The 72,089-nt window shown below is 37.4% G+C and overlaps 1 protein-coding gene and 1 long non-coding RNA gene across 4 annotated transcripts; both read left to right on the top strand.

Annotated features, from left to right (window-relative positions):
* The first annotated feature begins 21,078 nt into the window (after nt 1-21,078).
* LOC127119260 (uncharacterized) lies at nt 21,079-23,237 on the top strand. Its single transcript, XR_007802734.1, has 4 exons — nt 21,079-21,576; nt 21,675-21,843; nt 22,248-22,334; nt 22,821-23,237. It is a non-coding gene; the product is annotated as an uncharacterized LOC127119260 (long non-coding RNA).
* A 14,233-nt stretch (nt 23,238-37,470) lies between these two features.
* LOC127119259 (ABC transporter B family member 26, chloroplastic) lies at nt 37,471-44,186 on the top strand. Of its 3 annotated transcripts, none has more exons than XM_051049459.1 (18): nt 37,471-38,164; nt 38,247-38,374; nt 39,486-39,528; nt 39,734-39,778; nt 39,874-39,996; nt 40,082-40,185; nt 40,314-40,368; nt 40,460-40,530; nt 40,624-40,726; nt 40,890-41,100; nt 41,366-41,439; nt 41,592-41,648; nt 41,738-41,812; nt 41,914-41,988; nt 42,066-42,347; nt 42,463-42,527; nt 42,601-42,661; nt 43,631-44,186. In XM_051049459.1, the coding sequence occupies exons 1-18, from the start codon at nt 37,721-37,723 to the stop codon at nt 43,709-43,711; spliced, it is 2,097 nt and encodes a 698-aa protein (XP_050905416.1). In that variant the 5' UTR covers nt 37,471-37,720; the 3' UTR covers nt 43,712-44,186. The 3 variants fall into 3 exon arrangements, with proteins under 3 accessions (XP_050905416.1, XP_050905417.1, XP_050905419.1); XM_051049460.1 differs by having other exon boundaries at nt 37,616-38,164; nt 38,247-38,385; XM_051049462.1 differs by lacking the exon at nt 37,471-38,164 and having other exon boundaries at nt 38,247-38,385; nt 39,435-39,528.
* The last annotated feature ends 27,903 nt before the right edge of the window (nt 44,187-72,089 follow it).

Raw genomic sequence — 72,089 nt, 5'->3', positions numbered from 1 at the left:
AACCTGGACCCTAAGTCCTTGACTTTTCAAACTCCATTTCATAACACTTCTTTGAATCAATCCTAATCATACTTTGACCATATTTTATGAATACTCATAATCAATTAACTTCACACATTCAATTGTTTTGTGGCTTCGTCCATTGTTAATATGTTTTCATACATTAGCCATAGGTTTCAATTACCATAGCGGTTGATGCAAATCTTACCTTATCCTTAGTGAGTCGATTGTAAGACTTCCGTACTGAAAACATGGTTAACCCCTCTAGTACGTCGAAGCCGTCCTCGCATGGTGGATTGTTGATTCAGGTTGAGTTTTCTCCCATTGGTAATGAAAAGCCTTAGAGCTTGTGTTTTAAAATGAACTCACTAATTTTTGGAAATCTTTTAGCCGAACTACGGCGTTTTGATCCTTACCTTTGATGGAAGGTACGTAGGCAACGGGCTCATCCGTTCAAACACAAAAATAACTAACTTGTATATTCTTTTCTCATCTTCCCATTCATGTTTGCACAATATGTCAAAACCAAATAAACATTTTTATACAACAAGTGTGAAAAGGGCTCCCTAGGAGTACCTAGGACGTGATGGGTGCCTAACACCTTCCCATCGCGTAATTTACCCCTTACCCAGATTCTCTGATCTTTTATTGGTTTTCTACGTGTAAAACTTCTTAGGTTTTTGTTCGCTTTTTAACCAGTCCTTAGGATAAATAAAAGTGCGGTGGCGACTCGATTTCTTTGTATACCTTGCTTATGGTTTAATCAATAAATCATATAGCGACGAATACACCGCTATAGAAAAGTGGCGACTCTGCTGGGGACATATTAAACCTTCCCTGGTGGTATTGCCTACTTTTCACCCTTGTTGTATGATATTTGTTTATCTGTTATTTGACATATTTTTGTACAATTTGGGATAACTGTATTGATTGTAATGTTTGAATTGTTTGATATACAATTGCCGTCTGCTTTGGTGATCTCTGTGAGATGAGTTCTATACCCGAACTCGAGTGCACTCTAGGATAGGAGAATGGCGTAGTCTTGTTGACTGGTGTGGAGTATTCCTTAGCCAGTTGACTTGCGAGTCCATTCACTTGGTGGAGGTCATGTTGGATTAATAATGTCACACAAGTTATTTGTGGTTAGGCATTATTCTTTCAATCATGTGCCTTAGAAGCCAAGGACCTTAGTTTACCAAACCCATCTTGGCCTATTTTTAGGACGTGGTACGGAAGTCGTTCAGATGTAAGATCTGATGCGATTGTTACGCGATACTACACTCATAAGAGTCTCTCTCGAGAATATTTTTGGAATACGAGTATTCATTTCTCCGATAATATCCGAGAGATGGGACGATGATTATGGGAACCTCTAGTAGAACATGTCTAGTAGGTTTAAACCCTAGTACACTCCCTTTGGGTGGTTCTTAACCGAGACTCCATGCTCGTGACTCTCAGCAAACCCGTGATTCATGGTTGAGTCGTTCAGACAACCTTAATATCAATGGAACTAGGGCATTGATAAGGTGTAAACCATAATCCACCAAAATGGTGCGTCTTCTGGTACTGCTTATGGTGTTGATGGTGATGATGATGATGAGGCTACCGGTTCTGAAGCCGGTAGTGAGGAGGGTTATGAGTCCGTGGAGGGCTAAGTTATTTTATTTTTTCATGTTATGTTTTATTTTGATTGTATTTCCAGAATTCTGTATTTTGATTTTGGCTTTGTACTTTTGGGGTGTTTCGTCCCCCATGAACAAATTTAAATTTTGAAGTTAATATTATTATTTATGTTTTAAATTTTGTTTGTTTTAATAAATTTTTGGTTGGTTGAGTGGCAAACCTTCTAGATTGGTTGCTACTCAAAGAAGTATCCAATGAAGGTGCATCCGAGCTTGGATGGCAATGATAAGAATAAACAAGTGAATAAGGCTAAGGTACATGGTTACCTCCGGCTAGAATTTTAGAATGCACTAAGAATTTTACTCTTTTTTGTAATTGAGTATTGTCTTTTTGCAACATAATTGAATGAATGTTTCATCTAGGACTTAAAACCACAAATTGTGAGGAAACCTCCATTGTACACTTAAATGCTGGATTCTAATAAGTTTTGTTGATTCATTTGATTCATGCTTTGTCTTTTATTATTGTGAATATGTGGAAGCAATTAGAAATGATCAAGGCACTTGTTTTCTATCGAGCACAACCAGTTCCAAATACAACTTACCTGTGAGCAGAGAGAGTATTCGTTAACCCCTTTGAGCTTAAACAGTTGAATCTCAGCTTGAAATAAAGCGAGATTTCAAAAATCTTTTTTTTACAACCCGAAAAATCTTGATTATTGTTCTTTTGCCGTAAAAAGTTAAGAGCATTCACTTAGGGTGAGTAAGAAATAAGTTGGGGATAACGAAAATGAGAATCAGTAAGTGCCACAACTCTTGAAAAACCGAGCAAGCGTTGAAAATAAAAATTAGAAAAGAAAAACATCTGTTTTGTAAATATGATGTGAAAGAAAAGAGAAAAAATAGAATATAGAGAAAAGAAAAATGAATGCTTGCTTGGAAGAAAAATAGTGAAAAACAAAAATTGAGTTGTGAAATAAGAGTTGTGAAGGTTTCAAATGAGAAACAAATGGAACGAAGTTGAGATGTGTAAATAATGTACAGTGAATGTCTCTTTTGCATCGACAATTTCGTTTTCAATGGCCTTAGAAATGACCCTTGTTTGTTAACCTAACCAAGCTTCAACCGAAAAGTCCTTAGTGATCTTCGTGCTTCCACATTACCATTTATAATTGTTAGACATTGTATGAATCAAATTGATTTCTTCATTATTTGTTAGAGAGTGAGATTATTCTCGCGGTTGCAAACGCGTAAATTCTTCAATCCTTATTCGAAGAGGAGAGATAGGGTGATTCATTCAAGATAATATTGTTGTAGATAGATACATATTTCGCATTGCTACTAAGTCTTAGTTCCTGTGTATTATTTTATTCGAACCGTTGGAAATTTGTATCTGCTGATTCGCTTGTGTTTGAGCCGTTTTATCCGACTTCGGAGAAACCTTTTTCTTAAAGCAAATCCTCTTGTCCTTCAAGGGGCATACTTTGCTTGAGGACAAGCAAGAATCTAGTTGGGAAGAGTTGTTAGATACCCAAAAGTGCTAATATGAGCTATCAAATATGGGTATCTTTCACTCCATTTCCTTGCTAAAGTGTTCGAAACCACCTTTGTTTTGGATGAAATGCAATTCAATGATAAACGATCTTGGTACCTTTGATTTATGTGTTATTGTGCAGGAAGTAGGCATGAAATAATAGAAAGTGAAGACACAAGAAATTTGACAAAGGGATCAAATAAAACAAGCATTCATCAGCTTGCTCGCTAGGCGAGGGCTGTGGCGAAGGACTCGCTAGGCGAGCGTCCAGCGAGAGCCCAGCGAAAAGCTCCAGTATTTTACAGTGGCAAACATGACCACACTCGCTAGGCGAGCTTCCAGCGAGGTGTGTGGCGAACACGTCCAGACTTGGTGAAAAGCGCAGCCAGCACTCGCTCGCTAGGCGAGCCTTTAGCGAGCTCCCAGCGAGCATTCCAGTAGCAAAACCTCTCAAGCTCGCTGGAGCGAAGGTTGGAGTGTGCCCTTCGCTAGGCGAAGGTTTTGTTCGCTCAGCGAACATGACAGTCTGGCAATGGTTGTTTCTCTGGGCGCAGGTGCCTCATTTAGGGGCTCGCTAGGCGAGCCATTCTGCTCGCCTAGCGAGCATGACAGCCCAGTAGCAGCTCTATAAATAGCAAGGGCTACTTTTTGGAGCCATACCTTATTTTTCCATACTTTTGTACTTTTTCTAGATATTTTACAGCATTGTTCTAAGGATCTTTTGTGACCTAGAAACCATTTTTCTTCATCTCTTAACCATCTTTCACAAAAAGAAGGTGATTCCCATCCAATCTCGATTATTCGACTCGGATGTTGATCAACCCTCTTCCGAAACTTGTTGACCAAGCTACCATGAAAATGAGTAGCTAAGTCCTTCATTTTGTCAAAGTTAGATGTAGATGATCATTAGCTTTGTGTGTAAATGTAAGGATCTTCATTTGTAAACTCTTTAATGGTGAATATATGGTGAAAACTTTGTTCTTATTGAAAACTCTTTGTGTTGGTTTATGATCGAGAGATGTTTACCAACTCTTAACCTAGGTTTTCATCTAATCTTGTTTGTTAGCTAGAGATAGTAATGAATGATTTTGTTCACCATAAGGTTGAACCAAAAAGTTGTCATTTTGATAGATTGTGTTAGAGATAAACAATGGATCAAAATGGGAAAACTCACAATGTGTGTTAGAGATAAATACATTGGGAGGACTTTGTGAAATAGTTTATCATCTAAAGGAGTTTATAAGTTTTGTTGATCGAACATATACATGCAAAGTGATCGTCGAACCCTAACTTTGACAATATTTCTCAAATATTCAAACCAAAACTTTTACCGCATTTTATTATACTTTTATGCAAGATACCGTGACAAATACCAAAACCCCATTGTTACCTTAAGCTAAGAATTAATACAACTGTCGAAAGGCGGTGATATCTCACAATCCCTGTGGATACGATAACAAAAACCCGACACTTAAAATTACAATCAACATGGGTGTACTGGGGGCTCGAGGATGGTTACAGGTAAATTATGTGTTATAATAATTTTCAGATAGTGCTATTATCTGATTGTTATTTGACAATGTTGTACCCCTAAATTTTCCATCCCCTTTCTCACCTATGTGTCCAATCACTTGATCAGGAGATGACTTGCATATATCCATAACTCATCCACATGCATCATTCCTCATGGATTCAAAAGAAACTTGGGTCCATGAAGTTAGGGCTGACACAGGTATCAAAGTCCAAAGGCATGGGTTGATCACATCATCAACATGGGGGATGTGAAACCCTAATGATGGTGGTGAAGGTTTGATTTCAACAAAGTTGTGACCAAACAACCTAGGGCCTTCAAAACCCTAATTTCTCAAGGCAGGATCTCTTGGAGCTTCCCTAGGCCTCATCTTGGTCTCCAAAGCCCTGATCAGGAGATGGTAATCAGATGGCCTGATTGTGCATTCATGACCCCTCAATCCTCACCCATTGTCAATTTGCTTGACTTAACCTTTCTTGGAGCATTGGTCTTAGTTCAAAGTCAATGGTGTTATTCATTTGGTTGTGGACACATCTTTGATCCTGGTCCTCTGAACAATCAAACCCCCTGTGTTTCAAGCCACTTGCTGGTCATGCCATTGGTTCATGGAAACTTTTTCAAAACCCTAGCCTTATGGTCTCATTTGATGGCCTTGTTCATGTACATTATCAGTCAAGTTATTTTTCAAAAGTCCAACATCCAAGTCATAAAACAAGACAATTTGGAAACCAATTTCAATCACTTTCCAAAACATTTTAATTCATTCCATGTCATTTTAAACCATTACATGTGACTATACACAAGAAAACACAAAATTTGACATCTTTGACCAATTGTTGACTTTGGTCAATAGTTGACTTTTTGGTCAACTTTGACCAAAGTCAACCCAAAACCCTAATACCCTAAATCCAGCCATAAATATCCATTTACAATAAATATACAAAAAATGAACTTTGACCAATTGTTGACTTTGGTCAACAGTTGACTTTTTGGTCAACTTTGACCAAAGTCAACTCACCCATATTTTGACCAACCAAAACCTAATATATCCTTTTGCCTCGAATCTTCATCCAATTACCATGTTTATTGTGAGTTTCTTTTGGTTTCTTCATTTCCAAGTAAGTGGTTTTACGTTCAACCTCATGTATACCATGCCTTGCTTGGCATTTTGGCTTGTCAAACCTTGGTTTTGGTCTACCCCAAACCAAGTCCTAATGGTCCTAACACAATACAATGTGATACTAATGAATCCATCATCCAATGCTCAATCCAAATGCAACATGGCAAGCTATAATGGAGAGCATGAACTCACTACATGGAAACCTATTGTGCATCAGTTTATGCCCTGTTACTACAACAAACCATTCAACAATCATGCACCATCACCATCACCACTATCAAGCTGCAGAGGAAATCAGGAAATGTTAAGCATGTCCAATCATAAATGTATAAGTAAAACTTTCAACAAACCACAAATATTGCAGCTTCACATACCACGTGCACAAGCAGCCCAAATGCAGCACAAGAACATTACTTGTTGCTCATAATAAACCAGACCTTTGATTGCAGCCATCATCACCGAGCTTACTGCAAAATAGAAGTCACATCTAGGCTGCATCAAAAGTTAGATCCAGCAGTTAAAGAAGCCATTCTAGTTCAGGTCATGTCGAGAGGCAGTCTGCTCTATAATGATCGATCAACACTTCATCCCTTGCAATAAGCCCTACATTCGCTCCAAACAGAAGACCACTACCAATGCAGTATATTCATTTGTACTCCTGTCCAAAGCATCTTGAGCCTAAGTTCCATCAAATCTGCAACTGATGGAACTGATCAAATTTTGCTTCCTTGAGTTACCAGCAGCATCTGCAGCATTCAACATGATCAAATCCTGCAACACATTGCCAATATTTTGCATCAAGCCAAGGCACAAATCCATGACAAACCATAATGCACTAATGATTGCCCAACCTGCCAGCCATTGAATTATAGTGCACAATCTGTGACAAACCCTGTGTTCACCATAAATCTTGGCCTAAGTTAAAGTGCAACAGTCAGCAGGTCTTGATGGAAGCCAAGTTGATAAAAGCTTAATGGTGTCAGACCAGATTTGACCAGTTGAATTTAATTGAAGAGAAGAGATTGACTGCCATGTGTCATGGTCAGCTATATCAGCAGAGAATTAAGAAAGCATTTAATAAGAAGGTCAAGCCTCATGTGTTTAGAGAAGGTGACCTCGTGCTTAAGAAGATTCTATCTTTCAAACCTGATGCTAGGGGCAAATAGACTCCTAATTATGAAGGCCCATATGTTGTGAAGAGAGTCTTCTTAGGTGGTGCTTTAATTCTTACAACTATGGATGGTGAAGAGTTCACTCGTCCTGTGAATGCCTATGTAGTCAAGAAATACTTCACTTAAAAATAAAAGAACAACTCGCTAAGTTGAAAACCTGAAATGGCGACTTAGGAAAAAAATGAGCGTCTCGGTGGATTGACAACCCGAAAGGGCGATCCAGGCAAAATTTAGAGACATAAAACAGAAATTTATCCTGGTAGATTGAGTACCCCACCTTGGGGAAATCTAAGCAAAAATTAGGGATTATGGCAAGTAACTCCATCCGATTGTTCCTGATCTTCGAAGTAGTTTTGAACAATCATTTGGTTCTAATTCATCATTCTCAACTGAAGACAAGCACAATGGATTATGAAGTTGGTCGGGAGAGTAGTGATCATTGTATTAAATGTAGCCATTTTCCATGTAAATTACCATTTCTCAAACTTTGTAAAGATTCGTGGAGTCTCGCCATTTGCAGACTACCATTCTATTAAATAAAGTTGAGCTTTTATCCAATTACTTCTATTCTTATTTGTTTCTGTTTTAAAATTGAATTTTTATGCTGATAATTTTGAAATAAATCAATGAATAATTATTTTTCTTAAAATAATAAAAACATTCACATTAAGAATAATCGATTTCAGCAAGGAATATCAATAGCAATCTAAGAACGAGTTAGTATTAAAGTGTGAAGCATTATTGTCTTCCCTCAGCAGTTGGTTCAGTAACTTTTTCCTCCTCAACAATTCGTCATTCGTTCCTAGCTTGGTTAAGAGGTTGTTCCCCAAGCAACCTATTATCCCCGATTGAGCTGATGATTGGTCCCATTTGCAATTTATCTCCCCTAACTGAGGTGTTCATGTTTTGCATCCCCCAGTTTGTGACTTGATGATTAAACCCTGGGATCTTTATTAGGTCGTCAGGTCCCCATTTGTATTTGTTTATGTTGCATAACCGCGACAATTTCTCCCCTGTATGAGTCAGATTCAATTATCTTTGCCTTGGAATTGATTTATTTCACAATTTCCAAGAAGAATCTGATGATTATTGAGGAATGTGACGGTCTTTGGTTTGTCCCAGCAAGTCACAGCATCCCCAACAATTTGATTCCCCATTCAAAGTTTTATCTCTTGAATCCCCGACGGAGTTTGTCTTCTGATAGAAGTTCCCTCATTCCCGGTAGTGTTTGGTTCTGAGCAATATTGATTTGGATCCTCAACATATCCTTCTTTATCCTCGGCATGTTTGGTTGATTATCCTTCAGCAATGATCTCTTCCCCACGCAGAGTTTGCCATGATTGATTGGAAGCATGTTTTCCATGTCTTCCCCAGCCATAATTGATTTATTCGGAGCTAGATGATTTATTTTCATCCCTGGCAGATTCTCCAGTTGTTGTTTCCATCTTGTTGAGATTAGCCGAGTGTTTTGTAGTGATAATTCAAATCTTCGTTATTTGTATCCTTTGTGTTGCTTGGCCGGCATGATCATAATCGCATACATACATATTCATGCATATATAACACAACATCATATATTTCATTGTGCATTTTATTGCATTAATTTTTCTTATGATCCCCTACTTTGGTGATATTATTTCCCCATGCATATTTGGTGTGTCTGTCCTCCTTCAGTTGTAGAGTGTCAGCCCCTTAAGCAAAAAGAATTTATCCCTTCTCATTCCCCCACTAAGTTATTTCCTCGTGGATGATGATTATTTCAGTTTCCTCCCCGGGTTATTATCTAGATGGAACCACTCCCCCTGAGTTATATCCTCATAGGGTTAAGTCTTTGATTGATCGTTTCTTTCTAGTTCTTGCCTGGATAGATCTTTGGGTCTCCAAGAGTCTATTACCCAGTAACTGGTAATATACTTCTTGGTGTTAAGTACATTACCTTTACCCAATACCCTGTAAAATGTAATCTACTTCCTTTATTTTCCCCGTCGGATTCGTTTTCACATTTCCCCGACAAGTCTATCCTTGATATGTTCATCCTAACCGGTGACATATATTCTTCCTTTTTGGTTTTCTACTCAATAAAAAGGTAGTTGTAATCCTTACTTTTACTCCCAGAGAGTCTATCCTTGATATGTTCACTTAAACTAGTGACAAATTTTCTCTTCTTTGCGGTCTTCTACCCAGTAAATGGCAGATATAAATCCTATTTTCGCCTCATATTTTATCCTTGATATGTTCACTTTAACCGGTGACGGATATTCTCTATTTTTGGTCTTCTGCCCAGTAATCGGTAGTTGCAATTCCTACTTTCTCCTGATGAGTCTATCCTTGATATGTTCATCATAATCGGTGGCGGATATTCTCTCTTTGGTATTCTACCTAGTAGCCGGTAGTTGTAATTCATATTTCTCTTCGGCACTTTATCCTTCATATGTTTACCCGAATAGGTAACAAATATTCTTTCTCTTTCCCTAGGTGGTCTATCCTTGATATGTTCATCCTAACTGATGATAAATATTCTTCCTTTGAGTTTATCCTTGATATGTTCACTTTAACCAGTGACAGATACTCTCTCTTTGATCTTCTGCCCAGTAACAGGTAGTTATAAATCCTATTCGATCTTTTCTCCCCAATAGGTTATTCTTACCCAATAACCAGTAATGAATACGCCTTTTTTCCTCAGTGATTCATCCTTGATATGTTTACTCTAACCGGTAACGGATGTCCCTCTGCCAGAGTGTATTATCTTCTTACCCAGTAACCGGTAGTAGATAATACATCTTTTTTACTCCTGTGTTGAAGTTCATTGTTCCCCACTTGAGTTTGAGTGTGTGTTTCCCCAGTGAAGTCGCTAATCCCCTATTTGGTTTGAGTATTTCAGCTTTGTTCTGATCTATTCTCATCCCATGCAGATAACCCTATCCTTTGACTGATTCTTTCCATTGATTTATTTTCATGGACATCCCATTGCGTCTCCCAGCAGTTTTTAAGTCGTAGCTTGGCCTACGCACAACTTTTATCCCCTAGAGTCTCTGTCTCCTCAGTGAGTTTTCCTTACATAATGCATTATACTCCTTTTGACTTTTAGTCCCTCCGGATTCTTTTCCTTTGTGGAAATATATTCCCCATAAAGATTATTTTAACATTCATATCATATGCATCATGAGGTCTCTTAGGGACCAAAATTTTGTTTCTTAATGTTGTTATTTAAGTCCATTCTACTGAGTTTATACGAAGATTTTAACCTTCACATCCTCAGTTAGAATTTCCTTAAATAGGGGCAGTTGTAAGACCCTAATTTTGACCCTAAGATCCCTCATGTTATCTCATCATTTGCATTGGCTTTGGGATCACACCTTGGAATCCTCCTCACCCCTTATTCATTGGGTTTGCATTGTGAAAGATCACCAATCACATTTGATTGTATCATACTTTATTTTTCTTTGTTTACTAACCAAAAAACCAAAAATATGTCCATGTATAACTTTGTTTCTTTTGTAGGTAGTGTGTGCATCCACCTATGCCCCATTAAGATCACAACTAGGGTTTTGGACCCTCATGACAAGAGAACAATCAAGGAATGGTTAATAATGGTTCTAAAAATCATATATTGATCCCCGTGTTCTTCATTTATCATTTTGATCAAGAATTTATCAAGAGTTTGAAGCTTGTTTGTCTTAGAAGCCCTAATTCATCTATGTATCTTGTGTGACTTCCTAAGCAAGTTTCTTCAACAATTGTCAAAGATATCAAGGTATACTTTATTATACATCATATTATGCATATATGATTCTCCAATATCTCTAAAGATCAAGAGAACTTCAAGTTTGCAAGTTGGTTCAAAGACGTTGACCAGAGAAAGACAACTTGTCAAAACTGGGTTTCCCTAGACCCTATCTCCTACAATTTTTTTCATCTGAAAATGATTACAAGAGAAAACTTACTCTTTATGACATTACAAACAACTTTCATGTTGACATAAAGATCTAGTTTTTCTTGGAAAGTCATTTTTTATGGTGAACGATTATAGGTCATTTTGTGTGTGCCCTAGTTAAGAGGTTAACTTCCAAGGACCATAACTTGCTCAATTTTTATGATACGAAGGTCATCCAAGTTTCATGATAAAATTAAAGATGTGTTATCCAACTTTTATTCTTTGATAAATGTCAAATTCAACTTTCAAGGGCATGTGCCAAGAGGAAACATTATAGGTCATTTTGGGCCATCATCATTGAACAAGCAATTATCCTCAACTTCTAAAATGCATAACTCCCTCATGCCAAATTCAAATGAGGTAAAATTTGTGACAAAATTTAATAGGGATGAAATATATACAACTTTGGTGAAGAAACCATTTCCATTTCAAGCTCATAGCAAAAGTTATTCAAGGTGGAAGAAGTGGTCATTTGACTTGGTACTTAGAAAAATTTCAATTATGTTTGACTTCTCAAACTTCCACCTCAAAATTCATCATGATCCACGCTTCAAATGTAAAAGTGTTCAACATCAAAGTTGTTCCCCTTGATGTCACCTTTCTAAAAAGTCTACGATCACTTCATTTGGACAAGATTTATGGGACTTGTGCATGGTTCCTTTCATAGGTTTGTTTTGGCAAGATTTGAATTCAAATAACCATTTCCTATTGCATGCTTACATGTTAATATTTCAGTACTCATTGTGCATCAATTGGAGCAAGATCACATCTTGAATTGGGCCCAAATTAATGCCCATGCATCCATGCACCAAAGTTGCTAAAATTGGAAAATTTTTAAAGTGTGTGAAAAGCAACTTGCTATGCTATATATACATGACCATTGTGATCAAAATGAGGATCCCTGCTTGCCCAAGCTTTGAACCATTGTCTCCCTAGCCTCCATTAAAGGAAAAACTTGAAGATTTCACTTGAAATCGAGTTTCAATTCTCCTTATATTTTAAGATTGAAACTCCAAGAATCCAAGCCTCTCTTTGATCCATTACACTTCCTGCAAGCTTCTAGAGTTGAGCCAAGTCAAATTGGAAGCAAGATCAAGCCAGATTCAAGCTACCCGGAGGTAATTTTTCAGAAAATTTGAGTCTTCAATTCTCTCTCAATTCTTCACCATTCTCTTTGATTTTTGGTTGGCTAAAGTCCTACCAATATAGGCAACAAGATTGAGTTTCTTGGAGGTCTAATCGAAGTAACTAAAATCATGAACCTCAAATTTCAAATCCATGTATCTTTCAATATACTTGGAACTGGATGAAGTGGAGGTCATATTCGAGCTCCTGAGCATTTTTCCTTTAAAACCATGTCCTTACTTTTCATTCTGGTGATGGTTTATGGTGGACCAGTCCGGTGAGGTCCACCGGAGAAGATGATCGGAGCCCTAGCTCTGGTGGTGCGTTGACACCTTCCAAACCATCTAACCTCTTTAAAATATTTTAATCTCGGCCCTTGGTTCTGATTACCATTGGTGTGGCACATTGACTCAGGTCTTTGGTGGAACACACACTTTTGGCCATCAGATTTGCCACCTCAATTAATGAGGAAGATCTGATGACCCTCGTTTTTTTCTAATTTCTTTTTATTTTCTGAATTTCCATTTAGTCCCTTTATTTTATTTAATTCATAGAAATTTCATTTTTAATCCAAAAAATATGGGACTTTCACCAAAAATCTTTAAATATTTTTCTCTTCCATATTCTAAATTAAAATTATTTTTTGGATAAATTTTGGTATTTTCATGAATTAAATATTTTTGTGCATATTTTTAATCATTTTAAAATACTTCTGATTTTCTAAAAATTGTGAATTTTTTTGTCTAAGGTCCTTTGCCCTTGCTTGACCTAGGATAAATCTCTTGGCCATTTATTTGGTGTTTTGAAGGGATTTGAGGTTTTGTCCAAATTAAAATGCATTTTTATTCATTTTTAATGTGATTTTTAATTGATTAAATGTTTAAAAAATATGTTGAGCCATTTTTATGGTCTTGTGATGTTTGACTTCCTGTTTGGACCTTGGTCATGATTGATTTGACTTTTGTTTGATCAAAACCATTGGATTTAGGGGATTGATGAAATATACATTTCATCTCCCAAAACAAATGGATGGTATTGATCAAATGAAATTCCTCTCATGATCAATTTGTGTTTCTATTTCCCTTTCCCTCTTCATCTTTATCCCCATTCTTCCCCATTCCCTCATTGACCAATGAAATATCAAATGCCTAAATGCTAACTGATTCATCAATGACCTTGTGTCAGATAAATCAATACAAGTCTGACTGAGATAGGGTCTTCCCTTTTTTTAGTGTGTGGTATGTTTTAGGAGTTTGGTTCTTTGTATCAAATCTCTAACATGTATTAACACCTATATTTTCATTGCCCGACCTCAGATAGTTGTGACTTCTACATAAGTCCAATTACGATTGCTTAACACAGAGCTAAATTTGACCCTCAAAGCATAGCACTCTAGTAAGTGAGATTGTAAGTCTCCCATTTATTCATGGCATTGTGTGGAAACTTGACCTTTTCTCCTTTCATGAGAGCTAGTGGCATACTTGTTGAATTATCCAAGTTGGAGCCCTTCTCGTGGAATATGTCTTAGTTTAAGGATTCATACCTGTGAATGAATGGTTGAGTGTTCTCCAAAGAATAACTTAATCAATTAAAATTCACCACTAACATTTGACTAACCATTGACTAACTCTTATTCATTGTGCTTTTACTTTCCAGTCATTTACTTCATGCAATTTAAATTTCAGTCATTTATCATTCATTACCATTTACATTTCATGTAACTTGTTTATGTTTCAGTCCTTTTCACTTTGCTCATTTGAGCCATATCTTGTGTTTGTATATATTTGTTTGTGTGTTTTGATTTTGTTTGTGATCTTAGGACCTTAAAATACATAATAACAACAAAAACCCTAAAAAATATTTCTTAGATTGTTGGGACTTGATTTGAGCTTTTTGGGACTTAGAATTAGGCAACATTCCCAATGCTAATAAAGGACTTGGCCAATGCCAACATATGAGACTGAGTTATCTTTGCATGTGCCTTCATCTGATGTAAGACATTGGATCTTTTTGCTTCATCATCTACTGTGTCTTTGTACTTAATTGTTATTTTGCTATTATTCTCTATGTATGATGTTTTGTTCTGAGTTGATTAAGGAATATTTCATCTGATACATTGGAAGAGACTGAAGACTGCTAGCTAATTGGAGTGCTTGCTTGGATATGGCTATCTTTATTTGATGCCTTGATCTTTATGATGTCTAGATATTGCTCATTGCTTACTGCTTGTTGCTTGATTAAAGTCCAAAGGAAAATGGATTTCTATATGAAATTCTTTATGTTGGATTGCATCTCATTGGTCAGATCTTTTCAACTCTTAACTTTTAATTTTTGCTTAGGTTAGCCTCTTCATCTCCTCCCACTTCTTTAATTTCAAAATCTCTCCCTCTTTTCAAAAACTTCTTCGCTTATGATTTCAAACTTACATGTTTTAATGATTAGAAACTTCAGTCTTATGCCATTGAATTTTTTAAACTTTTTTTCTTAAATCAAATTTGTAAATAAACCTAACCATATTGACTTAAATTTCAAAAGACAAAAAGAACTAACAACCTCATTCTAATCTTTGGCTTTTATGCCCTTTTTACTTAAACTTTTTTTTTAAATCAACTCACCAACTTTCTTTGAAATTTTTACCACGAACTACGGGGTTTTGATCCCTCATATTTATGTTGGTACGTAAGCTTAAGACCAAACGTCTTGTCAAACACAAAAATATAATCAATGAATTCTTTTCTCATCCTCATACTCTATATTTTATCAAACATCATTTATACCAAAAACATATGCACACAAAAAGGCCCCCCTAAGAGTACCTAGAACACTTTGGGTACTAACACCTTCCTTTTGTCTAGCCAACCCCCTTACTTGTAATCTCTGGAATTTTATTGGTTTTAATTTGAAAACTTCTTATCTTCGGGTTTTGTTCGTACTTTTCCCTTTTCCTTTGGAAACAATAAAATTGCGGTGGCGACTCTGGTTTTATTAACGTCAAGTTTATCCATAGCTTGATGGTCATGAATTTACCGCTACACCCCCTACTTGAGAAGCATGAGAAAGATGCAAAACAAATTCAATCTCATATTCGGGGATACATCTCCTAATTACCTTATCACTACCAAACTTCCAAAGATATGGACCATCCCAAACATAATATTTGGCATCACTCTTGACTTTTTGAATTTGTGTCCTAGATGCACCTGTAGGAAAAACACCGACAACAAGATAATTAACAATATCAGCAAACCAAGGAGTAACCCCATGCAAAAGTAAAAACTGCTCATCAGGAAAGTCATCCTGAATGGGAAAAGGATCTTTGTCCCTCTCTATCCTGCTCAAATGATCAGCCACCAAGTTCTCAGCTCCACTTGTATCTTTAATCTCCACATTAAACTCTTGGAGCAACAACATCCACCGAATCAATCTCGGTTTTGCTTATGGCTTCTTCAACAAGTATTTTAAAGGTGCATGGTCAGTAAAACAACAACCTTGGAACCTAGCAAATATGATATGAATTTATCAAGAGCAAAAACAATAGCTAGAAGTTCCTTTTCAGCGGTGGTGTAATTAGAATGTGCAAAATCTAAAGTCCTAAAAGTATAATAAATAACATGGGCAGTCTTGTCAACTCTTTGTGCAAGGACCGCCCAACAACGTAGTTAGAAGCATCACACATAATCTTGAAATGGAGGGTCCAGTCAGGGGGGGTGGATGATGGGATCATAGGTCAATGTTTTCTTTAAGAAGTCAAATTCTTTTTTGCAATTGTCATCGAAGTTGAAAGTGACGTCATTCTTCAACATGTTTGACAGCGAAAGAGCTATCTTGCTGAAATCCTTTATGAAGCGCCTATAAAAACCTGCATGACCAAGAAAAGAACGAATCTCACGAATGCAAGATGGGTAAGGAAGTGTAGAAATAACGTCAACCTTAGCAGGGTCTACTGAAATTCCTTTTTCAGAAGTTATGTGACCTAAGACAATTCTATGTTCGACCATAAAATGACATTTTTCATAATTTAAAACAATTTCAGTTTCGATGCATTTCTCTAAAACCAAATTTAAACTATTCAAACATGCCTCAAATGAAGAACCATAAACAGTGAAATCATCCATAAACACTTCCATCCAATTTTCAATAAAATCAACAAAAATGATAATCATGGATCTCTGAAATGTGCCAGGAGCATTGCAAAGACCAAAAGGTATTCTCCTGTAAGAAAATATGTCGAATGGGCACGTAAAAATGGTATTTTCTTGATCTTCTGGTGCAATATGAATATGAAAGTAACCTAAAAACCATTAAGAAAACAATAGTGTGATATACCAGCTAGTCGTTCAAGCATTTGGTCAATTAACAACAAAGGGAAGTGATCCTTTATAGTAGCTTGATTCAATCTCCTGTAATCAATATAAACTCTCCAGCTATTCTGAACTCTATTGGAATTAAGTTCATTTTTTTTTCATTTTTTACCACTGTGAGTCTAGATTTCTTAGGTACAACCTGCATTAGGCTTACCCATTTACTGTCAGAGATAGGATAAATGATACCTGCTTGCAAGAGTTTGGTTACCTCTTTCTTCACAACATCGAGAATCAAATGATTAAGCCTCATTTGGGGCTGCCTCACTATTTTACAACCATCCTCAAGTAAAATCATGTGCATATACATTGAGGGACTAATGCCTGGTATGTCAGCCAATGTCCACCCAATCGCCTTTTTATGCTTCCTCAAAACCTGCAAAACCTTATTTTCTTGATCGAAATCAAGGTTCGAAGAAATTATAACCAGAATTTTTTCATTACTCTCTAAATAAGCATATTTCCGATTTCCAGGGAGTTGTTTCAGCTTTAGGGAAGGTGGTTGCTTAATGGATGAGGTGTTTGGGGAAGCCGAGATGTCGAGAGCTTCAACTGCATAAACAACTTCATCGATAAATTCACCTATAAGAGAAATGTTACCCTACAAGGCAACATCAATCTCACCACATACAACACAAAGGCTAGTGTCAATACAATCATCACATGAATAAACATCATCAAACCCATATAGAGATGAAAAATCAAGTGAAAAGAATTCAGAAAAAGTGTCATCAACCAACTCAGAGATCAATTCAATATGAAAAATGGAATGCTCCTCCAAGGAATGTTTCATGGCATCAAAAATGTTAAATTTCACGACAATGTCACCAAATTCCATGGACATGGTTCTATCATCAACATCAACTTTTGTTTTCTCCATTTTCATGAACGGTCTGCCTAACATGATGGGCGATCTGCTTTAATTTGTTTCTCCATACATGTGCAGAATGTAAAACTCTGCAGGAAAAACCAAGTCATTAACTTGAACAAGCACATCTTCCACTACTCCAATAGGGCGAGTATTGCTTTTGTTCGGCAGTTGAATGATTAAACTTGTATGCTGCAAAGGACCAAGATCAAGGTTATTATAAACAAAAGTATGCATAACATTAATGCCCGCTCCTAAATCAAGCATGCAATTTTCAAATTTACTATCCCCAATGGTACATGGAATAGAAAAAGTTCCTGGATCCTTGTACTTTTGGGGTATGGCCTGATTGAGGGTTGAAGCAATAGTTTTTTTAGGTGAATGTTTAGGCTGGATAAGGGCTGAAATGTTTCGTCCCAAACTTACTCTCTCATTGCCTTTCAACCTTCTCTTACTTGTGCACAAGTCTTTCAGAAATTTTGCATACTTTGGAACCTGCTTAATCACATCAAGAAGCAGAATATTTACCGCCATTTTTCTGAACACATCTAAAATATCTCTCTCTTTGTCTCCATCATCAATCCTTTTATTTTTCAGTATTTTATGTGGGAAGGGAACTGGTGGCACATACTCCTTCTCTTTTTCTTTTTCAATTTCTACCACAACAGAAGCCTCTGTTTCTATCACAATGGAAGAAGGTTCAGGTGTTACCTCAAGATTTTTTTTCTATTTTTTTTTCTGGGGCTGGTTCAGTAACCTTCCTGGATCTCAAGGAAATTGCACTCACATTAGCATTAGGGCCTTTTGGATTCACAATAGTTTGGGCAAGAAATTGGTTTGATCCTTGGGCTTGCTGTATGGCATTCATTAAAGTGACAAGCTATCCAATTTGTGTCTACAAAGTCTGAATACTGGAATCTGTTCGTTGCTAAAATTGGAGATTGTTCACAGCCATTTGCTTGATAAGATCCTCTAATGAAGGTCTGGAAGGTGAAAAGGTAGAGACTTGGGGAGTGGTCTATGGTTGTGGAAGGGGTATGACTAACTGTTGTTGGGTAGGCTGATGGTTTCCATATCGAAGGTTTGGATGGTTCCTCTAATTGGCATGATATTTGTTGGTGGACGGGTCAAGAATGTTGTACCCTTTCTGATTGTTGCTTTGGTTGAAAAAGTTAGTTGCATATGCTTGAGGCAACTCAGTGACCGATTAATCTTGAAGAATAGGACATGCGTCAGTTGGATGTTCAGTAGAAGTACAAATACCACACAACTTTGTTGTTTGAGATTTACTCACTTCCATTTGTTTCACTAAAGAAGTAAGCTCTTCAATTCTGGTTTCTAGAGCCTTGTTGGAAGAGGAAACCTGAATCTCATTCACACCTTTTGTTAGGACCATAGAACTATTTCTGGTTATGAACTATTGGGAGTTGAGTGACATGTTCTCAATCAAGGGTTTGGTAGCAGCATCAAGAATGTTTATATCCATTGGTAACAATCCCTCATAGAAATACTGAATAAGCAGTTGTTCGGTAATCTGATGTTGAGGGAAACTTGATACTAATTGTTTGAATCTCTCCCAATACTCAGCCAATGACTCATTTCCCTGTCTAATACCACATATTTCTTTTCGGATTGATGCAACCCTAGAGGCAAGAAAGTATCTCTCAAGGAAGACTTTCTTCAAATCATTCCAAGTTATGACAAAATTTGGCTCAAGATAATATAACCAATCCTTGGCAGCACCCTGTAGTGAAAACATGAAGACTCTCAGCTTGATGTGATCTTCGATGATTCTTCCAGGTCTCAATGGTGTAGAGCAAACAACCTGAAATTCCTTAAGATGCTTATGCGGATCCTCACCTGTAAGACCACTAAACCTTGACAACAAGTGTATTAAACCAGATTTCAACTCAAAAGGAACAGTAACATCAACATATTCAATACATAAACCATTGTAATTCATATCAGGAGCAGCAAGATGCCTTAGTGTTCTTTGTTCAGTCATGTTATTAAAAGCAAGTTCAGAATCATAATCAAATAAGTTATGCAAATAGTCAGAATCAGAATCGCTAACGGGTGGTAAACTAGTGCTAGCCTGATTTTCTCTATGGCGTGCGTGAATGGCTCTCTCTATCTAAGGATCAAATTCAAAAAGATCAGAACAACCAGACCTAGTAGCCAGAACTAATGCATCAACAAATGCGAAAATGCCAACAATGTCCCTATTAGGCAGAAACAAAAAGAAAGAAGAAATATGATCAAAATAAATTCAGAAAAATACAAAAACACAAAATTTAATCTAATTAGGTGAAATAAGAATTTTGGAAATTTTTCGAGACTATGAAAACAGTAAAAAATTCATAAAAAATAGAAAAAAGATGAATTTGGGAATTTGAGGGTGGTTTCGTATAACTCTTTCCAAGAGTAAGGGATTAATGATCACACTATTTTTCTGCTCCTAGTACACAAAATAGAATTTGAATTAGACATAATTTTTCAGAAAACCAGGTTTTCGGACCAGGTCGGACGAACAAACGCGAATTGACCAAAACAACAAATCAGAGGGGCCAAAACACTACAATTGACACCTATGACTCAACTAACGATTAAAAATAGCAAGAATCCTCGGAAACAATGCCAATTTGATCCGCTGTCGCACACGGGTCAAAAACGAGTAATTAGAAAACTATAGTTTAGCGGAAGCGACAACTCGAGTATCGTATCACAATGATTCTTGTATTACAAAGATTTAAAACGAGTATTATCACAAGCGATTATAAAATAAGTCATTCTACTGTTTTCGGTTTCCGGCTAATCACTGATTTTTACCTACCAATTCCCTAAGCGACTTCAATCTTTATTCGATTCAATTTCGATTTACAAGCGCAATAGATATATGACATGTTTATATTCATACATTCCGAATTAAACAAACACATTAATGCAATCTTGAATTAAGCAAACACGATTTACAAACGTGATTTAACGACAAAGCGACGAAAATGACGTTTAACAGTTAAGAATGCAATCATACGAATTTAATCAAAACCATTCCATAAAATACAGATAAAGAAAATGAATTTTCATAGAATAGAATTGAAAGAGAACGAAATTAAATTGATAGGATAAAACCTCAAAGCCTTGGAAATTCGGTTACATCAGATTGACTCTAGAAGATTAGTTCCTCTTCATAATCGCACAAAGCAAAAAGTTATCGTAAATAAGATGTAAGAGATACAGTACCATGACTGCTTCTTTTAAACAAAATAATGGTTACACTTATAATTCAAACTGGGGCGGAAAACCTAAATTCGGCCCAACAAATGGCCAAAAAGAAATTACTTCCTAAAGTACAAAACTTCAACGAATTATGTGAGACTTCTGCACTCTGAATCAGCTTTTGGCTTCAACGTAAAAGTTGTACCTCTTTCTCTTAGTTTTCCAACGCATGTTATAACGTACAAAACGACATCACGTAGCTCAAGTTATGATCTGAACTGTGAACAAGTATCAAATAACCGCTAAAACTGAAAATAACAAACGGAAATAGATTAAAGGCAAACATGAACTTAAATCTAAAAAACATAATAAAATAATAAAATAAGCAAAATAAACTAGATAAATATCTAAATACAATTATAGAAGAATGTGCATCAAAATGCACTAGTCAACCTTAAGCCCTATAGGAACCAATCTTCATTGAAGCCTTGTTTCAAGGCCAAACGGGGTGCGAACAGAAAACCATCCAAGAAAAAGGAAATCGTTGGGCCTAAGGCCCAACCCCGGCCAACCAGTTACATAATCCAGCTCCTTTAACCCAGATGGCAGGATGCGAACTCAAGAATGCCATGAACAACACGGCCGCGTAGCACCAGCTTCATGGTGTTATCACCTTCATACGAGCCTTCCCTCACCAAGCTAATCTCAGATCCGAAATCAACAGTCAAATCCATTATCCATGCTTCAAAGGATCCGAATCAACAACTTGAAAGCTAAAACCTTAAATCTGGAATCAACGTCCACGCGTGAATCGCAGCTTCCGGCGCCGGCTTTCATGGCTTTCTCTCTTCGATCTCATCTTGATTCATCTTCAACACAACATCCACGTTCATCAATGCAAGGTGGAGCCATGAAACTGTTCAACACGAGCCTCATCGCCTCCTTCATCATTTCGATTTGAGCAGTTCGAGACTTCCAAACGCGAATGCTAAATGGTGCATAGTTGCGACGGCAACGCGAAAACGAGTTTCATCATATCAAAGCAAGTGGAAAGGAAATGTTTACCAGATTGGAGATTTTCTACAAACAGGTACTGAAGGCTCATTATATTTCATTTGATTTTCTTTCTTTCAATCTTCTTCCCTTTCTGGCTTCACAGAACTTAATGCAGAGTGAAATCTTGTGCAGGGAATTGAAGAACTTTGATGCAGAGAGATGGAGATTGATGCAGAGCGTTGTTGAGGGCTTGAACTTTGCACAGAGCGATCCTTCTGAGTTTGGTGAAAAACTGAGGAGAACTTCCAGTTGCAGAAGGTTGAATGAAGATTGAGAGCAAAAAATATGAACCTCCTCAATGGTGACGCAGTTATCATTTATATAGAGCTTGATTCAGTTGTTAAATGCGTTTGAAATTATACCGAAATTGACCTCAAATTCACAGTTAGTTAGAGTTGGTTAGTAAGGCAACTATTCTGTTATTGAATGAATCTAAAATGAATTTGTTTTGAATTTGAGGTGAGTTTAAGGTTAATTTGAAAAATGAATTTGAAGTTAATTTCATCTGAATTTTAAAGTTAGTTTCAATACCGAGTTAATGGATTGTTAAGTCAGTTAGAAACTAAAATTCACATGCTAAGCAAATTTCCTCTAAATGAAACTTATATTAAATGAGATGAAAATTGTAGTATTAGTGGATTAGTCAATATGAATCAATTAGCTGTGACAAGTGAAGTTGAAATCTTTTCCATTCTGTTTGAACAGGTCATTGGCTAACTGTGGAGAACCTGAAGAATGAAGTGGATTTGGTTGGACTTAAATGGCTTTTTGGTTAAGGCTTGAGATCTATCAGTAAGCTGCAATAAGATATTAATTCATTTGAAATATTTCTGTGAGCCTTGCACTGCCGTACTGATATCAACTTGTTAATGGAAATTCTTGAAATGTGGATTTGAATGATGGCTGCTGTATGCTTTATTTGTATTTCCGTATTTTTATGAACTACTGTTAATTTGAATGCATTGGTTTGAATGTCGTAGTGTATTATAGAAAGTATGTTGTTATGCATATAGTTGTTGAAAAACTGCTATGTGATAGTTAGTTAGAGATTCCAAAATGAAATGAAATATAAGGGTGGAATTTAGTGAAATGAACTACAAATTCCTGTTAAATCTTATTCTGGTTGTTGCCATGCTATTATTAGTGAAAGCTAGCTTGTTGAATGCTGTCAGTTACAGGTTTTATGGTTGTGTGCAGTTTATGGATTGATTTATTATGAATATTTTATTATTGCCTATTATTTATGATGGTTAGTGACCAGATTCGGTTGGTATGCAGGTTATGGCTAGGAAATGTTCCTGCTTGATGCCCTCTTTTGTTTTGATGCATGTTCTGGTTTTGAGTTCTTGAAATACTTGCCGCAACTATGCTCTTAGACTACCACGTGGTGTGTTAGCCTTGCTCACGGTGGATCACCGCTTGAATGATGGTCCGAGTGATTTTGAAGCATCTCATGCATGACAACTAGTATTAGGGGCATGTTATGTAAAATGAGAGCATGTAATGTCATATTTAAATACCAATGCAAATTCTTATGGATAACTACCAACAATGTATGGAATTTTGTATACATTTGTAATGGCAATGTAAGAGCTTGAATGGTGTTTATGTAATGGATTATGTAATGACAATATGCACATTGAATCAATGTCTTGTATTGGATTTTATGAATAGATCATTGGTGATTGGAATGAAGGTGAATGGTGTCTTGTAGTTAGGCCTAGGTTTAACTTAAGTGGTTGACTTTGGTAGTGAAAAACATGGTTAGACATTAGTTCATGCTTGTTTTTTTCGTTTGAATGATTTCGTAATTTGTGTTTTCCATGGAAGTATGAACACGACTTTGTAAATAGAAATCTTGAGAATTTATGGAATTGTATAGAAAGTTGTATTGAATTTGAGATTTGTATGACACTTTAATATTTGGATTGGTGAATGTTGGAATGTATTAAGGTTCATGGAAGAATGGTTTAAAATTATGAGATGGGCATGGTAACTTGTTCATGAAGTGTTTTGGCCATGGAAATCAAATGGAAAGAAGTGCAAGAGAATGAAGGGTATTAGGGTTAGTTTTTAGAAATTGGGTGAGTTGACTTTGATCAAAGTTGACCAAAAAGTTAATCGGCGACCAAAGTCAACATTTGGTCAAAATTGTCATTTCTTGTATTCTTTCATGTAATGGACACTTTTATGGTTTATGAATGGAAATTGATGCTTTTCTTTTTACAATCTGTATGGAATTTGATGTTTTTGGTATGAATACCATTGATGTTTATATGAACTTGATATGAACTTGAATGGATGAACATGATTTGTAATGCATTTGACTTTGTATGGACATTTGAGTGAGGAATGGATGAATCAATGGATTGACTTGAACATGAATTATAACTTGGATTGAATCATAATATGCTTGGCATGGATTGAATGATGAATAAGATACAAGGGCTTGAGTGAACTACCTTAGCATGAAACAAGGATCCTAGCATGTATAAAAAAGCACAGGAAATTAGGACCCAACAAGAATTTAATGGGCCAAACTCAATGCATGACCAATACATTAGGTATAAATGTGACCCAAATGAAAGACCACAACATGTACTTAGGCACAAACCAACGGACACAAACATATGATGCATAAGTTGGGCCTGAGGCTTATGGGATCAAGAGTAATAGCCCAACATGAATGGTTATGCACCACATATCATTGAATGGACCTTGACCAAGGAGAATCAACCCATAGAGGAATAATCAGGTGCAATTAGGGTTAGGAGGCCACCCATAAGGGCATGGAACCATATCTCCCCAGATTAGGGTTTCCATGAACCATACTCCTTCAACCATGGACTTTGAATCAAACATGATGCTTTCACCAACAAATCTTCAATGTATGAGCCCCAAGTTAGGGTTTAGATAACCAATACAAGGCTCTAAGAGCATCCATAAGGTCCCAATAACGACATCATCAAGAAACTAAGGTTTTGCTCTCCATAGAAATACCATGGTGAGGTCTTTTGAATCCATACCTTAAAGACCAAGCAAATAGGGTTTCATTTCCCCTATGTTCAGATGAAAAGTCAAAGCCATGCCTTTGATCTTTGATTCACACACAAACACTAACTTACAAGCCAAGAGCTTTGAATCTATAATGATCAACTATCAAGTATCAATGAATGGATGATGCATATGAAAGAAACATGGGGATATACAAATGAATTTCTGGTTAAGGGTTGATGAAATAATGAAAAAGGGAAGGACAAATTTTGGGATACAACAAAACCCTCTAAAAACCTGTCATTCATCCGTTCTTTTACAGTAACCCCCCATAGTTAGGGGTTGTGAAACTGCCATTGTGACTTCCTCTTTAGAGTCAAAAGAACTTGATAGTTGCTCTTCCACTGATATTCCATCGTCTAGAGCTGCTTCTCTAACTGCTTTTCTGAGAGCACATGCAGTTCTTTCAATTTCTGGATCCAATGGTATTAATGTTGATCCTGAATTGCACATACACAAATAGAAAATACCTCAGTAGCACTATGATAAACACGAAAAATAAAACAAAAATAAAAAAGACTAAAATTAAAACGTTGCATAAACGTCGCCTTGTTGAAAAATCAACAGTCTCCGGCAACGAATCCAAAAACTTGACGACTTCTCGACAAGTGTACCGATAATGTCGAAGTAATAAAAAGATCGAATCTAGAGGGACTACCTTCAAGCAAGACAAAATGTGTGCAATGTATAAAAACTAGTAAAGGGGGGGGGGGGGGGGCGGTCGAGTTTTAGTGTGAAAAGTAATTAATGATTAAACAATATCACGAAAGCGGTTAGATTGTGTTTTAGAATCCCATATTCCTCTATTGTTGATGTTTGATGCCCTATATGAATGATCTCATCACTATAACCCACAATGAATTAACAAACCCGTTATAGCTGATCCCTCATAAAATAACTCACTAACCATTACTCAGAGCTTTCTACCCTTAGTCTGCCAACGTAAGCAAGGGTTAGGCGGTGTATAGAACGTTAATTCTCTATACCAATACTCAGAGTCTCCTATTCCTATTCAACAAATGTAAGTACAATAATTTTCCTATGTCCAACATATAGATTAATGGTCATTATTCCCTATGTGTCAAAGATCAGATTAAAAGAGTATCTCACATAAAAAACATTAAGAATAATAAGCAATTGAATAACATTATAGATCAAAAGGTTCATACAAAGTCAAATCAACATAGAACCCAACAATATTGAAATAGGTTCATCATAACACAATCTAACTTAGAGGAGCTTAGCTACTCGTAATGCAATTAACAATACCATAATTGATAGATGAAAATAACATAAGAAATCCCTTGAAGTGATGACCTTTAATGGCTTCAAATTTTTGAAAATTCACCCTTTATGCTCTCAAAATCGTGCTTTGCTCTCTCCAAATCGTAACCCTTGTGAAAGTGCAGAAAATCCCCTTTTATTGGCTTTAGAATGAACCAGAACGCGTCAGAAAAGCCCAGAAAAAGTGACTATCATGCGCATGATGATTTGCATCGAACGCACGATGCAACTTTAATGATACTATGGCACGCACGATGTTGCGCGATGGTGCATATGATTATTTCCGAAGCTGCATCCTTTTTTGCTCATTTTTCACTCAAATTTTCACTAAATCCACAATTTTCAGTCTTAACTATTTTTTCCTCATTCTTTGGTTTTTCTTTTTCATTTTGGCTCAACTTTCACTTGTTTTGATCCTATTCTTCGACTAAATTTATGCAATGACGGACTGTCATCATCACACCAATAGTTCTCCTCGCATCCCTGACGCGTGTAGAGTCCTAAGTCATTTTGTTTTCTTGAGGCAATCCCATCATTGAGATATTTAATGTTGCACGTGCCATTGTCAGCGATGTTTGAGGGACTCACCCCAAGGTTTGTATGAGGGACTCATCCCAAGCTACTCTAAAAGAACTCACCACAAGCTCTGCTTGAAGAACTTATCCCAGTCTCCACTTGAGGGACTCACCACAATCCTATTTGGGTGAATCATTCCAAATACATAACCGTAGAGTTTTCATATAACTCATTTGAATGGGGTTAGTGAAGGTAGAGAAAAACAAGAAAGGGGGGGGGTTGAATTTTTTTTTAGAGAATAAAACTTTTTGGAATTGAAACACACGCAAAAACAAATAAATTCAACACTAAGTTTTATACTAGTTCGCTTGAAAATCAAAGCTACTCCAGTCCACCCGACAAGGTGATTTCGCCTTCAAAAAGGACTTAATCCATTAATCTTGAAAGATTACACAAACAATTGTCTAAGAGAATAAGGATCTCTTAGCCCTCTTAAGTTTACAGACTTCACAAGTCACTTGAGGAGATTTTTCAACAAATAAATAGAATTACAGTAATGATTAGTGCTTCTAGGTAAGCAGAAATTACACAAGGTAAAAGCAACGGATTGTTCACACGTTAGAGCATCACCTCGTGTGAGAGAATGAAAAATGAATATATATGGAGTGTTGTATTCTCGTGTGCTTCAGGTGGTTTTCTTTGAGAGGCGTTCCATCCTTTATATAGGAGTGATGAGAAGACCGTTGAAGGATGTTAATGTCAGAATCTTGGGTAATGATGGATGATTAATATCATTAATCTTTGTGTTCTTTCCAAAACAATTTTTAGGGCGCCATAAATTTCTTCCTGAAATAGATTCTTTACATAAGTAACTTTCTTCATAGCTAAGCTTTCTGAGTCAGAAGGTTATATCATCAAAGTCTCTATTCAACAGGAGTATCTTCGGATATATACTTTGTTGCTGATTATCTTCAGAGCTTCTTTTCACTGCTTTCAATAGAGCGCAAGGCTTCAGATTCTAGAGTCTCTATTTCGCTTCAGAGTGTCTGATGTTTCTTGTTTAGTTTACGCTTGCGTTGATCAGACTCAGAGCTTCTGCTTGCGTATCATCTACATGGTATCTTAGAGCTTGTTTCTGTATCTGATGAGTGTCTATCTGACTGTTTTGATTAGAGTCCTGCATACTTAGAGAAATTTCGTTAAGGTACCATTTTTGTTTCATCCTTTGTTATCATCAAAATCTTTGAGATACATTATAGAAATTAAATTTATTCTTACAATATCCCCCTTTTTGATGATGACAAAAAAAAATTATAGTGATGATGAAATAGTGAAGTAATCAAAATAGTATCTCATAGTCAGATAAAAAAAACAAAGGGTTCCCCTGAGTTGGATCATCAGATTTCTCGGAGGTTCTTACTAGACCTTCCTTGTCTGGCAGCTGGTTTGTACCTTAGCTGTTATCCTGCAAAACTTTTAGTTCTCATAAAGCATTAAGATATCAATGTTCACAAGGCATCAAGAGGTTTAAATATATATTTTCATCATAGTTGTATTAGTTCTCCCCATTTTTGTCAGACTCAAAAAGACATAGAAAATGAAGCAAGAAACAAATATTCATATATATGAGAAAAACTGATACAAATAGGCAATAATTCAGAAGGAAAGCATATAGCATAAAACATAAGGAAAACATAAGAAGAAAAACAACAAAAGAGGCCTAAGTGCCTAAAGGTTTGGAGGTGGAGGCATCCTTTGGAGCAGCTGAGTCAACAGGTTCTAAATGTTATTGTTGACGCAGTCCTGGTGATCCAATCTTGCTTGCACAACTTGTTTCTCCTTCTACAGTTCTTCAAGATTTTTTAATACCATAGGGGAGAATCCAAAGTTTGATTGCTCCCCCTGAGTCAGAGCATCAGTGTTGGCCTTTGCAGTCTCTTCTACAGCTACGCGTGTTGCTTCTTCAGCGTCGACTTTTGCTTTTGCCTCAGCTTCAGCAGCAACCGCAACAAAAACCTTTTCTCCAGCTTCTCTAAGTCGTTGCTCCTCTTCTAGGCGAGCTTTCTCTTCTGCTTCCTTTCTGGCCTTTTCCTCAGCCTCTCTGACCAAGCGAGCCTGTCGCCTTACTCCAACATCTCTGACAAAGTCGTTGTGGACTTATTCAGAGAGGCCTTTCAGTTTGAAGGCTTCATAGGTCATCCATCTGATCACTCTGTTATAGTGAATCCTCACTGCAGAGGGATCATCACTGATGCCAGAGTTTATAGACAGAGACTTGATCTTCTCTACTGAAGACTCTACAAATAACGTAATTGCTTCTTCTAAGGTGGGGAAGACAGGTTTTGGTTCTTGGTTAAGGGATGGAGATGTTGGAGATGTTTGGGTGGGGTCAGCAGGAGCTTGAGAAGTAGGGATAATAAGGTCCTCAAGGGGTGGTATGGTGGGGGGTATAAGAGGGTGGTGGTGTTGTTTGTTCAGGTGGTGGACTTGGTTGTTGTTCAGAGGAAGGTGCTTGTGGTTGTTCCGATGGTGGATTTGCTGGTTGTTCATGAGGTGGAGTGGTGGCTTCTAGTTCAGTTTGTGGTTGTTGTTCTGCGGAAAGAGCACGTGTCTAGAGTTGGGATAATGTGGGGGATTGAGGGTTAGAAGGTTATGAGTCAGATGAGAGAATGTAGTAGGGTGGAGATGAAGGTGTAGAAGATGAGGGAGAGGTGGTTTCGTTCAACATTTCTGCTATAGAAACGAGTAAGGTAGTGATGGAGAGATTGAATTTTTGAGATGGTGGATTAGAGGGTTTAGTGGTAGAGGGAGGGGTTTCAGATTGGGTGTAGATAGAAGTGGTTTGGGGAAGAGAAGAAGCAATCTTTTTAAATTGACAGAGCGAGAAGGAGGCAGAGACTTACTTGGTGAATCAGTCAGAGGGACATGAGGTCTTGACCCAGAAGTTTCTCCTAATATTTCCTTCTTGGCCTTCTTTGACTTCTCAGAAGGCTCTCGCATTCTCTTCATGAAGTTTGGTGGATGCTCAGGCAGCCAATCCACCGAGAACTCTGATATGTCAACACCTTGGCTTGCAAGATCCTTCAGATAATGTTCCACCACTTCTGGAGGATCAATCTTGGAGAATAGGCAGAGGTCGTTGGGAATCTTCCTATGATCCTTTAGTGCTTCCCAGGAGGTATCTAAAGTGGATTTAGCCCTGATTTGCTCAATCACCCCCATACTCTTCAGATTGCGAGCATTCAGAGGTCTTCCAATGTCAACAGTGACATCCTCCATCAGATTGTGATGGATCAGGTGATCCACTAGCCCATTATCGATCAGAACATCGGAGATGAGTCTTCCTAGGGGAGTGTAGGTTATGGGCTTCATGTTGTTTCTGGTATCCTTGACAGAGTCTCTGAGGTATTTGAAGAGCAGCGCTGGCAAGTTCAATTTAAGCCCTTTATGGAGGCAGTAGATAATTCACTTATGATATGTATTGATGTAGTCAGAAGAGTTGGAGGCTGGGCGGTGATGGATGGTGCCCAGAATGACCTTTATCCAGACTCGGAGGTTCTGGTGAAGTTCCTTATTTTTGGAGTGTTGGCCTTCAACGTTTTGTTGCAAGATGGTTGGGGAAATTTCCTAGGATATGTACTTTGCCCTATGATTGATGTTGTAAATCCTTCTTCCTCCCGTCTTTTCCATATTCAGAAGGGAGGCGATGGATTTCTTAGTGATTACCATCTTGACCCTCATAACATATGAGACGATGTAGTGGTCGTCTGCGTCTGCGAAGCGCCAGAACTCCTTGACCAGATAGGTGTAGAAAGGACCATAGAGTCTTTGGAAATAAGTTTCATACCCTTGCATTCTCAGTTCCTCAGGGAGGTCTATTCCATTGCGCTTCATGTTGTCAAAATCTACCAGCGATTCACACAGGACTTCAAGCTTGTCAAAAGGCGTGGCAAGATGAATATGAGGTTCACGGTCCAGAATATGTGGTTCTTTGTAGATTGGGGTAGAGACAACACCATTTGTAGCAGTTGTTTGTTAAGAAGAGATGAGAGTTTGTTCCGTTGATTCCATTTGCTGAGAATAGTTGTAGACTGATTGTTGTTGAGCATCCACGGTGAACTTTGATGAACTTGTTTGAGAGACAGAGAACTTTGCTGAAGATGATGATGAACTGATGAAGATGATGATCTTGAGAGAGAAGATGGGTTTGTGTAAGGCGTGAGTGTAAAAGTGTGAAATTGTGATAAGTGAGAAATATAAATACACAAAGAGAGCATGCAAAATGACAACGTTAGAGGCAGTTGAAAAATTCAATAATTAATAATGGCACAAACATCAAGTTGACACGCATAGGGGAAACATGATTACAACCCATGATGGAAGTCTAATCCCCAAATCAGCACATTGCTCGAGGAGATCTCAAGGGTCTGTCTCTTAATTTCTGCTAGACAACTGTCTAGAAGATCCAAGGTCTGACGCAAGATGCCCTACGTGTTGATCTATCTGATCTTCAGGAATACCACAAGGTTGGATCCTGAGGATTTCTGATTCAGATAACTCCTAACTGGTAGAAGTATCAGAGTCAGGTCCATATACCAAATGTTTATTTTAGAGCCTTATTTTGCTAGTTCAGAGAAGCACATTTGGTTTTTTCTGGGCAAATTTCAATTTTTAAATGTTTCAGAATAAATGAGAGTCTGTCTTCAGCGAGGGGTTTAGTGAAAATATCAGCCCATTGATGGTCTGTATCAATAAATTTTAAGGATATTACCCCTTTTTGAACACAGTCTCTTATAAAATGATGTTTTATTTCTATGTGTTTGGCTCTGGAATGCAAGATAAGGTTCTTACTTAAACATATGGAAGCAGTATTATCACAGAAGATAAGAACATTACTCTAAAAAATCTGAAGGTCTTCTAGTTGATTTTTCATCCAGAGCATCTGAGTGATGCATAGTGAAGCTAATATATATTCTGCTTCTGCAGTAGACAGAGCGATGGTTGACTGTCTTTAGCTGGCCCACGATATGAGATTGTTTCCCAAGAACTGACAGTTCCCAGATGTACTTTTATGTTCCATTTTGTCCCCTGCATAATCTGCATCACAATAATTAAAGAGCTTATACTCTGATGTTTTCTCATACATCAGGCCAAGGTTAGGAGTTCCTTTCAAACACCTTAGGATTCTTTTAACAGCTGTTAAATGAGATTCCCTTGGATCTGATTGGAATATGGCACAAAGACATACACTAAAAAGAATGTCAGGACATGTGGCCATCAGATAGAGAAGAGAGCATATCATACCACGATAGAGCTTCTGACAAACCTTTTGACTAACTTCTTCTTTCTCCAGAATGCAGGTTGGATGCATGGGTGTCTTGGCTGGTTTGCATTCTGCCATTTTGAATTTCTTCAGAATGTCTTTTATGTATTTACTTTAATATACATAAGTAGCTTCTGAAGCTTGATTGATTTGAATTCCAGAAAGAACTTTAGTTCTTGCATCAGGCTCATTTCAATTTCTGTCTGCATTAGCTCAGAGAATTCTTGACAAACGGAGGGGTTAGCTGAACCAAAGATTATATCATCAACATATATCTAGCATATCATGAGATCATTTCTAATGTTTTTACATAAGAGTGTAGAGTCAACTTTTCCTCTAATAAAATCATGTTCTAGAAGAAAGTTGCTTAGTCTTTCATACCAATCTCTAGGAGCTTGTTTTAGACCATACAATGATTTTTTCAGTTTAAAAACATGTTCTGGACATCTAGAGTTTTCAAAATCTGGAGGTTGATGAACATACACTTCTTCTGATATATAACCATTAATAAATGCGCTCTTGACATCCATCTGATATAATTTGATGGAATGATTTACAGCGAATGAAACAAGTAAACGAATGGATTCTAACCTGGCGATTGGAGCAAAGGTTTCATTGAAGTCAATGCCTTCTTGTTGACTGTAACCTTGTGCCACCAGTCGTGCTTTATTTCTGACTACTTCTCCCTTTTTGTTCAATTTGTTTATAAATACCCATCTTGTTCCAATGATATGAGTTCCTTTAGGCTTTGGGACAAGATCCCAGACGTCATTCTTTGAGAATTGATCCAGTTCTTCTTTCATTGCCAGAACCCAGTCATTGTCTTGAAGTGCCTCATTACAGGAAGTAGGCTCAATCATAGATACTAATCCCAGAGAAGTTTCTTCAGATACTTTGAATGTTGACCTAGTTCTGACAGGTTCATCCTTGTTTCCCAGAATCAAATCTTCAGAGATGTTTGGGCGATTTCTTGATCTTTTCTGGATAGTTGAGATTTCAGTTGTATTTGGACTTTGTTTCTCAGCTTCTTCTGATGCTTTAGTCTTTTCGTCAGAACCTGTAAGAGTTATCTCCAAATCTGCAAGTTTCTCAACTAGCTTTGACTTTTCAGGGTCAAGCTTATCATCAAATCTAACATGTACTGATTCTTCCACAATTTTGGTTTCTGTGTTGTATACTTTGTAGCCTTTAGAGCGTTCTGAGTATCCTAACATAATACCTTTTTGTGCTTTTGAATCAAACTTGTTAAGATGTTCTTTAGTATTAAGAATAAAGCATGAGCATCCAAAAGGATGGAAATAAGAAATGTTGGGTTTTCTTCCCTTGCACAGTTCATAAGGGGTCTTCTCCATAATAGGTCTTACAGAGATTCTATTATGAATATAACACACTGTATTTACTGCTTCAGCCCTAAAGTGCTTAGCCGCATTTGTTTCATTGATCATGGTTCTGACCATTTCTTGGAGTGTCCTATTCTTCCTCTCTACAACTCCATTTTGTTGTGGAGTTCTAAGATAAGAGAAATCATTGGATATTCCATTAGAATTAAATAGTTCTTCAAACAACTTATTATCGAATTCACCACCATGATCACTTCTGAATCTGATGATTTTAGAGTTAAATTCATTTTGCACTTTAGAACAGAAGCTAGTGAATACAAAGTGATACTCACTCTTGTGCTTTAGAAATTTTATCCATGTCCAGTGACTAAAATCATCAACAATGACTAGTCCATACTTCTTTCCATTGACTGATGCTGTCTTAACAGGCCCAAAAATGTCAATGTGAAGAAGTTCTAGAGGCTTAGAGGTGGAAACAACGTTTTTCTTTTTAAAAGATGTTTTTGAAAATTTTACTTTCTGACATGCCTCACGCAGAGCATCTGAAGAAAACTTCAGCTTAGGTAGCCCTCTGACTAGCTCGAGTTTATTTAGCTAAGAGAGTTTTCTCAGGCTAATATGGCCCAAGCGTCTATGCCATACCCATTGCTCTTCGTGTACAAACATTAAACATTAAACATTTTGATCTTTTAGATCTGAAAGGTTTATTTTGTAAATGTTGTTTTTCCTCTTTCTAGTGAATAGAACTGTTCCATTATTCTGATTAATTGCTTTACATGATTTTTGATTGAAGATTATATCATAATCGTTATCACTTAATTGGCTTACCGATAACAAGTTATGCATTAATCCTTCTACATAGAGAACATCAAATATAGAGGGAAGAAATCCATTACCAATAGTTCCGGAGCCTCTGATTCTCCCTTTTTGATTTCCTCCAAAACCTACATAGCCAGCATCTTTAAATTCCAGGCTTTGGAACATATGCTTTCTTCCCGTCATGTGTCGCGAGTATCCAGAGTCTAGGTACCATGATTAATGTCTTAACTCTGCTGCATAAGATATCTGCAATATAAACAATCTTATCCTTTGGTACCCATAATCTTTTGGATCCTTTGTGATTAGTTATCCCAGAGTTTCTTAGAACTTTGGGTTTTCTAGCATTAGTAAAACGTTATGTTTGTGCATGCATGTAGTGATAAGAAAAAAGAGATTTGGGTTTGTCACCTGTAGAAGATTTATCTTCACTAGGATCATACCCTATTCCTCTTTTGTTGTTATGACTGACTCCATAAATCATGGATGTCATTATGTTTCTTTCTATCCCATTTTTCAAAAACTTTGAAAAGATTTTCATATTCATAGATTATTGTGTTGGAAGTTTGTAGGGCATGAGATAAAACTTCTTCAAGTTTTAAACATTGTTTATTTGTGGAGTCTCTTTCTTTTGTCAGAGTTAGATTTTCACTTTTTAATTCTGAAACTGTTATCTCAAGCTTATCATATTCTTCGATGGTTCCTTCAAGAACTCTTTTTAGTGCTTAAATTTTTGTTAAAAGTTTCTGATATGAGTTCAAAGATTCAGAAAGGCATGATTCAAGGTCAGAGCGAGAAAGATCAGAAAATACCTCTTTAGGATCAAACTCTCGATCTGATGTGTTTCCAGAAGTGGTAGCCATGAATGCAACATTTTCCTGTTCTTCAGAGTCTGATTCAAAGGAATTAGATCCACTGTCGTCCCAGGTTACCATGAGTCCCTTTTTAGCTTTAAAGGATTTTTTCTTGAAACTTTCTCTTCTAGAGATTTCTTTCTTAAGCTTTGGGCATTCGTTTCTGTAATGACCTATTTCCTTACATTCATAGCATGTTACCTCCTTGTTTGATTTGCCTCTGGAAGTTGTTTTTGTAACTCTTCTTCATCGTCATATTCTTCCTTTTCAGAGACGTCATTGTCTTCCTATTCAGCTTGGAAGGCTTTATTCCTTTCTGGTTTACGTCTCTCAGATCTGGACTTTAGTGCTACAAATTTGATCTTTTTTTAGGCTCATCTTCCTCAAGTTCTATCTCATGACTTTTGAGGGAACTAATGAGTTCCTTAAGGCTGATGTTGTTCAGATTCTTAGACAATTTTAATGTTGTTACCATGGGTCTCCACTTCTTTGGTAGACTTCTGATAATCTTTTTGACATGATCTGCAGTTGTGTAGCCTTTGTCTAGAACCTTGAGTCCTGCAATTAAAGTTTAAAATCTAGAAAACATTACCTCTATAGTTTCACCGTCCTCCATCTTGAAGGCTTCATACTTCTGAATCAGAGCCATAACCTTTGTCTCTTTGACTTGCGAATTTCCTTCCTGAGTCATCCTCAGGGAGTCAAGTATTTATTTAGCAGTTTCCTGTTGGTGATCTTTTCATATTCATTGTAGGAAATGACATTTAACAGTATTGTTCTGGCTTTGTGATGGTTTTCGAAGTCACGCTTCTGATCATCTGTCATCTTGTTTCTGGCAATGGAAACGCCAACATCAGTTACAGGAGGTATGTAGCCAATAATAACCATGTCCCGTAGACCATCATCATAACCCAGAAAGAAACTTTCGATTCTATCTTTCTAGTAATCAAATTTTTCTCCATCAAAGATCGGAGGTTTAACATTGTAACTATCTCTTTCATTGGGGTTGGCCCTAATGTTTTTCTCACGCTGGATCTCTCTACACTGTTAAGTGTTTGGTTAGAAAATCAATAACAGAGTCGAAGCTCTGATACCAATTGAAGTTAGAGAAAAATAAGAAGGGGGGGGGTTGAATTATTTTTGAGAGAATAAAACTTTTTGGAATTGAAACACACACAGAACTAAATAAATTCAACACTGAATTTTATACTAGTTTGCTTGAAAATCAAAGCTACTCCAGTCCACCCCACCAAGGTGATTTCGCCTTCAAAAAGGACTTAATCCATTAATATTGAAAGATTACACAAACAATCGTCTAAGAGAATAAGGATCTCTTAGCCCTCTCAAGTTTACAGACTTCACAAGTCACCTGAGGAGATTTTTCAATAAATAAATAGAATTACAGTAATGATTAGTGCTTCTAGGTAAGCAGAAATTACACAAGGTAAAAGCAAGGGATTGTTCACACGTTAGAGCAGCAGCTCGTGTGAGAGAATGAAAAATGAATATATATGGAGTGTTGTATTCTCGTGCGCTTCAGGTGGTTTTCTTTGAGAGGCGTTCCATCCTTTATATATGAGTGATGAGAAGACCGTTGAAGGATGTTAATGTCAGAATCTTGGGTAATGATGGATGATTAATATCATTAATCTTTGTGTTCTTTCCAAAACAATTTTTGGGGCGCCATAAACTTCTTCCTGAAATAGATTCTTTCCATAAGTAAGTTTCTTCATAACTAAGCTTTCTGAGTCAGAAGGTTAGAGCATCAGAGTCTCTATTTAGCAGGAGTATCTTCGGATAAATGCTTTGTTGCTGATTGTCTTCAGAGCTTCTTTTCACTACTTTCATTATAGCGCAAGGCTTCAAATTCTAGAGTCATTCTTTCGCTTCAGAGTGTCTGATGTTTCTTGTTTAGTTTACGCTTGCGTTGATCAGACTCAGAGCTTCTGCTTGCGTATCATCTACATGGTATCTCAGAGCTTGTTTTTGTATCTGATGAGTGTCTATCTGACTGTTTTGATTAGAGTTCTGCATACTTAGAATTTTTTTGTTAGGGTACCATTTTTGTTTCATCCTTTGTTATCATCAAAATCTTTGAGATACATTGTAGAAACTAAATTTATTCTTATAGTTAGAGCCATGCTCATTAATCACTTTGCCATTTTCAAAACCTAATGCTTGAGGGACTGTAGACTATGATGATTTTATCAGTCCCTAAGAGGAATACTTCAAAGAACACAAGGCAAGACAATTGCACCAATATTGGATGAGCGTCCAACAATACGTCATAAGTCGCTCAAACTGAATGGGTACTCTAGACCCCCAAAACTGCTTGTCGTGTTGGGCTTAGGCCTAACCACCATAAGCAAATCATATTTTCCACTGATTCAACTGATGAGGTACGTGGCTCGCACACAATCAATTAATATATGATGAATAACTACTTCTACGATTGCAGCAAGAATCCCGTCTTTCCACTCATGTTCCTTTAAACAATCGTTTATAGAAAGAAAAAAAGACCACAAAACTCACTCAAAAACACATACAAAACTCCCGTTTATTCTCATGTGTACAAACTCTCAACCCTCCGTATATCCTAAATGTTAGACAACCCTACAAAATTAAGAGTTATCCTTCATTGTAATTTTTTAGCGATTACCTTCTACATAATTTAAAATCAAGACTTCCTTAACTTTACAAGAGTACATATATAAGGGCAATTTGGGAACGTACTTTTTTTTTGCCTCCTATCAACCAAACGTCCAAACCCAAATCATCCACAACAATGATTCATCATGCACATGTGATTAATTGTGTGTGGTAGGAGAAAGAAGAACAAAGAAAAAAAATCCAGCATTGGAATTGAAAGCTTAACCGCAACCACTCCATTGGTGCTTCTGATTCATATGAACCACAAACCACTCTTCTCAGCCTCTACCTCTTATCTCCAAAACCCATCTTCTTCTTCCTCCAAACTTCTCTACCACCGCCATGCCTCACCTACTCACAGGCACACATCCTTACTTACCTCCACCTCCAACCCCTCAGCATCGACATAACCGCATCAAGCCTCTAATCGTAGCTTACTCCAGCAACCGTTTCAATTTCGCAGCAAATCGAATCACTCTATCCTACTCCAACCGCATTCTCTTACCTTCTCCGTTAAAGTCGGCGTCCATCAACGAAGTCTCCGTCCAGAACAATCCAGAAGCTTCCAGTATTTCTGATGAAATTCTCGGCAGAATACGAGAATTGGTTAAGTTCCTTCCTTCAATTTTCCCGGGAGGAACCTGGTGGAACTTCTCCGATGAGGTGGATGGTTCAATATTCGGTCAACCGGTTACCGTGTGGTACGCTTTGGGTAAAATGTGGAACCTTGTTGCTCGTGATAGATGGGTCATTTTCGCTGCTTTCTCTGCACTTATCATTGCAGCAGTAAGTAACCTTTTTTTTTGGTGTTGCCTAGATGAGATTGAGTTTGCGAACTTTTGATATTTGGGTTTGTTTGTTTGTTCAGGTTTCGGAGATTTCTATACCACATTTCTTGACAGCTTCAATATTCTCAGCACAGGGTGGGGATATTACAGTTTTTCATCGGAATGTGCGGTTGTTGATTCTCTTGTGTGGTATTTCTGGAATATGCAGGTCAAAATCTTGTATGGTCGAATCTCCCTTATACCTTTCACTCTCATATCATCCCATTCTTCCTTCTTCTGGCTGTTATTTTCTCATTTTCTTAATTGCTGTTTGCTTTAGGCCTTTTTTAGTTTTTGATACACTTTTTGCTTTACCTAAAGTAGATAGATCACTCTGTCCACAAGTCCTAGTTCAACTGGCAGAAGCCGATATTGCTAGATGGGCGCTATCACCAGGGTTTGAACCCCGGTAATCCTAGCTCAACTGGAAGAAGCCGATATTGCTAGGTGGACGCCATCACCAGGGTTTGAACCCCGGTAATCCTAGCTCAACTGGCCGAAGCAGATATTGCTTGGTGGGCGCTATCACCAGGGTTTTGAACCTTGGTACTCACTATTGTGTGAGTTTCTATTGGTTATAAGAAGACCACTCTTTGCCTTTTTGACTGTGTTTGCTGGACAACAGTTCTATGCTTAGTACTAAATGTAGATTAGACAAGGTATAAAGGAAGACAATGATACATTTTGTTTAAACTAAAAGAGGAGATTCCCCTTCTAGAAACCCCGGGGTTAGTACAAAAAAGAAGAAGGATATCACAGTATGTCCAAACACTAATTTGAATTCCCTACATTTGGGAAACGATTGCAACCCATGTAGCACTAACACTTTATATCGAAGGCATGGACTTAGTGGCCGAGCTTCATAATTTGTGAGGCAACTAGGAATCGGATGACTCACGTTTCAACTTGGTGACTTGGATTCAAAATATGCACTTGAAACACAAGGCGTCTAGTTTTAATGGGATGGTGAGAGATGCATGGCTGCGTAAAATTCAGAAAACCCAAATATATCAAAAACACTGCATTTGTGTGTTTTTCCAGTTGTAGATAATGCTTTATGTTTTATGAGATTCTAATGGTATCTATTTATATTGTTTAGATCAATCATATAGCAGATGATTGACTTGTTAAGTACATTTTAAAGATGTTTTTAGTTCTGTTTAGTTTGAAACTCTTTTATTCTTCAAGTGAGTTGTACTGTTTAGTTTGAAGCTCTTTTATCCTTCAAGTGACTTGTAAGGTTCCTGACACAAGTTGACAAGAGTTTTCCTGTGCTTCAGTGGGATTCGAGGTTGCTTTTTTGGCATTGCGAACATGATTCTGGTGAGCATCTCTACTAATATTTGTGGATATGACTAGATGATTAATGTCAAATGGACTTGAAAACCATAAAGAAACTAAGAACTATAATTATTAGACCAAGACTATTTTGTACTTGAGCAATGACCATTTTCAGGCTTCTGTCCCCATTGAATTTGAGTGTTAGGGTTTTCTTCAGCTTTGTTGTACAATTTTTTTATATGTGCAGGTTAAGAGAATGAGAGAAACATTATACTCTTCCCTCCTTCTTCAGGTTTTGCTTCACTTAATAATAACTGACCTCTCTTGCTGCATTTAGTTTTTTATTTGGTGTGTGGTTTAACTCATTTGATAGTGCCCTTATTGTAGGATATATCGTTTTTTGACAATGAAACAGTAGGAGATTTGACAAGTAGACTTGGGGCAGATTGTCAGCAAGTTTCAAGGGTTATTGGAAATGATCTTAACTTGATATTGCGCAATGTCCTTCAGGTTTATTTATTTACGAAATATGTAATGCTAATAGAAGTTATCCTGCATGATGGAGGCTTTAATTGGTTTTTTTCCGTTTTCCTAGGGAGGAGGTTCATTAATCTACTTGTTGGTTTTGTCTTGGCCACTTGGTTTATGTACGTTGGTGATATGCTCCATATTGGCAGCGGTCATGTTACGTTATGGAAGGTAATTCTTGGTTGATTTTCTTCAAATTCATTGTTTAAATACTTGATATTGCATTTCTTGTAGCTTATAGTTGACTAGTGCAAATTATATGAGCAATGCTGTTAATTTGATTATATGTTTCTGCATAGGTACCAGAAGAAGGCAGCACGGTTGATCCAAGAAGTCACTGCTTCTGCTAATAATGTAGAATACGATGCCTTACACTACAATTAATTGTTTTGTTTTCTTCATGAATTGTCACCATGGTCACAATTTTCTCAACATTGAATCGTAGGTAGCTCAAGAGACATTCTCTCTTATTAGAACTGTTCGAGTTTATGGAACAGAAGAAGAAGAACAGGGGAGGTGATAATGCTATTGCAACTCTAACATTTATTGTCCATTCATTTGTTCCCCTTTTTTGTTCTATTCATGCATATTGTCCATCTCTAACTACAGGTACAAATTGTGGCTGGAAAAATTAGCTGACATAAGCTTGCGCCAAAGTGCTGCATATGGATTTTGGAATTTTAACTTCAACACTCTTTATCACTCAACTCAGGTATGGATCATCGTGTTTTCTCTTTATTTACTTATTTGTTTTAAACTTATAATCCGACATATTGAATAAAACATATTCTAGAATTAGTAATCAACAATTTTCTAAGTTCAATCAAACCTTTGTATTTGACTTTTGCTTTTATTGAAACATTTAAATGTTATAGGTTATTGCCGTGCTATTTGGAGGAATGTCTATCCTAGCGGGTCATATTACAGCAGAGAAACTTACTAAGTTTATACTATACAGTGAATGGTTAATTTATTCAACCTGGTGGGTGGGCGACAATATATCCAATTTGATGCAGTCAGTTGGAGCTAGTGAGAAAGTGTTCAATTTAATGGATCTCTCGCCTAGCAGCCAATTTATCACAGAAGGCAAGCATTTTTAAGAGCCCTGTTCAATTCAGCTATTTCATTAGTAAAAAGCTTCTTATTGATTATAATCCTTTTCATGTTTCATTGGGCTTTACCAAGTTATCACCTATATAAAACTCTAGTTGTCTACATGTAGTATCATATAATGTAACTAAGAATATAAAAGAGAAGCTCAGAGGATAGGCAAAATGAACTACCACACCAGTTTTGTTCTTATTTTGTTGTATTCAAATATATTGAAGGTTGGATGTAATTTTTGCTACAGGAATGAGGTTGCAAAGTTTAACGGGGCATTTGGAGTTTGTAAATGTATCTTTTCACTATCCTTCGAGGCCAACGGTAAGCCTCATAGTGATAACATCTCCATACGACTCATAGTGTTGTTGACAGCTTGTATATTTGGTAGTCTTTAATGTTGACAGCTTGTATATTTGGTACTCTTTATCATTGTCTGTTATACAAGCTCAATTAGTGAAATTCAATTGTGACAGGTTTCTGTAGTGCAACATGTAAGCTTTGTTGTCAATCCTAGCGAGGTGGTTGCCATTGTAAGAAATTGCTTCGAGTCTCTTGAATTCATTCCTTCCCTGCATAATGGCTAAGAGGCTAATCCGCCGGTTCTTTTCATTTTGCATAGGTCGGTCTTAGTGGCAGCGGAAAAAGCACATTGGTGAATCTTTTGCTCCGTCTCTATGAGCCTACAAGTGGTCAGGTAGAGTTTGTTTATCTCCTTAAAGCTGAGATTGAACTAAGTTTTAACTAAAATGAATCTAGCCAAGATAAGCAGAATATTAACAAAATGTTTTATTGCAGATTTTGATAGATGGTGTCCCTCATAAAGACTTGGATGTCATGTGGTGGAGAGAGAGAATCGGATATGTGGGACAGGTACTTAAAAAACTAAAAACGAAAAATTCATTGAACCAACATAGCTCCTTTCTTATAACCGAATTTTCTTTGTACAGGAACCGAAGCTATTCCGGATGGATATTAGCTCAAACATCAGATATGGATGTACCCGAGATGTAAAGCAGGAGGATATTGAGTGGGCTGCGAAGCAGGCCTATGCTCATGACTTTATCTCGGCACTTCCTAATGGTTATGAAACACTTGTTGATGATGATCTTTTAAGTGGTGGACAAAAGCAGCGAATTGCTATTGCTAGGGCTATTCTTAGGGACCCAAAAATATTGATCCTTGATGAAGCCACTAGTGCATTGGATGCTGAAAGTGAACATAATGTGAAGGTATGAAAGATTATAGAAAATGAAAACTACTAAAAGTCAGATGGCAACTAGAAACAATAAATATAAGTGTGATAAATAATGAAGATATCGATGCTTTAGTTTCCATTACATGTAGGGTGTTCTTCGATCTGTTAGAAGTGATTCTGCATCAAGGAGAAGTGTCATAGTCATTGCACACAGGTGATACTTTGGTTCAATGTCGATTAAGTGATATTGCAGTATTAGTTTTGAAATGTATGATCTACTTTTACAGGCTTTCTACCATACAAGCTGCTGACAGGATTGTGGTTATGGATAGGGGTCAAATTGTTGAGGTTGGTGATTTGTTGATTTCTTTTCAATGCCCTAATTATTCTTACTGATATTCCTTTTTAAACCTTATTATCCTTGATATTTTCATCGCCTTTTTTTATTCATTGTAAAGCTACCTGAAAACTCGAGCCCTATGAAGCGGGGTGTCCGAACACTACCCGACCCTGACATGGTGACACCAGTAATAATTTGAAAAAATGAATAAATTAAACCTAATCACAAGTGTCGGTGCAGGTGTCCGACACAGACACAGACACATTTTTTCAGAGGTGTCGGTGCTACATTGTTCGAGCCCAATGTTTAACTTCTCTGTCTGTTATTTTAAATTAAAATTTGACTCCTCGAGCTTATAGGACCATAAGCACAATCACTATTGCGGGTTATGAATAGACAGCTTAGTTTGAGCAGTCATATTTCTCAAGGGAAGTTGCCCTCATCGGTCCAGTTTGGATAAGTAGTTTGATTAAGCACTTATAGCATATACATTTATCATATATAAGGGCTTGTGTATATTTATTTTGGAAACAAGATAAAATAAAGTCAAACTGTTTTCATATAAACTACTCTGCTGTTTTCATAAGTTATCCCGGGAACTTATGGAAATAACTGAAAATAGTCCGAGTTTTAGAATGTGGTTAAGTCTAACTAAACCTTACAAAGCCAGCTTGTAAGGTGAGGAGTGCCTCCACTTGTACCATCTTAGAATTGTAGTAGAGTCTAAATCAACCTTACAAAACTGTCTTGCAAGGTGATGAGTGTCGCCACCTATAGCAATTATTCAGGCCATTTCTCATTTGATGTTAGACTCTTAACAACGGGCATGTCACAAGTTGTTTCCATAAGCCCTTCTAAATAGTCTCACAAACTCTTTGGACTTAATATGAAAAACATTTTTTTTTAAAGTTTACTTTTCTATTATCCTTTTTTTGCCTTAATCTGAAACATGTTTGTGACCAACATCTGCCTCTCAGAATGGAAGTCACAGGGAACTTCTCTTGAAAGACGGTTTATATGCTCGGTTAACTAGAAAACAGGCTGATTCCATGGAGTGATCTTTGTTTCCATAGCAGATATTCAAGTGGGTCACACAACAATTTTTTTATTGCTGACCCATGTATTCATATTATTATACGAAAAGTTTGATAAAAGTTCAGCAAAGAATGAAGCTGCATGAATTTTGGTTCAAAATGCACAGGGAGGATATCACACCAACAAGTTCTCATTTCAGGCAGATGCAAAAGCACAAAACTTGTGGTAAGGTTTTGACAAGGGAAACAATATTCATTAAAGTAAATGTTCGTCCGGCCTCACAATTTTTGTGCGTGTGGCAACTTTCACCTGTAACTGTAAGAAAATATATGTTTGGTCAATTGGAGGGGGTATTCATAGTCAAAATGCTAATACTTGTCATTCTAGTAGAGTGACCAATATAGTCTGTTTCGTAATATTAGGTGTAAATGTAGTGTTTTATGCTCAAACTATATTGAATTGAAAGAAATACCACTTGCCCATGATTGAGACTCTTCATTGTCAATCTGATATTTTTTTCCATGGATTTAGAACTTTTAATCATAAGGAAGAGCTATTACATGATGAATGGAACGTGTTTATTACTTTACCAGTGCAACAATTTTTATATTTGTTATGTATTATGAGTAGTAGAAATACAGAAAGACAATTTCCATTTTGTCTTCATTTACATGTGTGAAACAACCTTAAATTAATAAACAAAAGAATGTAACAGAAAGTTGACACAACATCAAGCCATGACGTTAAGTTTGAGGAAGATTGGATGCTTTCTTGTCAAGGAAAACTTTTGTTCTCACTCTAAAGACTTCAGCAAAACAGAAACTTTCTTTATTGTCTTATAGGGTGGTGAAAATCTCAAGACACATACATACAGCTGGCTAGACGAAGCAAAGATCACCTAGCGCTATATATTTTATCAGTAGAATCAAACTCAATACTTTGTATTATATATAGTTCTTATAAGGATCATTTCTTACCACCATTGTTTGCTACATACGAGGATGAAACATTGGAGACTATGCTGAAGCGTGTTGTTCATTCTTTAGGCCTAGTGGAGCACAGTAATGAGAATCCAAGAAGAAAGAACAAGGTGAAGCGGAAACATCTTCACCAAGATAAAACCAAAGAGAATATCAAACTCAGTACACCAAATGCAGTAAATATACTACCTCCTAATGAATGCAGAATCGATGAGAAGTGTGATCAGGTTAAGGAGACAAATTGGGTAGGTGAAGAGAAAGTGAACGCAAAGGGGAGTATGTTTCAAGGTGGAGAAGATGCAGATGAATCTTGTTTTAGTGCAAAGGAGTTTTATGTTTGGAAGGATAAGTCAGCAAAATGTTCAAGAAGAAAAGGAATAGTAAAAGGGAAGAAACCTTTTGTGGCACCATTTCCAAGATTGTATAGGGATTTGAGATGGAAACCCAGCCTTGCTACTGTGGATGATCTCTCTCCATGATTTTTGTGATGTTTTTTCTCCTTCTTTTATAGTAACTCCTATCATAGGATGTTTTTATGCTGGCCTGCCGTTTTTTTTAAATGTTGAGTATGATTCATATATTGGTTCAGGTAGTCTTATAAACCGGATTGCACTATTGAAATGTGAAACTCTGTAGTGTACTTGTAATCGAAACAATTGCATATTTTCGAAAATATACTTCACTCACTTTAATTTTATAGATGTAGTAACAATTGGTCCAACTGATCCAACTCTCATTCATTTTTTTTCTTTCTTTCAATTCTACTACACCTTTTCCTCCGTTAAAAAAAAGCACTTAGTACACCTGCCAATAAGATTGGCGTGCACCCCTCCTCCATTTTTTTTTTGCATTTTATTTAAGAATATAAATATTATTATTTAGGCTAAATTACACTTTTGGTCCATCTATTATCTAGGTTTCACGAAATCAGTATTCCTATTTCATTTTGAAAAAGTTTTGGTACCCCTCATCAATTTTTTGTCTAAAAAACGTCGAGGTGTGTTAAGAATATTTTTTTGATAACTCAAATGCTGTGCCTGGTTTTATATATATATATATATATATATATATATATATATAATATATATATATATATATAATAATATATATAATATATATATATATATATAATTATATATATATATATATTATATATATATATATATATAATATATATATTATATATATATATATATATATTATATATATTATTATATATATTATATATTATATATAATATATATATATATATATATGCTTTAGAGGCGTCCTTATCAATAGCTAATGAAAATATTCTCACGTTCAATTATCAATCTCTCTCAATTCCTCTCTCCTCTCCACATTCTGATTTCTCTATTAATTCACCAATCTTGTGGTTCCAAGTTCTAACATTTGGCATCAAGAACATAGTTCTGATCCATAAATACCTAGTGTGCAACATGAATTCTGTCTTCAATGAAAGAATCCATCCTTGATGCGAAGAATTACGACAAATGGTGTAAACAAATGAAAGTGTTGTTTGGCTACCAAGATGAGTGAATCCTCTTGTTGAAGGTGCAACATATGCATAGTGGGCAACACATAAGGAAGAGAAGAAGAAATATTTCAAGGCATTGTTTTGATCCATCAATGTGTGATTAGTGACAACTTTGAGAAAATTGGTGATTGCGAATCGTCAAAACAAGCGTGAGAAATCTTATAGAAGACATACACAGGGGCTGACAAGGCGAAGGTGGTGAGGTTACAAACTCACAAGCAACAACTTGAATCAATTCAAATGGAAGAAAATGAGACAATCAATGATTTCACAACAAGAATCACTCGATTAGTGAATCAAGTCAAGACATTTGGAGAAACAGTCATGGAGCAGTATGTTATCGCGAAAATCTTGCGTTGTTTAACGCTAAAATTTGACAACATGGTTGTAGCGATTGATGAATTGAAAGACCTTGCGACGATAAGCAAAGATGTGCTGCAAAGCTCTCTTGAGGTTCATGAGCAAAATATGGAAGAGAGAAGTAATGACAAGGCAAAGGCGAAAATCACTTTTCAAGCTCGTTTCAACGAGAAGGACAAGAGATCGAAAAGGAAATGACGCATGAAAAGTAAAGGGTGATGGTGAGAAAAATACACAAGAAAATGGGGGATTGAATTATGTATGCTAAAAATTGATTTTACTTATGAATCAACATGTTTAGATTCTGAATAATGTTCAGACTCTGATATATAGTAAACACAACAGCGGAAATATAAAGTTCAAAAGTAAATGCAAACAACATACAAAGATTTTCCTGGTTCCTCTCCTCAATTGAGAGTAGTCCAATCCCCTTGCCTCAAAAAGATCTTTTCACTATAATCAAACTGATTACAAATGCTTAAGCCACTGCTCAAGACTTCCTGCTCAAACAACCCCAAATGAGACTTCCTTGCTTAAGCCACTGCTTAAGACTTCCTGCTTAAATCCACTAGTTCAAGACTTTCTTGCTCAATCTACCTAGAATAATACTTCCTGCTTAAACCCTCTGGTTCAAGACTTTCTTGCTTAAGTAAGCAGGCGAGAGATTTCTTCTACCTTAAACAAATTGTTTAGTAGACAATATAACTAATATACTTTGTGTCATACCCCAAAATTTGCCCTTCCTTTTTCATTTTCATTTGACTTTTTGTTTATGATTCATTTGCATATGCATTAGTATCATAACACATTCATTTTACCATTTGCATTAAACATCATAAATTTAAAGACTCTTGATGTTTATGATCACTAGGGAGCTAAGGTTTCCTTGAAATCCAAATCCAGGATGGTGGATTAATGGTAGTTGGTACTAGAATATGGAAATCAACCTGTAATATCTTCACCAATCAACTTTAGTGGAATGGGAAAGATTGCAAACCACTATGTGCAGCATCTCGTTAGCACAAAATTCTTTAGACATGTTTGTTTGGTGGCGCGACCCAGACGATTTTTCTGTGAATCTCAATTAGACTTGAATCTCTAGGCTATATTCCCTGTCCTATGTTGGTTCTCAGCTGGACTTGAATCTCTCTTTATCACTAAAGACAACTTGGAAAGCCAACATTCCAAGCAATATCCAAGTTTTCACCTGGAGGTTCTTGTCGGAATTAACCCCAATCTTGGAGATAATTTGAATCAATCTTTGGTTGATTGAGAATCAATCTTTCTGATAGATTTCTCCTCTGATTCCCCACTCTTCACTTGAATGATTCAACTAGTCCTTGGTTTCAAGATGATTCCCATGCACAATGATTTGAGAAGAAATGAAATATGTGAAAGTAAATTGGGAAGAAAAGAGAAATTAGGGTTTTGGGAGAGTAGGGAAGAAGGTGGATTAAATTTTACAGAGTTTCTCTCTGCATTTATTCTTGCAAAATTTATTTTATTCGACATATTACAATAGTAAGGTACCTCAATATCTATAATGATATTACTTGGCAAGCAAGTAATTCTAAAAGTAACCAACTAACATAAACTTCAACAAGTTGTATTTGACTTTTTATTGAATACAATTAATACAGACTATGTTCGACTCTTTCAAACACACACTACTTTGATTATGTCAAACACACACTACTTCGACTCGTGTCAAACTTATAATTATGGTTAGCACAAAGAATTACATATTTAGCACACCGCCTAATTCATTGTTTCTAAGTTGTCTACATTCATCATTGTTCTTAATCTTTTAATTTTTTTGACTTGCACAACCTTTGTCATGATGTCTACATTCGGATTCTTAGTTACGCAGTGTTCTAAGTTTATCTTTCCATTTGCTACTTGCTCTAGAAGATAATGGAACCTCATCTCAACGTGTTTGCTTTTTTCATGTGCTATCAGATTCTTCTCCAGATTAATGCAAACATGTTGTCGATCTTCATGGTCATTGCTCCATGATTCTTCCTTGTAATTTCTTCAAACAAATTCACCATCCATGTTACTTGAGATGCATAGAGAGAGATAACTATGTACTCAGTCTCACATGATGAAAGCGACACTATGGGTTCCTTTCTTGAACTCCAAGCAACTGGTACCACCTAGCATAAACACATAACCTGTTGTGGATTTTCTATCCTCAACATCACCACACCAACTTGAGTCAATGTAACCCACTAGTTTTCATTATTTTCCTTCACCTCCTCCAGGAAAAAATATACCATAGTCGAGAGTTCCTCTGAGATACCTTAGTACCCTTTTTGTGGATACTAGGTGTTATACCTTTGGCTTCTGTATGAATCTACTTACCATACCTATACTGTATGCTAGATCGGCCCTTGTATGATAAATGTATCTTAGTGATCCAATAAGTCTTATGTACTAAGTTGTATTTATATCGTCTTCATCTGAGCCCTTCATCAATTTCAGTATTGGTTCAACACGTGTCAGTTGCATTGCAATCCTCCATCTCAAATCTTTTAAGTATTTCACTTGTATATCTTCTTTGATGCATCATTAGGCTTCCTCTACTCTTATAGAATTCTATACCAAGGAAGTGATAAATGTTTCCCAGGCCAGGCATTTTGAACTCCTTGCTTAGATCACCTTTAAAGTCTTCGATCTCCTTCTTGCAACTACCTGTTATCAACAGGTCATATACATAAAAACATAGTATAAAAATTTCACTCATACTTCTTTTGACATATACTCCATGCTCATTTGTGAACTTTACAAATTCTTCATCTCTTAGAAATCCATCTATCTTCTTATTCCAAACTCTTGGAGCTTTCTTGAGTTCATACAGGGCTTTATGCAGCCTGCATACCTTGCTTTCTTGGCCTTGTTTCATAAGCCTGATCGGTTGAGTAACATAAACTTCTTCGTCTAAGGGGCCATTAGGAATGAAATTTCACATCCATCTGACACATATACAAGTTATTTATGTTTGCTAGACTGACAACCAACTTGATTGTTTCGATCCTAGAAACTGATACAAAAACTTCATCAAATTCGATTCCTTCTCTCTGAAGAAATCCTTTGGCTACATGTCTTGCTTTGTGTCAGGTTACTTCTCCTTTTGGATTCAACTTTACTTTGTAAACCCACTTCACATCAATTTCCTTATTGCCTTGTGGGAGTTCGAGTAGTGAATAGATTTTGTTTACTTCTACGGACTTCAGTTCCTCCATCATGGCTTGCATCCAATTCAAGTCTTTCAATGCCTCTGTTAAATTAAATGCTCATTATCTGCATAGAAAGCATAGTGAACAAGTTTGCCTTCATCATCGACCACATCATCTGATGTAATCACACATACCTGTAACCTTGCATGCATGTTTCTTGCTCTTTGAGTTCTACTTATGTCTATTTGACCTCTGACTTCCTCTTATCAAACTCCTATGTCAGCTTCATTAACTGGTTGATCACATAGAATTCTCATTGAATCCTTCTTGATGTTTTTATTCCAGTCTCATTCCTTAAGCTCATTTATGATCATATCCATGATGATCACAACTTGCTTATTCACTCGGTCGATGTATCCACCAGTTGAGTGACATCCTATTAGGATCATCTGGCTTGACTTGCTATCAAGTTTTCTGTAGATGTTTGATTGGCTGCATTGTATGGTAAAACACTAGCTGGATTCTAATGTCTTGACTGATGTCATGACATGCTGACTGCATTGTATGTTAGAACATCTAACTGTACTCTGATGTCTTGACTGATGTCATGACATACTTGTAAGAACAAAAATTGTTCTACAACAGATTCCTTGATTTTGATGATAACAAAGGATGAAACCAAAAATGGCACCCTAACGAAAAGTTTCTAAGTGTGCAGGATTCTAAAGAAAGAAGGAAGAAATCTGATGATGTCATCAGATACAAAACAAGATCAGATACAAAATATCAAATGATCAGAAGCATCTGAAGTGGAAACAATGTCAAGAAGTTCTAACTCTGAGCAAAACATCAAAACATCAGAAGCAAGATTTCAAGATTCTCCAGATACACAAATACTCTGAGCATGGAATTGCTAATCATGAAAGAGTAACGTTTAAGTCAAGAAAAGATTTGCAAATGGATTTCCTAATTGAGAAAGAGACGTTAATCTCCAATCTCAATAAAGAAAATACTACTTGTGGTAAGTAGTCATTTCAAGAAGAAAAAGTCATCCTGCATTAGCTAATTATGTGATGGCGTAACTTCATCTCAATATCCACCAGTTTCAACTACTACCTCATTTGATCTATATAAAGGATTGCAAATCAACTTTCAGCAACACACATATACAAGGAAAAATATACTGAAACATCAACACAAGAAAACCTTCTTGCTCTCTAAATCTTCACGAAGCTTTTGCTTATAACGTGAAAAACTCTTGTTCTTAATATTGTAATACTTGCTTTCTTAGAAGCACTCTAGATTACATAAATCTTTCATTTATTATTTGTTGATTTCCTCAAGTGACTTAGTGTAGTCTGTAAACTTGAGAGGACTAAGAGATTTTTCTCTTAGGCGTTGTTTTGTAATCTTTCAAGATTAGTGGATTAAGTCCTTGTTGAAGGCGAAATCACCTTGGCCGGGTGGACTGGAGTAGCTTTGTGTTATAAGCGAACCAGTATAAAATCCTTGTGTGATTTTCATTTTGAAAAGCGTTTTTTTTTTCCAAACAATTCAAACCCCCCCTTTCTTGTTTTTCTCACCTTCAATTGGTATCAGAGCTCCGGCTCTGTTATTGATTTTCCAATCAAACACTTAACCGTGTAGAGAGATCCAGTACGAGAAAAACAATGGCCCACTCAAATGAAAGAGATTCTTACAATGCTAAGCCTCCTGTTTTTGATGGAGAGAAATTTGATTACTGGAAAGATAGAATCGAAAGTTTCTTTCTGGGTTATGATGCTGACCTCTGGGACATTGTCACAGATGGATATACACCTCCAGTCTTGGAAAATGGAGCTGAAGTTCCCAGAAACAAGATGTCAGAAGATCAGAAACGTATCTTCAAAAATCATCACAAGGCCAGAACAATACTTCTAAATGCTATATCATACAACGAATATGAAAAGATCACCAACAGAGAGACAACCAAAGATATACTTGACTCTCTGAAGATGACCCATGAAGGAAACTCCCAAGTCAAGGAGACGAAGGCTCTGGCGCTTATCCAGAAATATGAAGCCTTCAAAATGGAAGATGATGAAGCTATAGAGGCTATGTTTTCCAGATTTCAAACTCTTATTGCAGGTCTTAAAGTGCTAGACAAAGGATACACAACTGCAGATCATGTTAAGAAGATAGTCAGAAGTCTGCCAAAGAAATGGAGACCTATGGTTACTGCTCTGAAGCTGTCAAAGGATCTGAACAATATCAGCCTTGAAGAACTTGTTAGTTCTCTCAGAAGTCATGAGATAGAACTAGAGGAGGATGAACCTCAGAAAAGGAACAAGTCCGTAGCGCTAAAGTCCAGATCTGAAAGACGGAAACCTGACAGAACCAAAGCTCTCCAGGCAGAAACTGAAGATACTGACGACTCTGAACCTGAAGACTCTGATGATGAAGAAGAGTTGTCCCTACTAACCAGAAGAGTTAAGCAACTCTGGAAAAAGAGGAACAACAACTTCAGAAGACCAAGACCCAGAGGGGATCGATCAGAGTCAACTTCAAAAGGTAAAGCTAACAAAGATATTACCTGTTATGAATGTAAAGAAACAGGTCATTACAGGAATGAATGCCCTAAGCTAAAGAAAGACAACCCTAGAAAAGAAAGCTTCAAGAAAAACACCTTCAGAACAAAGAAAGGACTGTTGGCTACCTGGGATGATAGTGAATCTGGATCATCAGAATCTGACTCTGATGAACAGGCCAACGTAGCACTTATGGCTACCACATCCAGCAGCTCAGATGAAGAATCTGAAGAGGTATTTTCTGAACTTTCTCGATCTGACTTAGAATCATGTTTGTCAGAAACTCTTACCTCTTATCAGAAATTAAAACAAAAGTTTAAAAATATTAAAGGCTGTCTTAAAGCAAAATTTGAAGAGTGTAGTGAACTTGAGATAACAATTCTATCACAAGAAGATACAATCAAATCCTTAATGTTAGAAAGAGATGAAGCAAAAACAAAAAACTCAGAATTAGAAGAAATGTTATCTCAAGCACCACAAACTTCAAATAAAATTATTTATAAATATGAAGAAGCCTTTCAAGAATTTCTGAAGAATGGGATAGATAGGAGTATTATGGCATCCATGATTTATGGAGTAAGTCAGAACAATAAAAGGGGAATTGGGTATGATCCTAAGGAAGATAAAACTTCTACAAGTGATCAAATTAAATCTCCTTTTTCATATCACTACACACACACACAAGATCACAAATTTAAAAATGCTAGAAGACCCAAAGTTATAAGAAACTCTGGGAAAACTAATCTAAAAGGACCCAAGAGATTCTGGGTACCGAAAGATAAGATTATCTATGTTGCAGATATCCTATGCAGCAAAGTTCAGACACCAGTCATGGTACCTGGACTCTGGATGCTCGCGACACATGACGGGAAGAAAGTCTATGTTCCAAAGTCTGGAACTTAAAGACGCTGGATTTGTAGGCTTCGGAGGAGATCAGAAAGGAAGGATCAGAGGCTCCGGAACTATTGGTAATGGTACTCTTCCCTCTATATCTGATGTTCTTTATGTAGAAGGATTAATGCATAACTTGTTATCCATAAGTCAATTAAGTGATAACGGTTATGGTGTAATCTTCAATCAAAAAACATGTAAAGCCATTAATCAGAACGATGGCTCTGTCCTTTTCACAGGCAAGAGGAAAAACAACATTTACAAAATAAATCTTTCTGATTTAAAAGATCAAAATGTTAAATGTCTAATGTCAGTTCACGAAGAGCAATGGGTATGACATAGACGCTTGGGCCACATTAGCATGAGGAAACTTTCTCAGCTAACTAAACTCGAGTTAGTCAGAGGCCTACCTAAACTGAAGTTTTCTTCAGATGCTCTATGTGAAGCTTGTCAGAAAGGAAAATTTTCAAAAACATCCTTTAAAAAGAAAAATGTTGTTTCTACCTCTAAGCCTCTGGAACTTCTTCACATTGACTTATTTGGTCCTGTGAAAACAGCATCAGTTAATGGAAAGAAGTATGGACTAGTCATTGTTGATGATTACAGTCGCTGGACATGGGTAAAATTCCTAAAGCACAAGAGTGAGTCTCACTCTGTATTCACCAGTTTCTGTTCCAAAGTGCAAAAAGAATTTGACTCTAAAATTATTAGAGTCAGAAGTGATCATGGTGGAGAATTTGAAAATAAAGATTTTGAAGAATTATTTGATTCTAATGGAATATCCCATGATTTCTCCTGCCCTAGAACTCCACAACAAAATGGAGTTGTAGAGAGGAAGAATAGGACACTCCAAGAGATGGCCAGAACCATGATCAATGAAACTAATGTAGCAAAGCACTTTTGGGCAGAAGCTGTAAATACAGCGTGTTACATTCAGAATAGAATCTCTATAAGACCTATTCTAGAAAAGACTCCCTATGAACTGTGTAAAGGAAGAAAACCAAACATTTCATATTTTCATCCTTTTGGATGTTCTTGTTTTATATTAAATACTAAAGAACATCTGAACAAGTTTGATTCCAAAGCACAGAAAGGTATTATGTTAGGATACTCAGAACGCTCTAAAGGCTACAGAGTATACAACACAGAAACCAAAATTGTGGAAGAATCAATTCATGTCAGATTTGATGATAAGCTTGACCCTGAAAAGTCAAAGCTAGTTGAAAAGTTTGCAGATTTGGAAATCACTCTTGTAGAGTCTGATAAAACTCCAGAAGCAACTGTCGCTCAGAACTCTGAAGAAATAAAATCTCCAGAAATCCCAAAGAAAGTCAAAAGTCGTATCAATATATCTGAAGATTTGATTCTGGGAAACAAGGACGAACCTGTCAGAACCAGATCTACCTTCAGAACTTCTGAAGATATTCCTCTGGGACTAGTGTCTCTGATTGAGCCTACGTCTTGTGATGAAGCACTTCAGGATAACGACTGGGTGACAGCTATGCAAGAAGAATTGGATCAATTCTCAAAGAATGATGTCTGGGATCTAGTTCCTAAACCCAGAGGCACTCATGTCATTGGAACCAGATGGGTTTTCAGAAACAAGCTGAACGAGAAAGGAGAAGTTGTCAGAAACAAAGCACGACTGGTAGCTCAAGGTTATAGTCAACAAGAAGGTATTGATTATAATGAAACTTTTGCTCCAGTCGCGAGGTTAGAATCTATTCGTCTTCTTGTATCTTTTGCTATTAATCATTCTATTAAATTATATCAAATGGATGTCAAGAGTGCATTCCTTAATGGTTATATTTCAGAAGAAGTGTATGTCAATCAACCTCCAGGTTTTGAAAATTCAAATTTTCCAGAACATGTTTTTAAACTTAAGAAATCCTTATATGGACTCAAACAAGCTCCCAGAGCTTGGTATGAACGATTAAGCAATTTCCTTCTGGAACAAAATTTTATCAGAGGGAAAGTTGATTCTACACTCTTCTGTAAAAACCTTAATAATGATCTCATGATATGCCAGATTTATGTTGATGATATTATTTTTGGTTCTGCTAATATCTCTGTTTGCCAAGAATTTTCTAAGTTAATGCAGGCAGAATTTGAGATGAGTTTAATGCAAGAACTAAAGTTCTTTTTTGGGAATTCAAATTAATCAAACTCCAAAAGTCACGTACGTCCATCAAAGTAAATATATTAAAGACGTTCTGAAGAAGTTTGATATGACTGAATGCAACTCTGCAAAAACTCCCATGCACCCAACGTGCATTCTGGAAAAGGAAGAGGTAAGCAACAAGGTTTGTCAGAAGCTCTATCGAGGTATGATAGGCTCTCTTCTCTATCTGACTGCTACTCGTCCTGATATTCTCTTTAGTGTCTGTCTTTGTGCCAGATTCCAATCAGATCCTAGAGAATCTCATTTAACAGCAGTTAAGAGAATTCTTAAGTATCTGAAAGGAACTCCTAACCTGGGCCTGATGTATGAGAAAACATCAGAGTATAGACTCTCGGGTTATTGTGATGCAGATTATGCAGGAGATAGAATAGAACGAAAAAGCACATCTGGGAATTGCCAGCTTCTGGGAAACAATCTAATCTCCTGGGCTAGCAAAAGACAGTCAACTATTGCTCTATCAACTGCAGAAGCAGAATACATCTCAGCATCACTGTGCACAACTCAGATGCTCTGGATGAAGCATCAGCTAGAAGATCTACAAATCTTTGAGAGTAACATTCCTATCTTTTGTGATAATACTGCTGCTATTTGTTTAAGTAAGAATCCCATTCTACATTCCAGAGCCAAACACATAGAAATAAAACATCATTTTATCAGAGACTATGTTCAGAAAGGGATAGTAACATTGAAGTTCATTGATACAGAACATCAATGGGCAGATATCTTTACTAAGCCTCTAGCTGAAGATAGATTTCTTTTTATCTTAGAACATCTAAACATTAAAAATTGTCCTGAATGAAGTATGGCTCTGAAAATGTAAAATGTGACTCTGATGTAAACAAATGTACTTCTGCCTCTGACTCTGATACTTCTACCAAGTTAAGAAGATATCTGAGTTAAAAATCTTCAGAAACCAATCCTTTGGTATTCCTGAAGATCAGATACATCAACACGTGGAGTACCAAGCGTCTAACCCTAGAACTTCTAGACAGCTGTCAAAAGAAATCAAAGGTCAGAACGTTTGAAATCTCCTAGAGCAGTGTGCGTACTGTTGGGATTAGACATTCATTTATTAGCTGTAATCATTTTTCCCCCTAAACGTGCTATTTTGATTTTTGTGCTAATGCTGGAATGTGTGTCGTTTTGCATGTGTTTTACTTAGAGTATATAAACACTTTCTCTCACTTTTCACACTTATCACTCTCACTCACTCTAAAACCCTAAACCCTCTTTCGAAGCATTCTCTGCAAGTTCTTCATCAATCTTCATCTTCTTCTTCTTCATGGATGCTCAACAACAAGAAGTTTTTAACTTCTCTCAACAGATGGAATCAAGTTCTAATCCCCAAACCTCAAACACTCAAACTCCAACCGTTACAGGCGTCACCATCACCCCTGTCTACAAAGAACCCCACGTTCTTGACCGTGAACGCCATATCAACCTTTCAACTCCTTTTGAAGGTTTGGACGTACCGTGTGAATCGTTGGTTGATTTCGACAATCTAAGAAGAAATGGCGTTGATCTAACTGGAGAACTTCGTCAACAAGGGTGGGAAAACTATTTCCAAAGACTTTATGGTCCTATTTACCCACTTCTTGTCAAGGAGTTCTGGAGACATGCTGATGCAGATGACAACTTCATCGTCTCATATGTTCTGGGAGTGAAGATTGTTATTACTGAAGCGTCTATTGCTTCCTTGTTGAATATGGAGCAAAGTGGAGGAAAAAGGATTTACAACATTCCTCCTAGGTCAAAGCGCATCACTGAAGTCATCAACCCAACAATCTTCAAGCCCAACGTTGAAGGAAACCCTTCTAAAAACAAAGAGCTACACCAGAACCTCAGAGTGTGGCTGAAGATTATTCTGGGAACAATTCACCATCGTCCAGCCTCTAACTCTTCTGATTACATCAATGCAGACCAGAAATGCATTCTGTACTGCATTCAGAAGGGTATAAAGATCTGTCTCCCTGCTCTCCTCTTCAGATATCTGAGAGATTCAGTCAGAGAAACCAGAAACAACATGAAGCCCAGATCCTACATTCCTCTGGGAAGATTGCTATCTGACGTCTTCATTGAGCATGGACTGGTAGACGAGCTGGAAAAGACCAAGCTGATGGATGATCTGGCAATAGATGTTGGGAATCCTCTGAATGCCAGAAACCTCAAGAGTATGGGGATTATCAAGAAAATTCAAGTCAGGCCAACTCTGGAAACATCCTGGGATAGCTTGAAAGATCAGAGGAAGATGCCTCATGGCCTTGCCAGATTCTTCAAGAATGAACCCAGAGACGCTGTAGCTATCTATCTTCATCGTCTGCTGGAAGAAGGTGTTGACGTCTCTGATTTCAGCCTCGACGACTGTCTGGACTCTGAAGAAGACTTCGTCAGATACAAGAGAGGTCTTTCTGAAAAGAAGGTAGCATCTCAGGCAAAGAAGGCCAGACTCGGAGAAACTTCTGGAAGCAAATCTTCAGCGCCTCTGACTATCTCTACTGGTAAGTCTGTTCCTCCTGTTACCTCTAATCCTCTAATGGCTTCCTCTAACCCTCTCTCTTCACAACCTATTTATACCACCTCTGATATTTCACCCTCAATCACCAGAACCTCCCAACCTACACCAGTTCTAAATATAGCCCGTACATTCATACCTCCCTCTGAACCTAAACAAACCCACCAAAGCACTTCATCTTCATCATCCTCAGCACCAGAATCACCCCCATATGTTTCCCTCTCATCTGACCCAGAATTTTCTGATCCTGATTCCCCAACCATAGCCACAATTTATGCACATAGACTTGCTTCACAACAAACACAAACACAATCTGAAGCAACTTCACCTCCACCACAACAAACAACCACCATACCTTCTGAAAACCAACCCTCTGACCATCCCACTTCTGATATCAACCCACCAAACATCTCCGCTGAACCAGAACCAGAATCTGAACCTTTAGATTTAAACCCGCTTTACGCTTCACCCCAAACATCTGAACCTTCACCAGAAGCAGAATCTGAACCCCAACCTGAGTCAGAATCTGAACCTCAAACCTTAAATCTCAGCCCTCCACCTCATACCTCTGAACCAGAACCTGAACCTGAACTTTCTAAACCTACCCTTAAGGAAGCCATCATGATGATTGTAGAGGCTTCAGTTCAAAAGGTCGATTCTCTGGTCACTAACTCTGAAATCAGTGATGATCCTAAATCTGTAAGGACACACTGGAACAGAGTCATTGGCTGGATGACATCTGAGTCTTTTAGGCTGAAGAGTATCTCTGAACAAGTCAGAAATGACTACATCAGAGATGCTGAGGCAAGACTCCAGGAGAGACTTGCCAGAGAGGATGAAGCCAAAAGGCTGGAGGAAGAGAGACTGGCCAAGGAAGCTGAAGAAGAAGCAAAAAGGCTAGAAGAAGAAAGACTTGCTAAGGAAGCTGAAATCCTAAGGCAAAAGGAAGCTGAAGCAAAGGCTCTGGCGGATGCAGAAGCTCAAGCTGCTGCTGAAGCTGAAGCTCAGCAAACTCTGACTCTGGGGGAGTCATCTTCTGTGATTCCTACGGTTCTTCAGACTCTGAAAGAACTCAAGCAAGATCAGAATGAACTCCGGGCCAGAATGGACAAGCAAGATTCTGTCAACGAAAACATCCAGAGCATGCTTGCAATGTTGCTTCAGAGAATGCCTCCGCCTCCGAACCCTTAGGCACTTAGGATTTATTTTTTTTTTGGCTTGCCTGTTGTCTTTGCTTTTTGCTATCTCTCTGACTCTGATGTTTTTCTTGTTGCCTTTGTGCTTCTATCTATGAATTCCAGTTTTTCTCTTCATTTTTTTTTCTCTTTACTTATTTTCTACTATGTCTTTTTGATTCTGACAAAAAGGGGGAGAAGTAATTATTAGCTCTGATGAAAACATTGTCTAATACCTTAAGCATTCTGCAACATATTTTATTTTTTTCTTAAAAATAAAATTTATCTAACCTGGACTTAAGAAATTGCAGAAAGTTTCAGAAACCTCTGTACTTAAGAAACTCTGGTAAGAACTTCTGAACTCCCTAGCATTATCTCAGGGGGAGCTTCTGTCTATCTGATCTAATATTATTCATGTTTCATCTGCTAATTAAGGTTGTTTTGTCATCATCAAAAAGGGGGAGATTGTAAGAACAAAAATTGTTCTACAACAGATTCCTTGATTTTGATGATAACAAAGGATGAAACCAAAAATGGCACCCTAACGAAAAGTTTCTAAGTGTGCAGGATTCTAAAGAAAGAAGGAAGAAATCTGATGATGTCATCAGATACAAAACAAGATCAGATACAAAATATCAAATGATCAGAAGCATCTGAAGTGGAAACAATGTCAAGAAGTTCTAACTCTGAGCAAAACATCAAAACATCAGAAGCAAGATTTCAAGATTCTCCAGATACACAAATACTCTGAGCATGGAATTGCTAATCATGAAAGAGTAACGTTTAAGTCAAGAAAAGATTTGCAAATGGATTTCCTAATTGAGAAAGAGACGTTAATCTCCAATCTCAATAAAGAAAATACTACTTGTGGTAAGTAGTCATTTCAAGAAGAAAAAGTCATCCTGCATTAGCTAATTATGTGATGGCGTAACTTCATCTCAATATCCACCAGTTTCAACTACTACCTCATTTGATCTATATAAAGGATTGCAAATCAACTTTCAGCAACACACATATACAAGGAAAAATTATACTGAAACATCAACACAAGAAAACCTTCTTGCTCTCTAAATCTTCACGAAGCTTTTGCTTATAACGTGAAAAACTCTTGTTCTTAATATTGTAATACTTGCTTTCTTAGAAGCACTCTAGATTACATAAATCTTTCATTTATTATTTGTTGATTTCCTCAAGTGACTTAGTGTAGTCTGTAAACTTGAGAGGACTAAGAGATTTTTCTCTTAGGCGTTGTTTTGTAATCTTTCAAGATTAGTGGATTAAGTCCTTGTTGAAGGCGAAATCACCTTGGCCGGGTGGACTGGAGTAGCTTTGTGTTATAAGCGAACCAGTATAAAATCCTTGTGTGATTTTCATTTTGAAAAGCATTTTTTTTTCCAAACAATTCAAACCCCCCCTTTCTTGTTTTTCTCACCTTCAATACTTGAGTTGTATGCTGCAGGTTTAGCTAATACAGGATCTACTGAATGTCAAACTATATGTTATGACATTCATCCCTGTCAGCAGTTACTGAGGAGTAGAACAACTGGTGTTCTTTAATAACTCAGTATTTGTTTCCAGTCTGTTTATCAAGGGGATAACAGACCTGACACAAAGCCTACTGTCTGAATGTCAAACTGGAAGTTATGACATTAATCATTGACAGCATATACTGAATAATAGGCAGGTTAGTTGTCTGCTACAGTTCAGTATATTTCTCAGTCTGCTTATCAAGAGGATAACAGACCTGACGTAAGGCTCATTGTATAAATGTCAAATTGGATGCTTTGACATTTATGAATGTACGCTGTTACTGAAGTATGGACAGATTGGTCCTGTACAATACAACAAATTTTGTACAGTCTGTTTTCAGGAAGATAACAGACTTAGCATATGGTATATGCTTTGGATGTCAAACTAATTGTTGTGACATTCACTCCAGGCAACATATGCTAAATTGTAGGTTGCTTAGTTTTTCTGTTTCAACATTTTTCTCAGGCTATTCTTCAGGAAGTCAACAACTGAGCTAAAATCCAGGAACCCAACAACTAAGCTACAATAAATGAACCTAACAAATAACCTATTTGTTAGTAACCTAGTTGTGGAATTTAGGTTAACTCGATTGACCTTAAATTCAGGAAATACAAGTACAAGGCCCAAGTGCTGCAATATAAAAGGATGGCAATCCTTCTTTCAGAACTCGGGGATTTTAGGCGTGAAGATTTTGTGTGTCCATCATACTTCACTGCTGTATTTTTGTGTGTCTTGTATTAGGTGTATCTTGTGAGCCAAGCTATTATCACTGAGATAATTGCATTGGTATAGGGTGTTCATTGAGTTGTAAGTGTTGTGTCACTCTAAGCTTTTAAGCGTGAGTGCTGTGTATCTTGATTAAAGCTGTTAAGCTCAATCAAGAGTTGTTTGAAGTGTGACTTCACAATTGTCTTTAATCTTAATTAAAGGTTGTAATCACTGAGGTGATTGAGGGGGAGTGAGTAGGAACTCTGATCTTAGTGTAAGATTGAAATTGCATTGGGTAGGTATTAAGTGATATGGTTAAACAGTTGGTTTAAGGTCTGAATTAATACTACTAATAGTGGATTTCCTCCCTGGCTTGGTAGCCCCCAGACGTAGGTCATGTTGGACCGAACTGGGTAAACAATTACTTGTGTTATTTACTGCACTTACCTTTTAAGTTCTGCATAATTTTTGTCTGCGCAGAATTGGATGTCATAACAACCCGTGTGACATCGAAAGTCTGATAACTAGAATTTCAATTGACATCAGAGCAGCACCCTGCCTGTTAATTTCTGGGTGAGATCTAGGGAAGTTACTTTCTAGTACCATGGACAAGGATGTAGGACACTCAAATAGACCATCCATGCTGGATGGTTCTAACTATGATGACTGGAAGCCTCGTATGATAGCCTTCTTAAGGTCTCTAGATAGCAAATTCTGGAGAGCTGTCAACAAAGGATGGGAACATCCAACGAAGACAGGTGAAGATGGAGTCAGTATGCAAATTCCTGAAGAAGAGTGGGACAAGGAGCAGGAGGCATTAGCCCTTGGAAATTCTAAGGCCTTGAATGCATTGTTCAATGGAATAAGTAAGAACATCTTCAGACTGGTGCACCACTGTGAGCTGGCCAAGGAAGTGTGGGATACCCTCAAGATAAATCATGAAGGTACCTCCAAGGTGAAGATGTCTAAACTTCAGATGCTGACCACCAAGTTTGAAAATCTGAGGATGAAAGAGGATAAGACTATTCATGACTTTCACATGAATATTCTTGAAATTGCCAACACCTCTGGTGGCTTAGGTGAGAAAATGGCTGAAGAGAAACTTGTAAGAAAGATTCTCAGGTCTTTACCTAAGAGATTTGCCATGAAGGTCACCGCAATAGAAGAGGCTCAGGAGATATGCAATATGAAGGTGGATGAGCTCATTGGTTCTCTCCAAACCTTTGAAATGGGCTTGTGTGAGAATGTTGAAAAGAAGAACAAAAGCGTAGCTTTTGTATCAAATACTGAAGAGGAGTCAGAAGCAGGATATACTGGAGGTGATGAAAGCATATCAGAAGCCATAGCCATGCTTGGGAGACATTTCAACAAGTTCGTGAAGAAGATTGATCAAAAAGGTAGACCAAATGTCAAGAACATCTCGTCTGACATCAGGAAAAGATCAACTTCTGAAGAAAAGTTCAACCAAGGCAAGGGAATCCAGTGTCATGGATGTGAAGGTTATGGACACATTAGAGCTGAATGTCCTACTTACCTCAAGATGCAAAAGAAGGGGCTATCTGTCACATGGTCTGAGGGAGATTCTGAGAGTGAATCTAAAGGAGAATCTGCTAAACATGTCACTGCACTAACTAGTGTTTGTGCCACTAATGATGACTCAAGTGCAGATGAGCTGACCTTTGATGAACTTGCTGCATCATATAAGGAGCTATGTGTCACCAGTGTAGAAGTGCGTGTACAAGGAGAAAAGCAGAAGAAGCTCATCAAGGAGCTGGAGGATGAGAAACAGAAGCATCTGACAGTCATAGATGGTCTAAATGGTGAGATAATCTTGCTGACCTCCAAGCTGGATCAAATGACGAAATCCATCAGAATGCTAAATAAAGGAACAGATTCCTTGGAAGAGATCCTAAAGGTGGGACAGAAGTCTGGAACCATGTCCGGTTTAGGCTTTGTGAAAAAATCCTCAGCTGAACTCAAACGCTCAAAGGCTAAAGTTCAGAAATTCAGGCGGAGGTCACACCCGATGTCTCAACATCAGGGAACCAGGATGAGTAATCATCAGAAGAAGAAATTTCAGCGATGGAGATGTCATCACTGTGGTAGGTTTGGCCATATAAAAGTCTTCTACTACAGGCTGCATGGTTATCCTAACCAAGCCCCCCATGTCAGACCTAAGCATAAGGCATATAGGCATAATACCCCCATCAAGAAACGACAAGGGTATGCTTGGTTAGCTCACACAGCTCTAAGGGCATCTACCAGAGAAGACTGGTACTTTGACAGTGGCTGCTCAAGACATATGACTGGTATGGAGAATATATTGGGGGATATACAACCTCACACTACCAGTTATGTGACCTTTGGTGATGGTGCTAAAGGAAAAATAAAAGGTGTGGGTAAGCTGGACTGCTCTGGAGTTCCAGAACTGAATAATATGCTGTTAGTAAAAGGACTAACTGCTAACCTCATCAGCATAAGCCAGCTGTGTGATCAAGGGTTCAATGTTCAGTTTACTAAGGAGCTATGTGTTGTCACAAATGGAGATAATCAAGAAGTTATGAGAGGATCCAGATCCAAAGATAACTGTTATCTGTGGGAACCTAAGCACTCAAACTTTTCCACAATGTGCTCCTCAGCCAAGGAGGAACAGGAGGTGAAGCTGTGGCATAAACGCCTTGGTCATCTCCACTTAAGGGGAATGAAAAAGATCATATCCAAGGAAGCAGTTAGTGTTGGAGAATGGCCATCCAAGGCGCAGCGGAATTTAAAAATTTCTCCATTTAGTGATCCTTACGAATGGGCATGATCAGTGATAGAATCGTTACCTCTTGTGGCGATTCAAACCTTTGGTGCAGATCTCTTGAAACGACCAAAATCTTGGATACAAATCCACGGGGCGATCACGAACGTTGAACGATGACAACGTCTCTACTCAGTCCACACAAACGGATTCCTTCAATCGCAATGCTAGCTGTTATGAATGAAGGCTTTGAGTGAGAGAGAGATACGAAATTCCAACTCTTCAGTTTTGTATTCCCCTACAAAGCTTCTGCACAAGAGCTCTATTTATAGAACCACTTGTGTGGGCTTCAAGCCAAAAAGCCCACTTAAGTGCATTTTGGCCTATATCTCATAATATGCCAAAATCACTTAAGTATTTGGTACCTTACCATATTTCGTATTCTGCTTAAGTACACCGTACCTTACGATGTTCCTTAATTATTCTATCTCTCATCAATCCGTCCTTTGTGTGTGACCCTATAGGTTTTCGCGACGTTGGCAATTATATTAAATCACGCATTTAACATAATAAACAATGAGCGGTATCTAGCAACACATCACTGCTACCCAAGTCACGAAAATGTCATGTAATCTGACAAAACCTCTTGTGATAATAATTATGTGTATAATTACCCCCTTTGCCCTTATGTTTATATTGAACACAAGGTATAGACCGTGTCACCCTTGTCCAGTTCAATATTGGGCCCATAGACATTTATCCTGTTACGCGGGATTGGCAAATTCCATCTAGGACACTCATGTCCCTCAGCATGCTTCGTGGAGTACCCATCAACTGTCTTTATGGTTATCCAGTTACGGACAACGTTGGATCAGCAATAAAGCACTCGACTCTACATCTAGGATCCATAGTGGTTTCAGGTCGAAGAGTGGTATACACTATTATCACCATGAGAATAACTTATGACACTTTGCATAACTTTCTATATAGTATTCTCATAGCGGGTCAATCCGGTATAAATATTACTCCTAATATTCATACCTATGTTTAAGACTTGATAACTCTTTATCCATGATCCATGAGATGTGATCATCAGTCTACAAACATAATAGTCTTAATGCTTTAATGTTATCCCACTTCACACTAAAGATCGACTACGGATACTTTAAGAATAGTGCCCTTATGTTTAATGTGTTCTCATGATTAAGTCACACTTAATACATTAAACGGACTATCTATTCTAGGGACTTTATTAATCAACCATAATAAAGAAAGTGCCTTTAAATAATTCGATACAAGTACCAAAAAGTATTGGCCTCTAGGGCTTACACCAACAATCTCCCACTAGCACTAGAGCCAATCAGGCATACCCCGTATGCCCATTGATCTAGTATGGCCATCATGCTTCTGCTGCGCAAGAGGCTTTGTCAGTGGGTCAACTATATTGTCAAGTGTAGGTACTTTACATATTTTCACACAACGCCTAAGTATGTCTTTGGATCGTTGGTGAGATCTAGGCTCCTTAGCTTGTGCGATAACACCATTGTTATCATAATAGAGATCAATGGGATCCACAATGCTAGGGACTATGCCAAGTTTATTGATCCAAACAGCTTCCTTTGCTGCACTTAAGGCAGCAATATACTCGACCTCAGTTGTAGAATCAGCAACTGCATCTTGCGTTGAAGTTTTCAAGCTCACAGTGCCACCATTTAAGCAAAACACATAACCAGATTGGAATCATTCATATTAAAGCGTCTCAACACTTTGTCTAAGTACTCTGACTTAGGCCAAGCATTTCACGATCTATCTCTATAGATTCTGATAGGCTGCTTCACCCAGGTCCTTCATAGAAAAGCATTTCCCCAACCAAGACTTTACTTGTTGCAGGGTAGGGATATCGATTCCAATGAGTAATATGTCATCTACATATAATACCAGGAATACGATCATGCTCCCACTAACCTTCTTGTAGACACAAGGCTCATCTTCGTTCTTGATGAATCCATACAGTTTTACTGTTTCATCAAGGCGAAGATTCCATGAGTAGGTCACAGGCTCATCTTGATCCATGAGTAATACATCACCTTGATCAGATATCCATATATCTCAGGTAGGTGACGTATCCTGCCTGACCTACGCTGGTCTTGTTCTACTTGAGCAGGTTGCTCTTACACAACTACTTGTGTTTCCTGCTCTAATTCCTCCATAGGTGTATCGATGCTTTGTGATTCTTGAATTTCTTCAAGCTCTACTTTCCTCCCACTGGTTCCTTTGGAATTAAAATCCTTTTCTAGGAAAACTCCAGTTCGAGCGACAAACACTTTGCCCTCTGAAGGATTGTAGAAGTAATATCCTCTTGTTTCTTTAGGATACCCCACAAATAAGCATTGGTCAGATTTGGGCTCAAGCTTAGTTGAAATTTGTCGTTTCACATAAACTTCGCAACCCCAAATCTTCATGTAAGACATATGTGGTCTCTTACCACTCCATATCTCATATGGTGTCTTTTCAACCTTTTGGATGGAACACGGTTAAGTGTGTAAGCTGATGTCAATGGTGTATGTCCTCAAAAGGAGTTTGGAAGATTGGTGTGACTCATCATGGATCGGACCATGTCCAACAGGGTTCGATTTCTTCTCTCAAATACACCCTTCCATTGGGATGTTCCAGGAGGAGTAAGTTGGGATAGGATCCCACACTCTTTCAGATGGTCATCAAACTCTAGGATTAAATACTCATCACTTCGATCTGATCGAAGAGTTTTAATATTCTTACCTAGTTGGTTTTAACTCGTTAGGTTTCACCCTTTTGTATTAATGTTATTAATAGGCATTTCAAGATCAAGGACATATAGTCCATTGTTCATTTGTGCAGTAGCATAGAATATATCATTCAAATAAATTGAGCAACAATTGTTCTTTATTATAAATGAAAAACCAAACTTGTCCAAACAAGCAATGGAAATAATATTCCTGCTAATTGCAGGTATATAATAACAGTTCTCTAACTGAATTATTAAACCACTAGGTAAAGTCAATACAAAAGTTCCTACGGCTAAAGCAGCAACCTTTGCTCCATAGCCAACTCGTAGGTCGACTTCACCTTTTGCCAAATCTCTACTCCTTTTTAGTTCCTGCACATTTGTACAAATGTGAGAAATGCATCCAGTATCTAATACCCATGATGCAAAAGTAGATAAATTAATAACAAAAATACCTGAAGTTGAAGTCTCTACTCCATTCTTCTTATCTTCCAGGTACTTTGGGCAGTTCCTCTTCCAGTGTCCGGTCTTACCGCAATGGAAGCAGGTGCCTTCTTTTGCTATGCCTCCACTAGGCTTCAAAGCAGCAGTGGATCTGGGATTGGCAACTTCCTTGCCCTTCCCCTTATCACTCTGCTTAGTGGGCCTTTTGTTCTGTCTCTTTCCATTTCCGATCATCAGAATGGACTTCCCTTTTGACTTCAGATTCTGCTCGGCAGTTCTCAACATGGCGAGCAGTTCAGGAAGAGATTTGTCCATATCAATCATATTGAAATTTAGGACAAATTGACTGAAACTATCTGACAACGATTGCAAGATCAAATCAGTCGCAAGTTCCTTTCCGAGGGGAAAACCCAATCTCTCAAGGTTTTCCACATACCCAATCATCTTGAGTACATGGGGACCTACAGGGGCTCCCTCAGCTAACTTGCCTTGAAAAAGGGATTTTGAAACTTCAAACCTCTCATGCCTTGCTTGCTCTTGATAGAGCAACTGCAGGTGTTCGATCATATCGAACGCTGACATGTTCTCATGTTGCTTTTGCAATTCTGAGTTCATGGTAGCTAGCATGAGACAAGCAGTTTCATTGGCATCATGGACATGCTTCTTATAAGCATCTCTTTCTGCCTTAGGTGCAGAACTAGGAGGTTCCTCTTCAGGAACAGGTGTCTCCAAGACATACAGCTTTTTATCATGTTTGAGGACAATCCTCAGGTTTCGGTGCCAATCCAGGAAATTTGTCCCAGACAATTTTTCCTTATCAAGGATTGATCGCAGGATGTTGTTAGAGGTGTTTGCTGTCATGGTAATCTACATAAGGATTAATGAAAAAAATATAAGTATCATTGACATATTCAATTAGGCCTTTAATTAAATATGCTCACACTATTTTACTCAAAACAAATGACCCTCATCATCTGATTCGGAAAATCCCGTTGGAAGATTTTCTAGTGGGTCGAGATCCATATTTCACTTTGTTCTAAGTCCGCGTAGGCGGATTACACAAAACTAGGTTATTTAGGTAGGAACTCCTTCCAATTGTATCTCATACAACTCTCGAAAATTTCAGTTGGGTGAATAACTCCTTATTCCAATCCATCATATGGATCATTCCCAACTCTTGCTTCTAAACATATATATAATCTTATTATAATTTGTTTAGTTAAGTTTGACCCATTGTTTTAACAGTTGGATATTACAATTATCCCATCGCACCTTACTAATATAGAACATGCACCTCGCGTAGGCGAAACCTACATTATTCGATACTAGTCTTGATGAGTGTTAAAACTTGGAAAGCTTAAAACTTAATATTTAGTTTTGAGGGAATTGCAATTTTCTGATCTCACCGGCTTGTTTATCATATAAACCGTCTCTCACATGCATCAACATACATTCACATGCATCAACATACATACATACATAATGAAACAGTTATGGCCCCTAGCGCAATTGTTCTCCCAAGCCAATGAGAGAACCTAAGCTAACCTACAACGATCAAAGCTTCTCCAAGCAAGATCTTCAAGGTTGTCCTCCTTTGGCATTGACTTCTTTGCTTTCTTCATATCATTACATTACATGAAAGAAACTCGTTTTACATACGAGGGAGTGAGATGAGAAAAGAAGTTACATTTGGGAGATTAAGAGAGAGGCACGACACGCAGGTCGTATTTTAAAAACCCAAAACAAAACAAAGGAAAACTAAGGCCATAACCGATCACCACAAGACAATAATAAACACTTTATTATTATTATTATTAATTCCTTTAATTAATTAAAATCAAATTAAATTTCGACGACCGATCACCACATTTTAATGAACAATTCATTTAAAATCGATGTCGCTTTTCGTATCAACACTTGACACTTTTAAAGCACTGAGTTAGCCGAATGGGTGAAAATTTCCTTGCGTTAACCGGTTAACCATATGCGTTAACCGGTTAACACTGTTTGAAAACTTTTAGAAAATTCTTTTCTGCCTTGCGTTAACCGGTTAACCAAATGCGTTAACCGGTTAACACTGTTTGAAAATGTCTTGGAAAACTGTTTTCCGCCTTGCGTTAACCGGTTAACCATATGCGTTAACCGGTTAACACTGTTAAAAAATCTCAAATTTTTTTATTTCGCATTCTGTTAACCGGTTAACCATACGCGTTAACCGGTTAACACTGTTCCAAAAAGTGTTTGGGAAGCACAACTCTTGTGCGTTCAAACCCCAATCGCATAACTCTCTGACAACACAACCCTTGTGCCGTCACTAACCCTGATGCACCAATTTCAGACCGTCAAACACGTCTCGATTGTTAATTCAGTATGATTGATCAACACGTCATTGCTTCACCATACTAATGTCGGATTAAGAAGCAAACGACCATTGATCGCTCAAAGGAAAACAATCATCGAGGGTTTGAATGAACGAAACGAGAACACTATATCATATATAATGTATTTTGCATCAGGATCACATATATCACATATATGTAACTTGATCGATCTCAATTTAACCTTTGATTCATTCTGTTTTAATCATATTATTACATAACAAAAACAGATATCAGATTCATGGTTTCGTAAGTGGCTCTGATACCACTGTTGGAGAATGGCCATCCAAGGCGCAACGGAATTTAAAAATTTCTCCATTTAGTGATCCTTACGAATGGGCATGATCAGTGATAGAATCGTTACCTCTTGTGGCGATTCAAACCTTTGGTGCAGATCTCTTGAAACGACCAAAATCTTGGATACAAATTCACGGGGCGATCACGAACGTTGAACGATGACAACATCTCTACTCAGTCCACACGAACGGATTCCTTCAATCACAGTGCTAGCTGTTATGAATGAAGGCTTTGAGTGAGAGAGAGATACGAAATTCCAACTCTTCAGTTGTGTTGTATTCCCCTACAAAGCTTCTGCACAAGAGCTCTATTTATAGAACCACTTGTGTGGGCTTCAAGCCAAAAAGCCCACTTAAGTGCATTTTGGCCTATATCTCATAATATGCCAAAATCACTTAAGTATTTGGTACCTTACCATATTTCGTATTCTGCTTAAGTACACCGTACCTTACGATGTTCCTTAATTATTCTATCTCTCATCAATCCGTCCTTTGTGTGTGACCCTATAGGTTTTCGCGACGTTGGCAATTATATTAAATCACGCATTTAACATAATAAACAGTGAGCGGTATCTAGCAACACATCACTGCTACCCAAGTCACGAAAATGTCATGTGATCTGACAAAACCTCATGTGATAATAATTATGTGTATAATTACCCCTTTGCCCTTATGTCTATATTGAACACAAGGTATAGACCGTGTCACCCTTGTCCAGTTCAATATTGGGCCCATAGACATTTATCCTGTTACGCATGATTGGCAAATTCCATCTAGGACACTCATGTCCCTCAGCATGCTTCATGGAGTACCCATCAACTGTCTTTATGGTTATCCAGTTACGGACAATGTTGGATCAGCAATAAAGCACTCGACTCTACATCTATGATCCATAGTGGTTTCAGGTCGAAGAGTGGTATACACTATTATCACCATGAGAATAACTTATGACACTTTGCATAACTTTCTATATAGTATTCTCATAGCGGGTCAATCCGGTATAAATATTACTCCTAATATTCATACCTATGTTTAAGACTTGATAACTCTTTATCCATGATCCATGAGATGTGATCATCAGTCTACAAACATAATAGTCTTAATGCTTTAATGTTATCCCACTTCACACTAAAGATCGACTACGGATACTTTAAGAATAGTGCCCTTATGTTTAATGTGTTCTCATGATTAAGTCACACTTAATACATTAAACGGACTATCTATTCTAGGGACTTTATTAATCAACCATAATAAAGAAAGTGCCTTTAAATAATTCGATACAAGTACCAAAAAGTATTGGCCTCTAGGGCTTACACCAACAGTTAGAGGAATCCCAAAGCTGCTTATTGATGAAGGAAGAGTCTGTGGAGAATGCCAGGTTGGCAAGCAAACCAAGATGTCCCACCCTAAGCTGGGACATCCTACAACTTCCAGAATTCTGGAACTGTTGCACATGGACTTAATGGGACCTATGCAGGTTGAAAGTCTGGGTGGAAAGAGGTATGCATATGTGGTGGTTGATGACCATTCCAGATACACTTGGATAAGCTTCATCAGAGAAAAGTCAGATTCATTTGATGTCTTCAAAGAATTATGCATCAGACTTCAAAGGGAAAAGGACAGTTGTGTTGTCCGAATTAGGAGTGATCATGGTACGGAGTTCAAAAATTCCAAGTTTGATGAGTTTTGCTCGTCTGAAGGAATAAGTCATGAGTTCTCCTCTCCTATAACTCCTCAGCAGAATGGGATAGTTGAAAGGAAAAACAGAACTATTAAAGAATCTGCCAGAGCTATGATTCATGCAAAAAAGCTCCCTATGCACTTTTGGGCTGAAGCTATGAATACAGCTTGCTATGTTCACAATAGAGTCACCTTGAGAAAAGGAACCTCCTCCACTCTGTATGAAATATGGAAAGGCAGAAAGCCCACTGTGAAGTACTTTCATATCTTTGGAAGTAAATGTTACATTCTCACAGATCGTGAACAGAGAAGGAAAATGGATCCCAAAAGTGATGAGGGTATATTCCTAGGATACTCAACTAACAGCAGAGCTTACAGAGTGTTCAACTACAGGACCAATGTTCTGATGGAATCCATAAATGTTATTGTGGATGATAAAGAGGAAGGAATCAATGTCATAGAGGATGTTGGAACA

This window comes from Lathyrus oleraceus, chromosome 2 (genome assembly GCF_024323335.1).
Source record: "Lathyrus oleraceus cultivar Zhongwan6 chromosome 2, CAAS_Psat_ZW6_1.0, whole genome shotgun sequence".
Classification (NCBI taxonomy): domain Eukaryota; kingdom Viridiplantae; phylum Streptophyta; class Magnoliopsida; order Fabales; family Fabaceae; genus Lathyrus; species Lathyrus oleraceus.
This window is presented reverse-complemented; position numbering and strand designations above follow the sequence as displayed.

Bases quoted from the DNA above. Each gene is read 5' to 3' on its own strand.
- LOC127119259 (XM_051049459.1), top strand. From the start codon at position 37,721: ATGCCTCACCTACTCACAGGCACACATCCTTACTTACCTCCACCTCCA. The intron at 38,165-38,246 runs GTAAGTAACCTT...TTGTTTGTTCAG, and splicing joins CTGCACTTATCATTGCAGCA to GTTTCGGAGATTTCTATACC. The intron at 40,369-40,459 runs GTAGAATACGAT...ATTGAATCGTAG, and splicing joins TCACTGCTTCTGCTAATAAT to GTAGCTCAAGAGACATTCTC.